Below are 71,655 nucleotides of genomic sequence, written 5' to 3'. Positions count from 1 at the left end.
TGCGCGAATCCAAAAAAAGGAAACGCGTTTTCTGGAGCGATCTGGGCCATCGGATCAAGTTTTGTTACCCAGTCTACTCCGAAAATTAGAGGAAACACCCTAATTTCGACCTAAGCCTATAAATACACTTCTCAAACTTTTGTTTAGGACTTTTGGCACTTTTTCATTGTTTTCACTTAGTGTTTGGGAGAGATAGAGAGAAAGAGGAGCGCCCTTCTTCATCAATTCGCGCCAATTTCAGTTTTCTTCTTCTCTTTTACTCTTGAACTCCCGTATTTTAATTTTCAATTTTAGTTTTCAATTATGGTTTCTTCTACTTCTTTTTATTTTATTTTATTTTTGTTTCCTTGCTACGCCATGAACTAATTCCATTAAGGACTATGGCGTAGCGGGTTTAGGATACGGTTATGGATATGATTTAATATAATGAAGTTCAATTTCCATTCTCTACTACTTTGCTTAATTCAAATCTGTTTTTAATGCTTGATCGAGATTAGCTACCTTGTTCATGATTTTATACTTCAACTTGATGCTTGAGAAAGATTAGGTTGTTAGTGTTTTGGTTTGACTTACTATGATGCATGCCTAGGCTAGAGATAGTTAGGTTGCCATAGAATCGTGTGAATGCTCTTGATATGAATGCATGTTTTTGTTCGGGATTGAGATCGAGAGAAGATTTTCCTAGCTTTGACATAGGTTGTTAGATGCTCGAGAGAGATTTAGCAATATTATTCTGTAAGTATGGTTAGCAAAGTGTAGTGAGTTGATTATTGATTGTGCGTCAAATTCGTGTATCCAAACCGTTGAATAAACCCGTGAAGCCTTGGTCCTTCGCCTCTCTTTTTGTTTACAACTTTTATTTGAGTATTTTGTTATTTATTTGTTTAGAACTTGTCAATAATTTGTGACATCTTTTCATTCTAATCTTAAGTTCAATTCGTGCTAGTTGATTTGTTTGTTAATTAAGCTTGTTCCTCGTGGGATCGACACTCGTACTTAAATTCACTATATTACTTGGGCGACACGTGCACTTGCGCGGGTAAAAATCGCAACAAGTTTTTTGGCGCCGTTGCCGGGGAGCAAGTTTTTAATTGCAATTCAATTAACTAGATTTCAATTTGAACATTCTTTTATTTTTTGTGTCTCACATGTTTTTGCGTTATCTTTCTCTTTTGAAGGTTGATGCGAAAAGACGGTGATTCGAGTCTCCTTCCGATAGATTCCGAAATCGAGAAAACGTGCAAGAGAAATCGAAAGGAAAAGAAGAAAGACATAGACGAGGAAGACATTGAGGAAGAGATCATGGCCAACGAAGAGAGACCACTCATCGACTATGTGTTACCCACCACTCAAGGGTACTGCCCCGCCATTGTCAACCCGGCCATCGGAGGGAACCAAAGTTTCGAGATCAAGACGGGGACGATCAACATGATCCTGCAGAATCAATTCTCAGGAGCCCCGAATGAAGATCCGAACGAGCACATTTCCAACTTCAACGAGTTGTGCGGGACATTCCAGATCCACAACATCAACGCGGACGCCATCCGACTCCGATTGTTCCCATTCTCCCTCCGTGACCGGGCAAAAGCATGGCTCAACTCGCTGCCTCCCGACTCCATCACCACATGGGAGGGGTTGTGCAACACCTTCCTCGCCAAGTTTTTCCCGTTCGAGAAGACGGCCCGCCTAAGAAACGCCATCCACAGCTTCGCGCAAATGGATGGCGAGTCCCTCCACGAAGCACGGGCACACTTCAAGGAGATGCTCCGGAAATGTCCAAACCACGGGGTCTCGTTGCCGGTCCAACTTCAAACGTTCTACTACGGACTCCTCACCTCGACAAAGACCTTAGTCAACACCGCCGCGGGAGGCACGGTGCTAACTAAGACGCCATCGGAATTCCAAGCTCTCCTTGAGGAGTTAGCGCGATCCAACGATCAATGCCCGATAGAGAGAAGAATCATGAAGGCCGGCCCCGCCACTGCTCAAGCCGCGATGACCTCGATTGATCCGGAGACAATGCAGCAGATGACATTAGAGATGGCAAACCTCCGAAAGGAGATGCGGGAGATGAAAGAGATGAAAGCTGCGGTGAACTCCACGCAAACGACTTGGGAGCCGTGCTTCTGGTGTCAAGGGAGTCATTTCACCGACGAGTGAACCTCAGCCGGCCCAAGCCTTTCACTCGGCCAATGGCATGTGAACCTCACCACCATGTTCACTCGGCCATTGGCCGACCCAACCATTGAAGGGGTCAAATGGCCGACTCAAGCATGCTCACTCGGCCAAGGGGTCTTCAAACCACCTCTTGGCCGCCTATAAATACAAGGGTCCCTCCCCTTACCCACGTAATCCATTCTTGAGTACTGAAACGCTGCCGAACTTATACCTTGCTTGTTTCTCTCAAGTCTCGGCCTCTAAACACTTAAACCCTCTATATCCACCTCAGTCCTACTAATGTTGAGCGTCGGAGAGGTAAACAGAGGCACCCCCTCCATTTCCCCTTTGTAGTTCACACCTCTTTCTACTTGCTTTTCAGGTGCCTGGACGAGATTAACACCACCAACAACTAAGGGACGGCTTGGGATACCAAGCCCGACACGCTCGAGCCGAAGTGAGACCACTTGGTCTGGCCTTGGGTCTAACCACTTTGGGCTCCTAAATAGTTGTCCGAAAACGAGCGACAACAGTTGTAAAAGCTTTTATTTGTCTTTTATTAGCAAGGTAATAACAAGGCATAAAAGAAATAACAACAAGCATAAAATGATTCAAGTAAAAATAAGAAACTAGTAAGACAAGAAAACTAGTCACAAAATTTTACTCGAAATTTCTCAAACCTTTAAAACACGTTTTTCAATATAAAAAAATAAAAACTTTTAGAACTGCTTTTAATGTGTTTTAATATCATCCCAAACTCATAGAAAATCAACATGATTTTTAATTTAAAGGCATGAACAATAAATTAAAAAAAAATCGAAGATAACAATTCTAACTTGTCACAAAATTAGTAAACTTTCGAAAACGATTTTCAAGCTCATATTTTTAAAAACATGTACATGCTAATCTTTGACCAAAGCTCTGATACCATTTGTTGGAATTGATCTAGGGTTTAAGAAAAAGTTTAACGCTTCGTTAAGCGGCGGAATTTTAAAAATTTTCTTTTCAAGTAAAACCAGTTTTTACTAAACTAGACAAAGAGCAAGTACATGTAATTAAAAACTATTATGAGCTAAGAAGTTTACTAACCTTTCTTGAAGCTTGATCTTTGAGAAGCTCTTAGAAAGTTGCAACGCTCGTCTCCCCTCGCAGCACGTCTCTCTTTCTTTCCTCGGCACCTCGAGCAACCACGAAAGTTTCTATCACTAAATCACTCGAAATAAAGGAATTAGTGAGTGGGCACTTTTAAACACTACGACTTAAGAACGAGTCTTGAAGTCGCAGAGCTAAACACTAGTTCGAATGAGGACCTAGGTGCCAAGACAAAAAATCGAAAATAAACTAGAGAGAGAGAGAGAGGGGCGGCAACCACAAGTTCTAGAGAGAGAGGCTCTCAATCTCTAACTTATGTGGAATGAGAAAAATGAGAAGAATGAGGCTCCTATTTATAGGAGAGGTCTTACCTTCAATAAGGTAGTTTCCTCTTCTATAGAATATCACATATTCATGAGCCAATTGCCTCTTTTCCTCTATGATGTACTCGGCCAAGGTAGGCTTCATTAAGCCTTGGATTTGTTTCCTTTTTTGTTCCTTGCCTTGCTTCTTTCTTGTGTTGGGCGCCTACCTCATTTCCCTTAGGGGAAATTTGTTTCCTCTTTTTCTTTTGGCAAGTATCTTAATACATTTATGCACAAAATATTCTCTCTATCTCTTGGGTATGTTGGGCGCCTATCTCATTCAAGGAAGGCCTTCTAGAAGCTTTTCCACTTGTTCATGACAACATGAAAAAGGCCCATTAAGAATTTTCAATAAAATTCTTATGAAATGAAATTAATCCACAAGGCCCAATAAATCTAATTTTGGCCGACTGAAACTTGTCATCAAATGACCATGTCAAAAAATTTATTGACATTCATTTCATCCTATGTCCCAAAAGACAAAAATACCCTTTTGACAATTTTCGTTTTTGTTTTGACTTAGCTTCCAGTTTAGCTATTCCTAATCGATGTGATTCGTGACAGTGACCTCATGGACCCAAATGAACAAAGCTTGAGCTAAACACTTGGACTCAAAAGTTCACAAACTTTTTCCAAGTTTAGCTTAATGCCAACTGACTCCACTAAAGAGTTGACACTGAAAATCTCTCGGTTCAAATGAATTTATTTTCTACTCAAGAATTCAACATAATTATGATGAGCGGATCCACTGAATATTATCTATGTTTACCCTTCATGAATGTCGTCAGCTAGTCGGGATTTACTAAATTACCATTTTACCCTTCTAGCTGTTATTTCCTCAACTCCTTTGTTGCTTGTGAATAAGTTAGAAACAACGTATTGACGAGGAGCTAACAAGTCACATTGTTTCATCCAAAAGATTCATGACTCAATTTGGACACTGGCCAGTTCATTTATTCACACTCCAAGGAACAAAGCATGAGGTGACATACATTGCATTTCAGCAATCTTGTACATGAATTCCATATCTATGAGAACTTCACAAAGTTACTCATGACATTCTCACAACTTAGTACTTCACCAATAGGCCCTGTTCGGAATCACATAGTGAGTCCGAACTCTGACTTTCTCAAATGAGAATACTAAGGTGTGAAATGACATGTCTCATTCCAGGATTAAGGTAAGCACGATGCAATTCATACGTTCGAGACATAAGAGGTTAAATGGTTTGTTCTTATCTTGTCTCTAGAAGTGCACTGGTCAATTCAGTACCTTCAGAAGATACCTAGAAGAACTATAGAGTCTCCAACTCTCAATGCCCCATAACCAGACATTATAGATTCTCCTAACAATCATACTGAGGTCAATAGTCCTTTGACCCTTAGATTGCGAATATATCGTTTTAAGCAAACTACGAAGAGTTTGTTCATGCAAATCTACATTTGTCTCTTCGTATGTTGTTTAGTTTGTTTATGGACTAAAAGACTAAGGTTTTATCATAAAGCTTCAGACAAGGAAGATTGAATGAACGTTTCAACTTTATATTATTGAATAAGCAATTACAAGCAAGAGTCTTCGTAAGACTGTATGACATCAAATGTACATAAATACACACTACAACTCTTCTTGTGGGCACCATTGACAACACCATGAACTTGGGGGCTAATGTTACCGATCACTGTCAGAAAACCGGAAAATAAAAAAACACAGTTACCTCCCCGGTGAACTTCGCGGACCGGACATCGCCGGCTGGACCACCTGCCGGGCCTACGATCCGTGCGCACCCAATGGAACCCTACCGAGCCCCCGACCCGCTCACGCGCCCTGCGCCCCTACCGGGCCTCTGGCCCGCGCGCACCCAGCCCCCGTCGAGCCTCCGGCCCGAAAGCACCCAGGTGCCCTTGCCGGGCCTCGGCATGTGCGCGCTCTGCGCCCCTGCAGGGCCTCCTTCCCGTGCGCGCACTGGGCCCCGCACCTTGCCCTCCATGCGCTCCCATGAGGCTGGTCCATGGCCTCCTCTACAACTATAAATACTACCCCCTCTTCACTTGAAAGGGGACCATTGTTTGAGCAATTTTTGCACACACAATTCTTGCTATACGGCAAGAATTCTCTCCTCTTCTCCAAGCTCACCTCATAAATCTGAGAACCCCCCTAGCTACATGAGCGAGTTCTCATTCTGGGTCTTGAGCATTCAAAAAGCACAAGCCGCTCTCTCGCTTCTAGACCCTTGCGTTAGAACGCTAAGCCACGAGTCAAGCGACCCCTCTAAAGTCTTCAATAGAAGCGACGAGCGATGTTTTCGGCCCGGAAAGACCCGACGATGATATCGGTCACCCGAGCGACCAGACGGACCAAATTCGCCCAGCCATTGGTCGGCCCAAGCCATTCCCTCGGCCAATGGCCAAGTGAATCTCGCCCGAGTACTTCACTCGGCCAAGGGCCGAGTGAATTTCATCCGACCGATCAAGTCTCACTCGGCCAATGGCCGACTCAACTTCTCTCGGCCATTGGCCGAGTGAGCCTCATTCAGCCAATGGCCGGCTCAATTTCACTCGGCCAAGGGCCCTTCGAAACGTCCCTTGGTCGCCTATAAATATGAGGCTCGACCCCTCGAGACAGGTCATCCGAATTTGAGTACTGAAACGCTCCTGAACTCATAACTCACTCATTTCTCTCAAGTCTCGGCTCTCAAAACACCTAACCTCTTTTACCCAACTCAATCCTACTAATGTTGAGCGTCAGAGAGGTAAACAGAGGCACCTGTTACCGGTCCATCTCGGCCTGGTATAGCAGCGGCGGCCGCGATAGCGACCACCCCGGGGCTCCCCCGACGCATGGCCGACCTCCGGCCTCATGAGCTCGGCATCCGGATCCATGGCCAACCTCCGGCCTCATGAGCTCGGCCTCCAGCTCCATGGCCGACCTCCGGCCTCATAAGCTCGGGATCTAGCTCCATGGCCGACCTCCGGCCTCATGAGCTCGGCCTCCAGCTCCATGGCCGACCTCCGGCCTCATGAGCTCGGCCTCCAGCTCCATGGCCGACCTCCGGCCTCATGAGCTCGGCCTCCAGCTCCATAGCCGACCTCCGGCCTAATGAGCTCGACTTCGGCCAAAGGCCGAGCTAGGCTATCCTCGGGCCGATGGCCATCCTCGGCCATTGGCCGGCCCTAGAGCCAGCCTCGGCCAATGTCCGGCTCAAATAGCCTCGGCCATTGGCCAGCCCCAGAGCCAGCCTCGGCCAGTGGCCGGCTCAAATAGCCTCGGCCATTGGCCGGCCCTAGAGCCAGCCTCGGCCAAAAGGCCGGCTCAAATAGCCTCGGCCATTGGCTAGCCCTAGAGCCAGCCTCGGTCAATGGCCGGCTCAAATAGCCTCGGCCATTGGCCGGCCCTAGGGCCAGCCTCGGCCAATGGCCGGCTCAAATAGCCTAGGCCGTTGGCCGGCCCAAGGGTCAGCCTCGGCCAATGGCCGAGCCAAGGCCATCCTCGGCCAAGGGGTTGCCCAAAATGCCCCTTGGTCGCCTATAAGTACTGGGATCCCTTCCCTGGTCCAGGTAATCCATTCTTGAGTACTGAAACGCTGTCGAACTCGTACCTTGCTCGTTTCCCTCAAGTCTCGGCCTCTAAACACCTAAACCTCCTATATCCACCTCAATCCTACTAATGTTGAGCGTCGGAGAGGTAAACAGAGGCAACCCCTCTGTTTCCCCTTTGTAGTTCACACCTTCCTGCTAGCTTTTCAGGTGCTTGTACGAGACAGACACCGCCTACAGCTAATGGACGGCTTGGGATACCAAGCCCGACACGCTCAAGTCAAGACGAGACCACTTGCTCCGGCCATGGGTCTAACTGCCCTTGACTCCTAAATCGTCGTTCGAAAAACTGCAACAACATTTTCGCGCTAGAAGGAGGGGACCACCGACCTTAGCACGCTCTCCCTTCCATTTCCTCACTTTCATTACACTTACGACTCTCGAGAGATGAGTCATATTCCCACGACCTCCGCTGGCACTCGAGCAACGAGCTCAAGGTAGGGTCTTCGAAGCCTTGCTCACCGTCTTGAAGGGCAACCTCGTGATAACGAGAGCCAGCCCCAAGATCCGGTGAACGACCCCGAGGCCGCGATCCGAGAGGATACGGCCCGGCGGGTCACAGAGCTTCTTGACCGTCCCGGCGTCGACAGCTCGCTCATCGCCAATCTCCTCTGCTACGACGTCGAGGATCGATCCGCCCGAGACGACTCCGACCCCGACTACGTGGGGGAGTCAAGGACCAATGAGGCGACTCCTAGCCTCGCCCAAACACGGCCCGAGAGGTCCAATGATGCATTGGCCGATCCTTCGCATCCGGCGTGGCGACAAGTACGGTCACAGTCCCGGGGACTTGCCCCCTCGGTTTCAAGAGGCGGTCGGACACGGCCCCCCTCGCCGAGGAGAGAGCGACCCTGGTGGATGATGGGGCCGATAGCCGAAGCGCTCGCCGGACGGTTCGACCAAGGGCGACCTCGCCTCGCCACGCACCAAGCGTGGACCTTAGAGAGCGGTTGACGGCGCAGAGAAACTCCCGAGGGGAGGATCTCCACCAAAGGCTTAATTCTTGAAGGGACGCGCTTCCCGCCGCAACTCTTGGCCGGCCTCAGGCCAATGTCGTGGACCAAGCGTCCAACGAGCGCCAACCGGCGACTCCCGTGGCCCCGGCGGTCAGCCCTGCTAACGGGCTCGACATGGTCACGATGATCCAGAGCCTCCAAAACCAAATCATCGAGATGAGGGAGTCGGGGAGGCAGAGGCCATATGGAGGAATCGAGGAATCATACTCTCCCTTCGCTGCGCAAATCCTCGCGCAACCTTGCGTGGGGAACTTCGAATTATACTCCATCCCTCCCTATGATGGACGGACTGACCCGAATTTCCACATCCAACACTACGAGACGTGGATGACAATGCAAGGGCAGCCGGACGCGACCCTATGCCAGACCTTCAACCTGAACCTCAGAGGTCGGGCTTTGAGTGGTCCCATCCTTCCGGGCCTTGCGAGAGGCTTTCCTTGCCCGCTTCGCCACGCTCGTGGCATAACAGAAGTCGAAGACCCACCTTCTCTCCATTCGGCATGGGAGAGACAAGACGTTGAGACAATACCTCGGTCGCTTCACCGAGGAGTCTCATAAGGTCGAAGGATACGACGACAAGGATGCCATCACGGCGATCACCGAGGGAGTTCGCACGAGCGACTTCGTCAAGTCTATCGTTGGGAAAGTCCCGCGTGACATGGCGAAGCTAATGTCGAGGGCCCGCACGTATATGGTGATCAAGGACTATCTCGATGGCCACGACGGCCGGAAGTCAGGGGGACAAGGTAGTCGCCGCCGCGACGACCAAGACGAAGATCGTCCCGACCCTCGAAGGAAGAGGAACAAGGGAGGCCGGGCCCCTAACGGTCGCCCCCTCCCCGGGCCGAGATCGTCACACGTTGATAGCTTCCGAGCGTTATCGACGCTCACCCCTCTGAACACCTCGCAAGAGCGGATCCAAGCTCTGCACCGCGACAAGCTAGGAAGTCCGACTCCTCTCGCAAAGGATCCCGCGAAGAGGGATCGAAACAAGTTCTGTGAGTACCACCACGATCACGGGCATCTGACGTCCGAGTGTTATCAACTCAGGCGTCAGATCGAGGCCCTGATTCAAGACGGGAAATTAATAGAGTATGTCCTGAGAATGGTCGGGACGGCCGCGGCGCACGGAGAGCGCCCACGGCAAGAAAGGAAGGGTCCGGTGATGGTGACCGTCACAGACCAAGTGGCGAACAACAGACCGGAGAGCTCACAACTGCACGTCGTGGGCTCAATCATTGGCGGCCCAGAGTTCGGGGACTCGAGCACGCAAAGGAAGAAGTACGTGCGAGAAGTCTCCCAGGGGAAGGTAGCGCACTACATCAACCTCACATGCGAGGCTCCTCCCCCGGCCCCATTCGAATCTATGTTCTTCACTAGCCAAGAGGCGGAACGAGTTCTCCGCCCGCACAACGACGCAATAGTCGTCTCGGCCCCGGCCACCAACAATCTCGTCCGAAGAATCCTGATTGATAGCGGCAGCTCCGCCGACATCATCTTCAAATCAGCGTTGGACAGGATGAAGCGGACCGGACTGAGACCGACCCCAATCTCGACCCCACTCTTTGGCTTCTCCGAGGAGAGGGTCATGACGGAGGGCACTATCGACCTCCCGGTCACCTTCGGGACACCGGGGGGGCTCGAGGTCACTCGCATCGTATCATTCCTGATCGTGGACCAACCCTCGGTGTACAACATCATCATCGGTTGCCCGACTCTCAATCGGTTGAAGGCCATTACGTCCACCTACCACTTGATGATGAAGTTCCAGACTGACAAGGGAGTTGCCATAATGTTGGGAGACCAATCGATGGCAAGGATGTGCTACATCCAAGGCGTGGATGGGAAAGGCAAGGGAAAGATGGTGAGCACCATCATCCAACTCAAAGACAAGGTCGAAGCTCGGCTACCCGCAGAAGCCCACTCCCGTTTTCTTTATGCCTGATTGTTGTCATTTTATTTCCGATTTTGAGACTATTTCAAATAAGGCCAATGGCCTGGGAATGTAATTTTTTTTGACTATTTTGACGTGGTAATCAGGTTGCATTTTCACATCGAAACTGTTATCCTGTTGCATTATAATTTCTAGCCTCCTCTACGAGTACGCAAGAAACTCGGGGGGCTAATGGGAATCAATAACCAGTCGATTAAACTACTAAAAAAAAAAGTAAAAGCATAACAAAGTCTTAAGGGGCCGATGGTTAGGCCGTAGGTCCCAGAGAGAGACGGTCTACGTTTCTCCTCGAGTTGAGTTCACTCCTCGAGTCGAGTACCGAGTCCACGAGTCGACTAGCTACTCCTCGTGCCGACTCTACATTTCTCCTCGAGTTGAGTTCACTCCTCGAGTCGAGTATCGAGTTCACAAGTCGACTAGCTACTCCTCGTGCCGACTCTACGTTTCTCCTCGAGTTGAGTTCACTCCTCGAGTCAAGTACCGAGTCCACGAGTCGACAAGCTACTCCTCGTGCCAACTGTTGTCGGTCGTTTTCGGAAAACCCGAGACTCCAAGAAGGCACGTCGCTCAAAGGGCCGATGGTCAGGCCGGAGGTCCTAAAGAGCGGCAAGTCTTCAAGCCCTCGCCCAAACTCTTGACTCCTTGAGTCGAGCCTAGCCCCTCACACTACTACAAATGTTGGATTATACAACCCACTTTCTACAACGCTTAACATAAGCGTTGTAGAAACTAGGGATTCTACAACGCTTAACATAAGCGTTGTAGAAACATAGTGTTTCTACAACGCTTATGGCTAAGCGTTGTAGAATCTCAGTGTTTCTACAACGCTTATGCATAAGCGTTGTAGGATATGATAGTTTCTACAACGCTTAAAGCTAAGCGTTGTAGAAGTACATAAATTTCAGATTTTCCACAACGTTTAAACTATCCGTTGTAGAATCCTCGCCGCGGCACCACGTGATTTATGCCTCGGCGAGAACTTTCCACGTGATGGGTCTCGCCGCGGCACAATTTAAACATTGCCGCGGCGACTCTTTCTACAACGCTTGTTACAAGCGTTGTAGATTCATGTCGCCGCGGCGATAACTATTTCTCGCCGCCGCGAGATAATTTCGCCGCGGCTAGAAATATCCTCCGCCGCGGCGAGGTGGATACCGTGGCCAAGCAGTTTTTTAAGAAACTGTCTCGCCGCGGCGAGGGAGGAATCTCGCCGCGGCGACCCGTTCCTACAACGGATATTATAACCGTTGTAGGGACGTTTCGCCGCGGCGAAGACATATTTTCGCCGCGGCGAGAATTTTTAGGTTTTCACTATAAAAGGCCGTTTTCAGTTTTTTTCTCATTTTTTCCAATACCCACACACGAGACAACGATTTTCAGCCGCTTCTCTCTAGTTTTTTTCTTTCAAAATCCCTCGCCACGTCCTCGCCGCCCCAAAATCTCGCCGTCGCCTTGTCCTCGCCGCCAACTCTCTCTCGCCTTGTCCTCGCCGTCACTTTTCTCTCGCCGAGTCCTCGCTGTGCTTCCTCTCGCGCCTCTCTCTCTCTCTCTCTCTCTCTTGCCGCGTCATTGTAAGGTATGATTTTAAAAGTTTTTTAAGGTGTATATTGATTTAATTTGGTGTTGTTGATATGGATTTCTTGTTGTTTACCCGAATTGCATATAGTTTGATTTTTTGAATTCACAAATTTAGGGTTTTGTTTGATTTTCTCTTATTAGAACAAGAAATTAGGGTTTGGGTTAGTGGAATTTGAATGAGTGAATTTAGGTTAGTGGAATTTGAATGAGTGAATTTGAATGAGAATTTGAGTTAAATTGAAATGTCCGGATTGTGTTTGACATATTGTTATATAGGTTAGTGGTTAAAATGGTTATGTATATTAATGTTGAGATTGAATTGTTTATGAATTGGTGATTGATCGAATTGTTCATGAATTTGTGATTGGTCGAATTGTTTATGAATTATTTGTGATTGTTGGAATTGTTTTAATTTGTCATGTACTTAAATATATATTCTTGGAATTGATATATAATTTGTTCTATGCTAATTGTAGAATTGTTTATGATTATGTTTTGTAGGAGCTTGAAAATGCCTCGAACTAAAAACACGGCCTCCAAGGCTCCGAGCTCTTCCAGAGGTCAGAGTAAAGTAAAAAGCAAGCGACCTCGTCAACAGTCTCCCGAAGAGGAATACAACTCGAGTATCTTTACTAGCAAGGTCGCAGAGGAACGCTACGACAAAATCTTGCCGCGTAACATTATCCATGAGAGAGGATTCAATGTAAGCAATACGTCGGATATAGGAAAGCAAATCCGCAACAGCATAGTTGGTCATGATTGGGGGAGGTATTGTGCTGTACCCGAGTTCGATTCGAACGTCAACTTCGTGTACGAATTCTACGCAAACTTGCCGGACTCCCAAGGTGATGTTGTGACGGTCCGTGGGAAACGGGTCGATATGAGTGTCGAAGCTATCAACGATCTTCTTGGGACCCCAGATGTGCCTTTCGAGAACGAGGGCTATCGAGAATGGCTAAGAAGTTGCAGCCATGAGGAGATGTCACGGGTGTTGTGCATTCCGGGAGAGGATTGGGTCACTGAAAAAGGAAAAAGGGTACTCAAGCGTGACCAACTCACCAGGATCGCTAAAGCGTGGATTTACTTTGTTTGCGCTCGTCTCTATCCAATCAAGCACTTCACCACTCTCGACGAGGATCGTATCCAGGTGTTGTTCTGCATTGTTAAAGGCCTTTCCATTAACGTCGGTCGATTCATCTATAATTGGATGAAGAAACTCGACTATACTAATGAACGACACGGTTTGCCATATCCGGCGATCATTACCGGCCTTTGTACAAATGCGGGGGTACCACGCTCGAAAAGGGATACGATACACAGTTCAATGGGGCCTATTACGGATTCCATTATCGAGCGGTACAAGATTAGGGAGGATCCACAAGCGGAGGAAGAGGAAGAAGCGGAGGAAGAGGGTGAAGAGGGGGAAGCGGAGCCCCTATTGCGCTTACCAGCGCCTCCGGTAATCGACCCCGCCACCATCGACTACATTGCTCATTGCTCCAACTATCTCGTCGGCGGGTTCCAACACACGCAACAGTACATGCACCAACAAGCGGAGTATGGCGCCTCTCACATCAATCAGTTGAACGATCTCTACTCTCGGTGGGACATCAACCAAGAGAATCAGGTGTTATTTCCTCCATATCCTCCGTACTTCGACTATCTGTACGCACCACCACAGTGGCCACCGCATATGGCACCTCCTCAATATCCGGCGAACCCACCACCACCACCACCGAATGACGAGTAAATTTCAAGAACCAACAACACCAACTCTTCCATATAAATTTCAAACTCTTTTTAAATTTAAGTTTCAGTTTAAGACTCGCTTGGTGTGTTTTATTTGTGTGTTTGAGACTCGTTTGGTTTGTTTTATTTGTGTGTTTGAGACTCGTTTGGTTTGTTTTATTTATTGTAGAAATTTTAATTGAATGATCATTTTTAGTTGGAGAATTGGTTAAATATTGCAAAAAAGTGAATGAGTACCTGGTAGAGTGCTTCTTCGCCGCGGCTAGGTACCTTTCTCGCCGCGGCGTGACTATTCTCGCCGCGGCACAGTATATTTTCCGCCGCGGTGAGTGATCTACGCCGCGGCTAAAATATCACCTCGCCGCGGCGAGAGTTTGATTTTTTTTTTACCGAGAGTCTGTATTTTTTAAGAACTTGTCTCGCCGCGGCGAGTTGATATTCCCGCCGCGGCGTAATGACCTCGCCGCGGCATGGAATATACGTTGCCGCGGCGAGGTTTCTACAACGCTTTATTTAAGCGTTGTAGAAGTGTCCTCGCCGCGGCAGGATTTGTATTTCGCCGCGGCGAGAAATTGATTTTTTTATACCGAGAGTCTGTGTTTTTTAAGAACTTGTCTCGCCGCGGCGAGTTGATATTCCCGCCGCGGCGTAATGACCTCGCCGCGGCATGGAATATACGTTGCCGCGGTGAGGTTTCTACAACAGTTTAGTTCGGCCAGTCGAGGCGAGCTGATGAGCTCGGCCGGGTGAGGCAAGCTGATGAGCTCGGCCGGGCGAGGCGAGCTGATGAGCTCGGCCAGGCGAGGCGAGCTGGTGAGCTCGGCTGGGCGAGGCGAGCTGATGAGCTCGGCCAGGCGAGGCGAGCTGGTGAGCTCGGCCAGGCGAGGCGAGTCAAGACATTGTCTCACCGCGGCGAGGTAATATTCCCGCCGCGGCGGGATACCCTCGCCGCGGCATGTAATATACGTTGCCGCGGCGAGCGTTCTACAACGCCTGTTTAAGCGTTGTAGAAGGGTCCTCACCGCGGCAGGATTTATATGTCGCCGCGGCGAGATTTTCATTTTTTTATACCGAGAGTCTGTGTTTTTTAAGATCTAGTCTCGCCGCGGCGAGGTAATATTCCCGCCGCGGCGTGATATCCTCGCCGCGGCATGGAATATACGTTGCCGCGGCGAGGTTTCTACAACGCTTGTTTAAGCGTTGTAGAAGGGTCCTCGCCGCGGCAGGATTTGTATTTCGCCGCGGCGAGATGATCCTGCCACGGCGAGAGTTGTACTCAGCCGCGGCGATGTCGGAGAAATGTAATGTTAATGTAAATGACATTGTATAGAGAAATTTTGAATGGAAAATAACGTTGTCTACAGGAGAATAACATCAAATCCAAAATGAAAATACATTATCTAAATGTTCAATATTAAACAAAAATAGGATCTATATCCTTACGAAGTAGATGTGAAACATCGTCATTATCAAGAACATCCACCTCTTGATCAATTGGCGGTAATCCTGATGTGAACGGAGGAATGCTAGACATGTCTTCGTCTTCTTCTTCGTTACCGTTTCTCGCTTTCATATGAACCACTAACGATAACTCAGGATTTGCTGGATCCGAAACATAAAACACTTGACTTGCTTGCGAAGCCAAAATAAATGAATCATTCTCGTAGCCAATCCGTCTAAAGTCGACAATTGTAACTCCGTCATTATCAACTTTAACGTGATTATTGTCTGCCCATTTGCACTGGAATAATGCGACTCGCAACCCGCAATAATCAAGTTCCCAAATATCTTCAATGTATCCGTAATACTTCATAAAAGCATGTTTTGGATTCTTATCTTTTGCCGACGAAACATGTAAGGCTTCCGCAAACAATGTAACACCACTATTTTGTACGGGATGCTTATTGTCTCGTTCCTTTGTGTAAAATGTAAAACCATTAACAGACCAAGCAGTGTACCTTGTAACCATTGAGGAAGGCCCGCCAGATAGTTTACTCAACGTAGATGAATGTCCTGCCTCTTTAAATATGCGTTTTCCAAGCCAGTTTTGAAACAAACGGTTGTGCTCTTCTTGCAACCATTTTTCATTTCTACCCTTCTTTGGATTATTCACTCTCAACTCATTCAAATGAATATCAACAAATGGCTTGACCTCGGAAACGTTGTGTAGCACATGGAGACTTGCTTGCTCCCATTCTTTTCGGTTGACGATCGAATAAGTACCTATAATGATACAAATACTTAAAAATAATGTTCATATATAATTTAAATAAACAAATAAAGTGTTAAAAAAATACATTTAGATAGAGGTTTTGAATCAAAATTGGTATTCTTGGGTAACCCAATTTCGTCTGTTTTAGCTAAATACTCAGAACAAAACTCAACCGACTCTTCTGCTATGTAATTTTCAACTATGCTTCCTTCCGGCCTATTGTAGTTCTTCACGTAGCTTTTCAACACTTTCATATAACGTTCGATTGGATACATCCACCGTAAAAATACGGGCCCTCCTAATTTCACTTCACGTACCAAGTGGACGGTTAAGTGGATCATTATGTCGAAAAACGAAGGTGGAAAGATCTTTTCGAGCAAGCACAGAGTTTTCACCAATTCTGACTGCATTAAATCCAATCGAGTTGGATCGATGACCTTTGAGCAAATCGAGTTAAAGAATACACATATCTTTGATATTGCAAACCTCACATCTTTTGGCACAATTCCTCGCAAAGCAAGAGGCAACATTTGTTGTAGCAGCACATGACAGTCGTGCGTCTTCATTCCAGTAAGCCTCAAATCTTTCAAAGACACGAACCTCTTATAGTTTGACGAATGACCTTCGGGGACTTTAATAGAAGCAAACCAGTTACACAATTTCTTCTTCTCCTTTCGATCTAGAGTGTACTTTGCCGGTGGTAATTTTGTTTTTTTCCCACCCCCCTCCTCGGGATGCAAAATGCTTCTTATATTCATCTCTTTGAGATCCAATCGAGATTGTATTCCGTCTTTCGATTTATTTGGATCATCAAGAAGTGTACCAATAAGCGATTCGCAAACATTTTTCTCGATGTGCATAACATCCAGACAATGCCGGACGTAGTGTGTCTTCCAATAAGGAAGGTCGTAGAAAATCGATTTCTTCTTCCAAGGATTCTCTTTGAACGATTCTTTAGTACTAGCACTCCGATTTCTTTTCCCAAGCACTTCATTGACGTTTTTAACCATCTCATAGACATCTTCACCAGACAAAATTCTAGGAGGGGGTCGTTCTTCTGAATTTCCATCAAACGCTTGTTTCAATCTTCTATACGAGTGATCTCTTGGTAAGAATCTTCTATGACCCAGAAAAACAGTTTTCTTACCATGCTTCAAACGGATGGAAGATGTGTCTTTCATGCAAATCGGACAACCAATCGAGCATTTCACAGAGTATCCTGACAAGTTTCCATAGGCCGGAAAATCGTTAATAGTCCACATTAACATTGCCCTTAAGTTGAACGAATCTCCACGGTAAGCGTCTTTAACTTCCATCCCTTTCTCCCATAACATCTTCAAATCATCGACCAACGGTGCCAAATAGACATCAATATCATTTCCTGGTTGATTCGGTCCTGAAATCAAAAGCGTTAACATCAAGAACTTTCTCTTCATACATAGCTTTGGAGGGAGATTGTAGTTCACAAGTATAACCGGCCAAACACTGTATTTACTGCTCATCATGCTGAACGGGTTCATTCCATCAGAAGCTAAACCAAGGCGCAAATTTCGAGTATCAACACTGAAATCCTTATACTCTAAATCGAATGATTTCCACTGTGCAGCATCAGCAGGATGTCTCAACATACCATCATCGATACGCTTTTCGGAGTGCCAAACCATGTTCTTCGCGTGTTTGACACTATTAAACATTCGACGAAAGCGCGGCATTGGAGGAATATACCATAACGACTGAAATATATTTAATGAAAATCAGTAATAAATAATGAATATGAGCTACATGTATTTCCTAATCAAGTGATGAAAATGTACGTACCTTAACTGGAACTCCTTTAACCCCGTTACATGGAATTTTACCCTTCTTCCACCGTGACTCTTTGCACGTCGGACATTCATCTAGATCTTCATACTCGTGTCTATATAAAACACAATCATTTGGGCACGCATGGAATTTCTTGTACTTCATGCCTAATGTACCCAAAGTCTTCTTTGCTTCATACATACTTAAAGGTACTTTATTGTCTTTCGGAAATGCATCTTTCAGTGTTTCCAACAATAGAGTAAAACTAGTGTTTGTCCAACCCCCCGACGCCTTCAAATGAAATAATGTAACTAAAAATGACAACTTCGAATAGCTTGTACACCCTTCATATAATGGTGTCTCCGCATCATTCATCATGGACTCAAACAATTCCGGTCGCTCAACAAAATCGTCCTCCAAATCATTCATCATTCCGCACATATCATCAATATCATCTTCAATATCATCCTCATTTGCCGTAGAACGAAAAACCTCACCATGGTAGAACCATCTTTGATACGAGGTCATTATTCCATATGCAAACAAATGGGTCCGAACGACATCAATCGAAAAATGTCTATGATTTCCACATTTAATACAAGGACAACGAATAGATTTCAAATCTACCATGTTCTCTCTAGCAAAATCACAAAACTCATCTACACCTTTCCGATATATCTCATTCAATCTATTCTCCCACATCCACTTCCTCATATTCATAGAAAAACCCTAATTATACAAAAAATTACCAATTCTAATTAGTAAACTATCAAGAGAACAACAATTAGAAGAAGTTAAAGAAGAACTTACAAGATTTGAATGTGTAGATGAGACTAGTAAACGAGGACGCTCTAGAATGAGTAGAAAAGGTACTAGAAATATTTTTTGGAGTGAGGTTATGAGAGAGTTCAAAGTGAAAAAGACCAGAAATGAGAATTTATATCACCAGTCTCGTGTCACTCGCCGCGGCGAACTTTCTACTTCGCCGCGGCGAGACATTCTACAACGCTTACCATAAGCGTTGTAGAATGTCCTCGCCGCGGCAAAAATATGCGTTCGCCGCGGCGAGGTACAAATCCCGCCGCGGCAGGAGTCCTGCGCCGCGGCGGGAACAAGTCATCGCCGCGGCGAAAAACTTACCGAGAGCACCATGTTCCAGACATATACTCTCGCCGCGGCATCATACAATTCCCGCCGCGGCGAATGTATTCCTCGCCGCGGCGGGAATTAGCCTTCGCCGCGGCGAGGCTTCTACAACGCTTACTTAAGCGTTGTAGAAAGGTCTCGCCGCGGCGGAAATTGTATATTGCCGCGGCGAGGACATCTAGGGTTACCTCGCCGCGGCGATGCCACATTTTCGCCGCGACGAGACGTTTCTGGGTAACTCTCGCCGCAGCGAGAATTTGGTTTCGCCGCGGCGAGGATCCTACAACGCTTATTCTAAGCGTTGTAGAATCATCTCGCCGCGGCGAGAAATACACTTCGCCACGGCGAGATCCTACAACGCTTAGAATAAGCGTTGTAGGAGCGTTAAAAAATCTGAAATTTTCAAATTTTTTTAACTACCCGCGCCCATTCATATCTATACTTAGCGTTTTTTTTCCCTCTCATTTCTCATTCTCATTTCTTCTCATCTCCACTACTATCTCTCTCGTCCTTCTCTCTCTCCGCCCGTCCCTCTCTCTCTCCGCCACTCTCTTGCCGCCCGTCCCTCTCTCTCTCCGCCACGCTCTCTCTCTCGGCCCCTCTCTCTCTCTCCGTCCCTCACTTCGCTGAACTACCGCGCCCTCCCGCGCGTTCTCTCCGACCCTCAACTCCCTCTCCTCGCCGTGCGCCGCGCCCACGCCGCCCTCTCTCACCTCGCCGTGCGCCCACGCCGCCCTCCCTCGCCGCGCGCCCTCACCTTGCTCGTGCCCACCCTCGCCGCGCGCCCTCACCTCGCCTCACCACCTTCTCTTCGCCGCCCTTGTGCTCGTCCAACTCCGGGTAATGTTTTTGAACATTTTTACATGAACTTATTTAGTGTGAATTCGATATTGATTTGAAATTAGGAGATATTGTATTGGATTTGAGTTTATTGAATTGAAGTTTGATATTGATTTGATTTGAGAAATATATTTGATAGTAGATTGAATTGGGATTGAAATTGTGTTTTTTTTTAGAATCGGATTGGATTTGAGTTTATATTGTGATTAGAGTTGAGTTTATATTTGATTTTTGTTACATTTGAGTTGAAATTTTGATAACATTTGAGTTGAAAATTGAAATTATGATTTGAATTTTGTTTATTAGATTCAATGTCGTCCACTACTACTACTTCTAGCGGTAGTGGTAAAAGAAAAATTAGAAGACAACTAGCGCTTAACTCCGATGAACAAGGAAAACGAAGAAACACTCTTATGGGTCGGGTTAATAAGGCTAAAACACTTGGTAAAAAAATCCCGGTACAATTTGATGATAAAGGGCAACCAATCGGTAAAGAGGGTGATGAGTTGTCGAGTTACTTTGGCGTGTTAGCAAGAGAACACGTTCCACTTTCGATGCGTGATTGGAGATGTAAAGACAACGCCCAAATTAAAGAACGGATTTGGAATGAAATGCAAGAAGGATTTACGATTCCTATCGAACAAAAACACGATTGCCTTATGAGAGTCGGAGAAGCCGCAAGGTTATTTCGTCATGAGATATACAACGATCTACTCAAAGACATAATCAACGAACCAATCGCCTTAAAGAGACCGGATTGTATTTTGAAATACTATACAAGTATCACCGAAGAAGATTGGATAGCATTTGTTGAGTATAGGCGAACCGAAATGTTCAAACAAACATCGGAACATGGGAAATCAAATATCGGAAAAAGTGTGTACAAATCTCGAACGGGCCGAAATGGATATCGAAAGCTTGATCAAGAAAAGGTTAGATTCATTTTTTTCTTTTAGTTATTTCAAATGTTGCAATTATTTTTTAATTTATTATATAATTACTTCTTACTAGCATGACGAAACGGGGGAATGGCCTACGAAAGAGGAACTTTGGATTGACTCGCGAATGAAAGACGTAGATAACTACAAGGATGAGAAAGACAAATTGATGGGAGAAAAAATCGTAAGTTCTTTACCTTTGTTATAACAATTAACCTTGTAATTTTATTTTCATATAATTTTATGTGTAGAAAACGTTATCCCAACAAGCATCGCAAGGGACATGGTTGCCGGAATCGGGAAAGAGTGTTTTGCAAGAAGCTTTGGGAACGTCGCGAGTTTGCGGTCAATCCAAACACACGTCGCGTTTTAAGTATTTTGTTCCTCCAACGCCCAACGAAGAAGTAATGAAGATGCGTCGGGAAATGAGCGAGTTAAAGTCTTTGGTGATGAAGGCCTTCGGTGGAAATGGTAGCATTAATGTCGAGTCGCCTAGTGTCGAGCAAGTGGAAGGGAATCTCAACGCGAAGGTTGTTGATGATAAAGAGATGGCAAATGTTGAAGAACACGTCAATGAAGCGGTCTCTTTAGGTATGTTTAATTTTTTTTATCTATTTATTAAAGATAAATGTTTTGGTATTAAGTTATTGATAAAATTCTTGATTCGCTTAGAACACGACGATGTTGATGATCGTCCGAAGATCGATCCTATCATTGTTGATGATCGTCCGAAGATCGATCCTATTGTTGTGGAAAAACCCAATAGTGTTCGTGCTAGTTGCTCTTTGAATCCAACCACGCCGGTGACACCGAGTTCGGATGAAAGCGTCGAGTGTCTTCTTTTCATTGATGACACCGAGTTTGGAGGCACAATTCATGTTGCAAATGGGCGAGCGTACATGAATGGAGGCGTAGTTCATTTCTCACCTTTGGAGGAAGGAAATTTACGCGTGGCCGTTTTGGGGGTTTTGATTAAAAAAGCAAAATTGCCAATTCCCACCGAAGAAGCTCAAACCGTTGAAGATGCTATAGGCGGGTTTGTCTCGTGGCCAAAGAGACTCATGGAAATGGACTCGGGAATAGAGAGTCGCGGTCCGGTTGTCAAACAACTCTCAAAGCTCGGTTTTGAGAGTGAAGCTAGCATCGATGATGCTAAGAAGATTCCGTACAAGGTGATTAATCCCAAGTATCGATTGCTCGCTCAACATGCCAACAAAGTAATGTTACCGGAAGGGGATGTGATTATGGTCGATATTAGTCCAAGTCTCGCGGCTATCCCGATTCCTGTGTCATTTGAAGACATTTCCGATTTTTTGCAATACTTGGAAATTGGCGCGGGGAGCATAACGGTTTATATGGAGTAAGAGTTTTCTTTATATGCGTTTTTTAATATCAATATTCAATATTTAGTGTTTTGATCAACTAAATATTTGTTTGTCATAGCTATCTACGCTCGAGGCTAGAAAAGGCGAAGAAGACTCGAAATTATTGTTTTATAAATCCGAGCTTAAGTTCGTATATCGAAAATGACGACGAGGAGGCTTATTTGTCAAAACGAGTCAAGGACGTTGGAAACGTGGTACGAGAATGCAAATTTGGTGAATTAGTTTTGATGCCGTATAACAAAGGTGCGCATTGGATGCTCGTTGTCCTCGACCTTTGGAGAAATAGCGCTATGTTCTTTGACCCGTTGAGAAATAAAATCCCAATCGATTTATTTCGATTGATAAAAAGGTAATATTTTGATTTCTTAAATAATTTTCATTATAAATTGTTCTAGATGTTTTTTCTCTTATAATCTCCGTGTTATATAGGGTTCTTGTTGATTTCAAGCTCGAGCATCAAAACGCCCATAGTAACGGGCAATCAACGTACATCAAGGATTGGGACGCTCCGAGACAAACGGGAAACACGGAATGCTGGTATTTTGTCATTTCTTATATGCGTGATATAGTCGTAGGAGGTGTAGGAAAATTAGAAAATAAGAAATCCTATACAAACGAGGATTTAGAGAGAGTTAGGGAAGAATGGGTAAGTTATGTACAAACATTTATTAACTGTGATGATTAGCTAGTTTTTTTGAAGATGTATATATTAGATTTTGAATGTTTTGAAGATGAGGATATTTGAAGATGAATGTATATATTAGATATTTTTTGTATTGAAGATTATTTTCAGGTGCTAGTATCGTGTAAAAAACAGATTCTGGATTGAAAATAAACGATTCTCGCCGCGGCGAACTTTTTTTCTCGCCGCGGCAAGTAATTCGAGCCGCGGCGGGAAATATTATTCGCCACGGCGAGACAAGATACCGAGAGCAGGAAAATTAGAAATCTTAGTCTCGCCGCGGCGAGATTTTTTCTTCGCCGCGGCGAGTTTTAAAAAAAAAATTCATCCCCTTCCTACAACGCATGATAATCCGTTGTAGAATAATCTCGCCGCGGCTAAGATTTGACTTCGCCGCGGCGAATTTCTCGCCGCGGCGAAGTGTATTATTCGCCGCGGCGAGTTGATTCTACAACGGATTATTTTCCGTTGTAGAATGTTCTCGCCGCGGCGTGGAACGTACCTCGCCGCGGCAAATAACTCGCCGCGGCGACGTATATTTCGCGCCGCGGCGACGTGCTTCTACAACGGATTGAAGATCCGTTGTAGAATATGTCGCCGCGGCGCGAATTATACGTCGCCGCGGCGAGATGTTTGAAAATGTTTAAAAATTACACAATGGATTCAACCCGTTGTAGAAGCTTCTACAACGCTTAAGAATCCGTTGTAGAAGCTTAGTTTCTACAACGGATAATTAAGCGTTGTAGAAAGCTGTTGGATTCTACAACGGATTTTTAAGCGTTGTAGAAGCTTCTACAACGCAGGATTCTACAACGCTTAAGAAGCGTTGTAGAATCATTCTACAACTGTTTTTAAGCGTTGTAGAATCCTATTTTTGTAGTAGTGTAAAGTTGAGACTTGAGTCGGCTCCCCGAGTTGAGCCTCGCTCCTCGAGTTGAGACTTCATACAGTCTCCTCGACTCGAGCTTCGCTCCTCAAGTTGGGCCTTGAGTCAGTCTCCTCGAGTCGAGATTCGCTCCTCGAGTCGAGCCTTGAGTCAGTGTCCTCGAGTCGAGCCTTGAGTCAGTCTCCTCGAGTCGAGCCTTGAGTTGTTCCTCGAGTCGAGCCTCGAGTCGTTCTCGAGTCGCTCCTCAAGTCAAGCCACTAGTCACTCTCGTCGAGTCGATCCTTGCTCCTCGAGTCGAGTCACTCTCGTCAAGTGGAAACCTTCATATTTCACGTGGGAAGAATGGTATTCGAAGACCCCTAAAGGCCCGCAAGAGTCCGGCAAGACGAGCCATTCACCGCGCGCACAGCACGCTGCGCCAGCCATCCGTGCAGCAAGCAGCGCGCTGCGCCATGCAGGCGCGCGCCGCGCCAAGACGCGCCCGCGCTGCGCGCTCCATGCGCCGCGCATCCTGCGTCGCGCGTCCTGCGCCGCGCGTTCTGCGCCGCGCATCGCGCGCCGCGCGGCACGCACCGCGCGTTGTGTGCCGCACTTTGTGCGCCCGCACTCCGTGCGCCTCCAGTTGATGGCACGCGCATTCCTAGTCCCACATGGACGAAAAAGAAGCCCTCTAAGGCCCCGAAACACCTATATAAACCCCCTCCCACTGAGGGGAAAGCCATCCAATAAATTCTCTTCATCTCCTATCGACACGCTCGATTTCTTACTCTTCTCTTCTTCTCTGGATGCCATATTTGGCCTGAAGCAGATTCTCTTCTCTCTCCCCCATTCTCAGAGGTTCCGCAGCACTCACGGTGACTTCCCGAACGTCGCTCCCTCTGACCGAACGTTCTCCGGTGCTCAAGCACGCCCCTAGGGTTCTCGACTAGAGTTCCCCTCTCGCGTCTAACACACTAGACGCGTACGCGATCTCCGAAGTTCTGAGACGCTGCCGAGGACTCCTCTCGATCCGTCTCCTTCGCTGAGCACGCCTCTCCACCAAGGCTCCGCGCCTCATACTGCGTCTTTCATGCTTGAACTACGTTCTGACCTGATCCCACGCACGAGTACGTAGGCAGCCGACAACCAAGGCACGGTCACTCCTCCTCCTCACCCCCTACCTCTCCCGAGAGGCGGGTTGATCGGAGAAAACCCTAGCTCGAGACTATCGAGTTCACACTCTTGGCCCGGGTGCGATCACTTGGTCCGGCCTTGGATCGAACCGCCCGAGGTTTTAAATAGTTGTTCATTTTCGTGCGACAACATTTTGGCGCTAGAAGGAGGGGGGTTCACGACCTATTCAGCCCGAAATCCCTTCTGTTCATCTTCTTCTTCTATTCTGCGAACTCAGCTTTCTCGAACTTGAGAAACGATGAGTAGCCAACCAGCCGTACGTTCTGAGTGCGTGAACAACCCCGAAAACGTCACTGGGACCAAGAAATACTTCTTGCGCTCCCGAGCGCATGGTGACGAAGAGTCGCTCCACGAAGAGAGCTCGACCCGCTCACCATCTCCATCTCCTGATAGCAGGGACGACCGCATCATGGAGTAAGAGGAGAGTATCCGCCGACTGAAGGCGAGGAACGCAAGGTACCACAGCCGACTGGCTGCAAAGCAACCTATGCGTGACACGATAATCCCCAACGGGGATCCTGAAAACCTCAACGAGGAAAGCCGCGACCGCGACCCTGATTACGAGGGTACTGGTGAGTCGGAGGATATCGAGACTTTTCTCACGAAGGACGGGGGACTCCCCGCCGTGTTTGAAGCCGGTCCGTCGAATCCCATACCCCGAACAGGCGATGCGCCGGTAGCTTCTCAAGAGGGGAATTCCCGACGTTCAGCTCTCGACCGACTAGGTCCGAGGGAGAATGTTGCGGAAAGTCAGGATACGCGGAGAGCGCACCATCGCAAACAAAGCCTGCGCCTCCGTACGACCAGCCCTGACCTTAGGGACTGCCTCACTGCTCAACGCATTGGGCGTGGCAATGATCTGAGAGAGCGACTAAGCTCTAGACCCAATATCCCGCTGGCGGCCCCAACTAACGGGAACCGCCGCGCAAGACAGGGGTCTAACGAGAGGCTGCTGGTGACTCCTCCCGATCAAGGGGTTACTCTAACGACCGGTCTCGATGTGGTCACTATGATCCACAACCTTCGAAATGAGGTACGAGATCTCCGAGAATACGGAATAGGTGGAAGTGCCTATGGGGTCGTTGAGGAGAATTCATCGCCTTTCACTACTCAGATACTGGCTGAGGTTTGTACGGGGAATTTCAAGCTCCCGAACCTCGCTCCCCCTATGATGGGAAAGCAGATCCTGCTTACCACATCCAGCACTATGAAACCTGGATGACGATGCAGGGTGTTTCTCCTGGCGCCATGTTCCAAGCTTTTAGTTTGACCCTCACGGGACTCGGCTTTGAGTGGTTCAAGATCTTAAAGCCAGGAAGCATCCACTCGTTCAAAGACCCGAAGGACATGTTCCTAGCACGGTTTGCTACATCTATGGTCCAAAAGAAGACCAAGATGTACCTGTGGTCAATCAGGCAAGAGAGTGGCGAGTCTCTTAGACGATACCTCGCCCGATTCACTGAAGAGTCAAACAAGGTCGACCGCTTTGACGACGGTGACGCAATTGCCGCTATCATAGAAGGCTTGCGCACAAGTGACTTCCTCAAGTCTGTCGTCGGCCGTGTCCCTTCTACCATGGCCGAATTAATGACTCGAGCTAAGACCTTCATGGGAGTCGAAGATTACCTCGACGGCCGCAAGAGCACTAATCAAAGCTCTCGCCGTCGAGAAGAACCTAGCCGCGAGCAGAACGAACCTCGTAAAAGACGAAACAAGGGGAACCAGGTTTCTAGCAACCAACCCCATGTACCCCAGAAACCGCGACTTGCGGAAAACTTCAAAGGGTACTCGTCGTTCACACCGCTCAACACAGCGCCGGAAAGGATCTTAGCTCTGGCACGTGACAAGTTCACGCCCCCGGCTCCAATGAAGAAGGATCCCGCAACTCGTGATCGATCCAGGTATTGTGAGTTCCATCGGGAATACGGTCATTTGACCTCGGAATGCTACAACCTCAAAAGGAAAATCGAGGCTTTGATCCAACGGGGTGAGCTGAAAGAGTTTGTGTTACGCATGATTAGCGCTGCGGGCCCCACCGCGAACAGACAACAGTCTGGTCAAGGAGGAGGAACAGCTGCTTCTGCCGACCAAACCGCGGCTACTGCCAACGCCAATCCGTAACTCCACGTGGTAACCACCATTTTGGGAGGTCCACAGGATGGAGATTCAGCCCGACAACGGAAGAAATTCCTTAGGGCCGTGGCTGAGGAAGACGGTGCCATGCAGGTCAACTTCACATATGAAGAACCTCCGTCCTTGCCTCACGAGACGATGTATTTCACCAATGAAGAGGCCAAGCGAGTTGTGCATCCGCACAATGACGCGATCGTGCTCAAGGCCTAAGTGGCCAATAACTTGGTGAAAAGGGTTCTCATCGATAACGGCAGCGCTGCCGACATAATTTTCAAGACCACCCTAGAGCGCATGAAGCTCGGGGGGCTGCGCCCGACTCCGACCCAAACACCATTGTTTGGGTTCACTAGGGAAAAGGTTATGACCGAGGGCATTATCGACCTGCCGGTCACCTTTGGGACCCCTGGAGGAATCGAGGCCGTTCACATGGTCCCATTCGTAGTGGTCGATCAGGAGTCGCCTTATAACTTAATAATCGGGCGACCCACGTTGAACCGGCTAAAGGCAATCACTTCCACGTACCACCTACTGGTGAAATTCCCCACCGAAGAGGGAATTGGCATTATGGCTGGAGACCAATCCCAAACCAGAATATGCTACGTGCAAGGAGTTGATGGCAAATCCGCGGGAAAAGCGGTCAACACAATCTTCCAACTGGAAGACGATTTCCCATGCAACCCAAGGGATGCAAGGAAGTTCGGAGAACTTGACCCCCGGGATGAAATCGAAAGACTCAAGGTGGAAACCTCCGATGATCTTGTGCCAATCGTCCTGGACGAATCTAAGCCTGATGAAGTTGTAAAAGTTGGCACCCGACTTCGACTCGCCATCAAAACTCAGCTTACTGCCTTCCTTAGGGAGTTCAAGGATGTTTTTGCATGGACTCATGCGGACATGCCCGGAATCGATCCCGAGGTAATAGTGCACCGATTGAACGACGACCCAAAGGTCGCCGAAAAAGTGCAGGCTAGACGAACGTTCAACCCAAAACGATACCTGGCCATAAATGAAGAGGTCAAGAAACTCTTCACCGCAAATTTCATTCGAGAGGCTAAGTACCCCAAGTGGGTCGCCAAAGTGGTAATGGTAAAAAAGCCCAACGGGAAGTGGCGAATTTGTATAGACTACAAAGATATTAACAAAGCCTGCCCTAAGGACTGCTTCCCACTCCCACGCATCAAACAACTGGTGGACGCCACGACCGGCCATGAACTTCTAAGCTTCATGGACGCCTATTCAGGCTACAACCAAATTCGAATGCACGAGCCCGATCAAATTACGATGACCTTTGTCACCGATCGAGGTCTCTACTGTTACAAGGTCATGCCTTTCGGCCTTAAGAACGCGGGACCAACGCTTGGTAAATCGGATCTTCGCCGATCAAATCAGCAAGACGATGGAAGTGTACGTGGACGACATGCTCGTTAAAAGCCTACTGGCAACCAATCACGTACGCGACCTAAGGGAGATGTTCACAATCCTCCGCCGATATAAAATGAAGCTCAACCCCAACAAATGCGTATTCGGGGTTGAATCCGGGAAGTTCCTCGGTTACATCGTCAGCCGACGAGGCATAGAGGCGAACCCGAAAAAAATCAAGGCACTCCTTGAAATGAAGTCGCCAAGACGAGTCAAAGAGGTACAAAGCCTGACCGGTCGGATTGCCGCTCTGACACGTTTCGTGTCTAAAGCCACCGACAAGTGTCAACCGTTCTTCAAAGCTCTGAAGAAGACGGACGGCTTTGAGTGGACGGACGAATGCGAAAGTGCCTTCCAAGAAATGAAGGCTTACTTTGGGTCCCCACCATTCCTCTCTAAACCGAGAGAGGGCGAGATGCTATACGTGTATCTCGCCGTCTCTGAAAGAGCTGTAAGTGCTGTCCTTGTCCGCGAAGAAAACAAGGTCCAATGGCCGATCTACTACGTGAGCAAAGCCTTACTCGACGCGGAAACGCGCTACACCAAGATTGAGAAACTTTCTCTGGCTCTCGTAACGGCAGCAAAGAAGCTACGACCGTACTTCCAAGCTCACCCAATCGCAGTGCGAACCGAACATCCAATCCGTAAAGCTCTTCAAAAGGGAACATCGACTCGCATGGCGATCTGGTCCCAAGAATTGAGCGAGTACGGGATTGAGTTCCACCCAAGAACGGCTTTAAAGGGGCAGGCCTTAGCCGACTTCGTGGCAGAATTCTCTTATACTCCCGATATGGGAAGAGCAGAAGCTGACTTGAACGATGATGACGCGTTAACTCGAAAAATGAAGGTAGACCCAACGAGTCCAATCTGGGAGCTATACGTAGATGGGGCATCTAATGCTCGGGGGGCTGGCGCCGGAATAATTTTGATTAACCCCGACGGGGAAAAGCTACGATACGCCCTTCACTACGGCTTCCAAGCCTCCAACAATGAAGCTGAATACGAAGCGCTCATTGTAGGGATAGAGCTGGCACAGAAACTCGGCTCCCATAACCTACGAATACACTGTGACTCGCAGTTGATCGTAAACCAGGTTAAAGGAGATTACACCACCAAGGAACCTAACATGGTCGCGTACCTGGCTAAGACAAACTCCAAACTCGATGCCTTCTCTTGGTTCGAGATTCACCAAATCTCGAGAGAACAAAATTCGGAGGGTGACGCGCTTGCTCGCCTCGGATCTGGCATCGACGAAGACGGATTGGGGACCGTACCCATTGAATTTTTCCCACGGCCATCCGTCTCCCGAGACGAAGTCGGGACCATAGAGGTGGCATCTCAGCCCACTTGGATGGACTCAATTGTCGAGTTTTTGCGAAGAGGGGAACTCCCCGAAGACCGCAAGGAAGCCGATAAACTGAGGGCCTTAGCATCCAAATACACGCTCCGTGAGGGCGTACTCTATAAGCGCGGTTACTCGACGCCACTGCTCCGGTGCCTCGATAGCGTTGAGTCGACCAAGGTCCTCCGCGAAATCCATGAGGGCATCTGCGGGAACCACGCCGCTGGAACTTCCCTTGCGCTCAAAGCGCTTAAGCAAGGCTATTTCTGGCCTACCATGAAGCGAGATGCTTGCGAATGGGCAAGGCGTTGCGATAAATGCCAGCGCTTCGCGGAAATTCCACGACAGCCCCCGACCCTATTAAGCAGCATCGTTGTGGACATCATTGGTAAGCTCCCTAGAGCACCAAGGCAATACGAGTACGCCATTATCGCCATCGACTACTTCACTAAGTGGATAGAGGCCGAGCCACTTGCCAGAATAACTGAAGCAAACACGACAAACTTCATATGGAAAAGCATCATATGCAGGCACGGTATCCCCGCCTCGATTGTGACTGACAACGGAGCGCAATTTGACAACGCGCGAGTAAGAGATATGTGCGATCAATTGAAGATCAGCAAGACCTTCTCCTCGCCGTGTCATCCTCAGGCCAACGGCCAAGTCGAGGTAGTCAACAAGACTATCAAAAGCAACTTGAAAAAGAAGCTCGAAGACAAGAAGGGCGCCTGGGCCGAGGAATTGCCATTTGTCCTATGGGCATATAGGACAACCGCGCGAAACGCCACCAGCGAGACGCCATTCTCCCTTGCATATGGGGACGAGGCCGTGGTTCCAATTGAAACCGAGATACCCACGTTCCGAATCGATACATTCGACGAAGCGGACAACGACGAGGCCATGCGCCTTGAGTTGGACCTGATCGATGAAAAGAGAGCGGAAGCATTCAGACGCCTCGCCGCACAGAAGCGCAAGGTCGAAAGATACTACAACTCCAAGATCAAAAGGTGAAACTTTGCCGTCGAAAGCTTCATCCTCAGACGAGTGTTCCAGAAGACACAAGTCCAAGGCGCCGGCGTCCTAGGCCCGAACTGGGAAGGCCCTACAGAGTCCGCAAAGTCATTCACGACGGGACATACTACATCGAGCACACGGACGGAACTCCGATTCGCCACCCGTGGAACGCGGAGCGCTTCAGGCAGTACTACAAGTAGCTAGCGTACCCCGCATTTTTATCGCTTTTATTTCCCATTTTCAATTAGGCCTACGAGCCAATGTTTTAGGATTTTAATTTTCTCGCAAGTTTTTCGCAAAAGTAATAAAACTTGAGTTTTCCGTTTCAAATTCCGTTATATGCAAGTTTTCTAGTTATCAACAATTAACTTATAACCCAAAAACTTGGGGGGGCTAGCTATGGTAAGGAAACTCCCAAAAGAACACGCTCCACCAAAAAATCTTAAGACGCCTACATGGCGCACGCAAGATGCCTACATGGCGCACTTAAGACGCCTACATGGCGCACGTAAGACGCCTACATGGTGCAACCTAAAACGCCTACATGGCGCACTTAAGACGCCTACATGGCGCACGTAAGATGCCTACATGGCCCAACCTAAGACGCCTACATGGCGCACTTAAGACGCCTACATGGCGCACGTAAGACGCGTAAAGGCGCTACCCGTAAGACGCCTACCTGGCGCAACCTAAGACGCCTACATGGCGCACTTAAGACGCCTAGATGGCGCACGTAAGACGCGTAAAGGCGCAACCCGTAAGACGCCTACATGGCGCAACCTAAGACGCCTACATGGCGCACTTAAGACGCCTACATGGCGCACGTAAGACGCGTAAAGGCGCAACCCGTAAGACGCCTACATGGTGCAACCTAAGACGCCTACATGGCGCACTTCAGACGCCTACATGGCGCACGTAAGACGCGTAAAGGCGCAACTCGTAAGACGCCTACATGGCGCAACCTAAGACGCCTACATGGCGCACTTAAGACGCCTACATGGCGCACGTAAGACGCGTAAAGGCTCAACTCGTAAGACGCCTACATGGCGCAACCTAAGACGCCTACATGGCGCACTTAAGACGCCTACATGGCGCACGCAAGACTCGTAAAGGCGCACCCCGTAAGACGCCTACATGGCGCAACCTAAGACGCCTACATGGCACACTTAAGACGCCTACATGGCGCACGTAAGACGCGTAAAGGCGCAACCCGTAAGACGCCTACATGGCGCATGTTACCGATCCGTCTCGGTCCGGTAGATCGACGACGGCCACGCTGGCGGCCGTCCTGAGGCTGACGCTCATCCGAGGACGGCTCTCAGCCAAGGCCGGTGCTCCAAGGCCGGCTCTCTAAGGCCGGCGCTCCAAGGCCGGCTCTCCAGGGCCGGCTCTCCAAGGCCGGCGCTCCAAGGCCGGCTCTCCAAGGCCGGCTCTCCAAGGCCGACGCTCCAAGGCCGGCTCTCCAAGGCCGGCGCTCGCCAAGGCCGGCTCTCTAAGGCCGGCGCTCCAAGGCCGGCTCTCCAAGGCCGGCGCTCGCCAAGGCCGGCTCCCCAAGGCTGGCGCTCCAAGGCCGGCTCTCCAAGGCCGACGCTCGGCCAAGGGGTTCCCCAAACACCCCTTGGCCGCCTATAAATATGAGGGTCTCTCCCTTGACCTAGGTAATCCGAATTTGAGTACTGAAACGCTGTCGAACTCGTACCTCGCTCATTTCTCTCAAGTCTCGACCCCTAAACACTAAACCCTCTACAAACCACCTCAATCCTACTTATGTTGAGCGTCGGAGAGGTAAACAGAGGCAACCCCTCTGTTTCCCCTTTGTAGTTCACACCTTTTCTACTTGCTTTTCAGGTGCCTGGACGAGACAGATATCACAGACAGCTAAGGGACGACTTGGGATACCAAGTCCGACACGCTCGAGTTGAGACGAGACCACTTGGTTCGGCGTTGGGTCTGACCGTCTGCGACTCCTAAATCGTTGTCCGAAAAACTGCGACAACATTTTGGCGCTAGAAGGAGGGGATCTCTCAACCTTGACGACGCATTCCCTCTACCAGTCTTCTCCCTTTGTTCTCACGACTCTCGAGAGATGAGTCACATTCCCACCACCTCCGCGGGTACCCGAGCGACGAGCTCGAGGTATGGTCTTCGACGCCTCGCACATCGTCTTGAAGGGCAACCTCGCGATAGCAAGAGCCAGCCCCAAGACCCGATGAATGACCCCGAGGCCGAGCTCCGAGAGGACACGGCCCGGCGGCTTGCGGAGCTCCTTGACCGTCCCGGCGTCGACGGTACGCTCATAGCCAATCTCTTCGGCTATGACATTGAGGATAGGTCCGCCCAAGACGACTCCGACCCCGAATATGTGGGGAGTCGAAGACCAATGAGGCAACGCCTAGCCTTGCCCCTTCGCGGCCCGAGAGGTCTAACGACGCTTTGGCCGGGCCGTCACACCTGGCGCGACAGGAGGTGCGGTCACATTCCCGGGGACTCGCCCCCTCGGTTTCAAGAGGCGGCCGGACACGGCCCCTCGCCGAGGAGAGAGCGACTCTGGTAGATGATGGGGCCGATAGCCGAAGCACTCGCCGGACGGTTCGACCAAGGGCGGCCTCGCCTCGCCCCGCGCCAAGCGTGGACCTTAGAGAGCGCTTGACGGCGCAAAGAAACTCCCGAGGGGAGGATCTCTGCCAAAGGCTAAACTCTCGAAGGGACGCGCTCCCCGCCGCAACTCTCGGCCGGCCTCAGGCCAATATCGTGGACCAAGCGTCCAACGAACGCCAACCGGTGACTCCCGTGGCCCCGACGGTCGGCTCCTCTAACGGGCTTGACATGGTCACATTGATTCAGAGCCTCCAAAACCAAATCATCGAAATGAGGGAGTCAGGGAGGCAAAGGCCGTACGGAGGGATCGAGGAATCATACTCTCCCTTCGCCGCACAAGTCCTCGCGCAACCATGCGTGGGAAACTTCAAGTTACCGTCCATTCCCCCCTACGATGGACGTAGAGACCCCCACTTCCACGTCCAACACTATGAGACGTGGATGACGATGCAAGGACAGACGGACGCTACCCTCTGCCAAGCCTTCAGCCTAACCCTCACAGGGTCGGGATTTGAGTGGTTCTGAAGTTTGAGGCCGGGGAGCATCTCGTCTTTCCGGGCCTTACGAGAGGCGTTCCTTGCCCGATTTGCCACCCTCGTGGCGCAAAAGAAATCAAAGACCCACCTCCTCTCTATCCGGCAAGGGAGGGACGAGACGTTGAGGCAATACCTCGCTCGCTTCACTGAGGAGTCTCACAAGGTCGAAGGGTTCGACGACAGGGACGCCATCACGGCGATCACTGAGGGAGTCCACACGAGCGAATTCCTCAAGTCTATTGTTGGCCAAGTCCCACGAGATATGGCGGAGCTAATGGCGAGAGCCCGCACGTATATGGGAGTCGAGGACTATCTCGATGGCCGAGATGGCCGAAAGTCAGGAGGACAGGGGAGTCGCCGCCGCGACGATCGAGACGAAGATCGTCCCGACCCTCGAAAGAGGAGGAATAAGGGAGGCCAGGCCCCTAACGGCCGCTCCCTCCCCGGGCCGAGGCCGCAACATGTCGATAGCTTCCAAAAGTTCTCGACATTTACTCCTCTGAACACTTCGCCGGAGCGGATCCTGGCTCTGCACCGTGACAAGCTGGGGAGTCCAACCCCTCTCACGAAGGATCCCGCCAAGAGGGATCAAAGCAAGTACTGTGACTACCATCAGGATCACGGGCACCTGACATCCGAATGCTATCAACTCAAGCGTCTGATTGAGGTCCTGATTCAAGATGTGAAACTAAAAGAATACGTCCTTAGAACTATCGGGACGGCCGCGGCGCACGGAGGCCGCCCGCGGCAAGGAAAGAAAGGTCCGGCGACGGTGACCATCACGGACCGCGCGCAAACGAAGAGCCGGAGAGCTCGCAACTTCACGTCGTGGGTGCAATCTTGGGCGGCTCGGAGTTCGGAGACTCGACCACGCGAAGGAAGAAGTACGTGCGCGAAGTTTCCCAAGGGAAAATAGCGCACTACATCAACCATACGTACGAGGCCCCTCCTCCGGCCCCCTTCGAATCCATGTTCTTCACCGGACAAGAAGCGGCGCGAGTGCTCCATCCACACAACGACGCGATAGTCGTCTCCGCCCCGGTCGCCAACAACCTCGTCCAGAGAATCCTGATCGACAATGGGAGCTCTGCAGACATAATCTTTAAATCGGCGTTGGACAGGATGAAGCTATCCGGGATGAGACCGACCCCGATCTCGACCCTGCTCTTCGGCTTCTCCGGGGAGAGGGTCATGACGGAGGGAACTATCGACCTCCCGGTTACCTTCGGTACACCGGGGGGCTCGAGGTTACCCAGATTGTGTCTTTCCTAGTGGTGGACCAGCCCTCGGCCTACAACATTATCGTCGGCCGCCCGACTCTCAATCGGTTGAAGGCCATAACGTCCACGTAGCACCTGATGATGAAGTTCCCGACCGAGAAGGGAATCGCCGTGATGCTGGGAGACCAGTCAATGGCGAGGATGTGCTACATCCAGGGCGTGGACGGAAAAGGGAAAGGAATGATGGTGAGCACCATCTTCTAGCTCGGGGACAATTTCCCCTGCAAGATAGAGGAGGGAGGCACCTTCGGAGAGCTAGACCAAAGGGATGATGTCGAGCGTCGAAAGGTGGAGACACCGGACGACCTCGTTCCCGTCGTGTTGGACGACGCCAAGCCTGACCCTCTCGGTCTTGACCCGGGCGATCTCGCTCGCCGACAGTCGGGCATGGACGATGTTCAGCTCCTCGTCTCGGCTCGAGAGTGCTGCCTGGAGTTTCTTTGTCTCCCCTAAGAAAGTATCGACCGCCTGCTCAGCCTTCTCCCGAGACGCCTTCTCGGCCACCGCCTTCTCACGAGCTCGCTTCAGTTCCTCCTCAAGCGCTTGAAACTCTTGGACGGTGCGGACCCCCGCCAAAGTGGCGGCATGGGCGACCGCCGTGTTCTCCTTGTCTTTCTCCATGATCTGCATGCGACGCAGCAAGTCCCGGAGAATACGGTCGCTCCGTTCTTGGCGCGCGAGCATCTGTGGAAACAAACAACGTACATGCGATCGAAATAAGCACAATAATCACAAATAAAGCATCCAAATCCACGTGGTTCTCCCCAAACAAATCGTGTAAGCCGTCATCAATGGTCCCACACCCCGATAGGTGGTCAATGGGGTCCATGGGCGCGAATAGCGAGGGAAGCATGATTGACAAAAAATAATAATAAAAATAATAGTAAAGGACGTCGGAGCATACCTCTTGGCGGCGGGCTTCTCCGATGGGCCAACGTTGGACTTTGAGTTTACCACGCAATTTACAATCGATGATAAACTCGGGGGGCGAATGTTACCGGTCCGTCTGGATCCGGTAGATCGACGACGGCCACGCTAGCGGTCGTCCTGAGGCCGACGCTCATCCGAGGACGGCTCTCACCCAAGGCCGGCGCTCCAAGGCCGGCTCTCCAAGGCCGGCGCTCCAAGGCCGGCTCTCCAAGGCCGGCTCTCCAAGGCCGGCGCTCCAAGGCCGGCTCTCCAGGGCCGGCTCTCCAAGGCCGCCGCTCCAAGGCCGGCTCTCCAAGGCCGGCTCTCCAAGGCCGGCGCTCCAAGGCCGGCTCTCCAAGGCCGGCTCTCCAAGGCCGGTGCTCCAAGGCCCGCTCTCCAAAGCCGGCGCTCGCCAAGGCCGGCTCTCCAAGGCCGGCGCTCCAAGGCCGGCTCTCCAAGGCCGGCGCTCGCCAAGGCCGACTCCCCAAGGCCGGCGCTCCAAGGCCGGCTCTCCAAGGCCGGCGCTCGGCCAAGGGGTTCCCCAAACACCCCTTGGCCGCCTATAAATATGAGGGTCTCTCGCTTGACCCAGGTAATCCGAATTTGAGTACTGAAACACTGTCGAACTCGTACCTCGCTCATTTCTCTCAAGTCTCGACCCCTAAACACTAAACCCTCTACAAACCACCTCAATCCTACTAATGTTGAGCGTCGGAGAGGTAAACAGAGGCAGCCCTCTGTTTCCCCTTTGTAGTTCACACCTTTTCTACTTGCTTTTCAGGTGTCTGGACGAGACAGATATCACAAACAGCTAAGGGACGACTTGGGATACCAAGTCCGACACGCTCGAGTCGAGACGAGACCGTCTGCGACTCCTAAATCGTTGTCCGAAAAACTGCGACAACAGCGCAACCTAAGACGCCTACATGGCGCACTTAAGACGCCTACATGGCGCAAGTAAGACGCATAAAGGCGCAACCCGTAAGACGCCTACATGGCGCAAATTAAGACGCCTACATGGCGCACGTAAGACGCGTAAAGGCGCAACCCGTAAGACGCCTACATGGTGCAACCTAAGATGCCTACATGGCGCAACCTAAGACGCCTACATCGCTGACCCGCAGTTGAGACTTGCAATTGAAACTGCGGCAAATCCACGACGAGGCCGGAAAGGACGGTCGCCCTGTAAGGGACGGAGAAGCGCCACGGACGACGGAATGGCGAATGCCTCCCGGAGACCGACGAATATCCGGTAGGTGAGCGAGCTCGAAGCATCAACCCCCGAACAATCGAAGTCCTCGGGAGCAGCAAAGCCCTCCTCGGGATACCACTCCGTCCTAGCAAGCGACCTCGCCGATACTAACGCCTCTGCGTCAGGGGTCTCGGGCTGAGAACCCCCTGGCTCCACGGAAGGGCACCAGCCCTCCGACACAACCGCGGCAGCCGCCGACGGTACCTTGGGACGCTCCGATGCGAGGCCTTCGGCCCCCGGACATGTCTCTGACTCACCTCCGAGATCTTCAGACTCGGGACCAAAGTCGTCCACGCAGTCTATCTCGTCGAGAACCGACTCTAGCGGAGTCACCGCATCCGCGTCCGTAACATCTCCCGGCACGCCTTGAGAGTCCAAGTCGGATTGCGGCACGTCGAGGCGGGCTGTGTCACGAACCCCCTCGCCGATGAAGTTGATCACGAGGCGAGGGGCAGGTTCCCCGGACGCGGGATGATCAAACTCCCCACCTGTATCGCGCCCAGTTGGCGCGCACTCTTCGTGAGGCTGAGCAGCAGGAACGGTCGCACCCAGCTCGCCTTCCTCCAGCCACTGCTCTACTCCGCTTGGATTCTCTTCCACGTGCAGAGGAACTTCCCTTAATCCCGCGAAGAGATCATCTTCTGCGTGTTAAGAACCCTGAAATAAGAGAGAGAAATCAATCTCGGGACTCTCAGTTAAGAAAAGGGGAGGGACACCCTTAATGCAAGCGTAAAAGAGAAAACAAGCGTAGAAAAGAGAGAAAAAAATAAAGTGAGGAATAAAGAGAAGGGGGGACGCCTATTTATAGGCTTCAAGGGGGTAGGAGTCGAAATCCTACTCCCACAAGGAGCAAAATCGGAAAAAAAAAACTCCAAAAAGTCGGAGTTCTCCCGCGCAAGGCGAACCAGCCCCGCGCACGGGGCGCGCCGCGCGCCAAGCACGCGCGCCGCGCGGGTCGCCCTGCAGAAACCGCGCGCCGCGCCGTCCAAGGCGCGCGCCACGCGGCCCCCCCCAAAAAAAAAAAAAGAAAGAAGAAAGAAGAAGAGGAAAAGATTTTTCCTCTGGGTCACAAGACACGGGAAATATTTTCCTCAAACACCCAACTAGAAGAACAAAAACTTCATCGTTGGGACACCTCCCGAGCGACGAACTTGGGGGGCTAATGTTGTCGGTCGTTTTCGGAAAACCCGAGACGCCAAGAAGGCACGTCGCTTAAAGGGCCGATGGTCAGGCCGGAGGTCCTGAAGAGCGGCAAGTCTTCAAGCCCCCGCCCAAACTCTTGACTCCTTGAGTCAAGCCTAGCCCCTCAAGTTGAGACTTGAGTGGGCTCCCTGAGTTGAGCCTCGCTCCTCGAGTTGAGACTTCATACAGTCTCCTCGAGTCGAGCTTCGCTCCTCAAGTTGGGCCTTGAGTCAGTCTCCTCGAGTCGAGCCATGAGTCAGTCTCCTTGAGTCGAGCTTCTCTCCTCGAGTCGACCCTTGAGTCAGTCTCCTCGAGTCCAGCTTCGCTCCTCGAGTGGAGCCTTGAGTCCGTCTCCTCGAGTCGAGCTTCGCTCCTCGAGTCGAGCCTTGAATTGTTCCTCGAGTCGAGCCTCGAGTCGTTCTCGAGTCGCTCCTCGAGTCAAGCCACTAGTCACTCTCGTCGAGTCGAGCCTTGCTCCATGAGTCGAGTCACTCTCGTCAAGTGGAAACCTTCATATTTCACGTGGGAAGAATGGTATTCGAAGACCCCTAAAGGCCCGCAAGAGTGCGGCAAGACGAGCCATTCACTGCGCGCACAGCACGCTGCGCCAGCCAGCCGTGCATCAAGCAGCGCGCCGCGATATGCAGGCGCGCGCCGCGCCAAGACGCGCCCGCGCCGCGCGCTCCATGCGCCACGCATCCTGCACCGCGCGTTCTTCGCCGCGCATCGCGCGCCGCGCCCCCTGCGCCGCGCGCCGCGCGTTATGCGCCGCGCACTCCGTGCGCCTCCAGTTGATGGCACGCGCATTCCTAGTCCCACATGGACGAAAAAGAAGCCCTCTAAGGCCCCCAAACACCTATATAAACCCCTTCCCACTGAGGGGAAAGCCATCCAATAAATTATCTTCATCTCCTATCGACACGCTCGATTTCTTACTCTTCTCTGGATACCATATTTGGCCTGAAGCAGATTCTCTTCTCTCTCCCCCGTTCTCAGAGGGGACATCCTGAGCGTCGCTCCCTCTGACCGAACGTTCTCCGGTGCTCAAGCACGCCCCTAGGTTTCTCGACTAGAGTTCCCCTCGCGCGTCTAACAAGCTAGACGCGTACGCGATCTCCGAAGTTCTGAGACGCTGCCGAGGACTCCTCGCGCCCCGTCTCCTTCGTTGAGCATGCCTCTCCACCAAGGCTCCGCGCCTCATACTGCGTCTTTCACGCTTGAACTACGTTCTGACCTGATCCCACGCACGGGTACGTAGGCAGCCGACAACCAAGGCACGGTCACTCCTCCTCCTCACCCCCTGCCTCTCCCGAGAGGCGGGTTGATAGGAGAAAACCCTAGCTCGAGACTATCGAGTTCACACTCTTGGACCGGGTGCAATCACTTGGTCAGGCCTTGGATCGAACCGCCCGAGGTTTTAAATAGTTGTTCATTTTCGTGCGACAACACCAACTCTACATGTCGCCTCGAGTTGAGTCCAATCCTCGAGTCGAGTACCGAGTCCACGAGCCGACTAATAAGTCTCCATGCCAGCCCTACACCTTACTGGCCCTCGAACCGACCTTACGTGTAATTACTCGAGTCGAGTCTATTCCTCAAGTTGAGTCCCCAGGCGTGGCGCACGCACCATGGCGTCGCATTCACAAGGGCACAAGACTCAACCCGAAAATGCGACCAGTGCACTAAGGTGCCACACTCACCGGGGGATCAAGTCTACACCTAACCCTGCCTATCACACGACACGCGCACCCAAGGGTGCCACGCTCGTGAGGTGGAACGGCCACACAAATGTGGCACCGTGTTCGCCGCCCAACTCGTGAGCCGAAAGGCAGCGAGTTACAAATGGGTTTCAAAGGCTTGCGTCCACCGGACGTACCTTGTCTAGCCAGCGTCCACGGAAAACCCGGTCACACAAACGTGACACCGAGTCCCCCAGAGGCCCAAGCCGTGCAAATCGATCACGCCTTCATTGGTAGGTCGAGAAAATAAGCCACGCACAATAAAGTCGTGCAAATCGATCACGCCTTCATTGGTAGGTCGAGAAAATAAGCCACGCACAATAAAGTCGTGCAAATCGATCATGCCTTCATTGGTAGGTGGAGAAAATAAGCCACGCACAATAAAGTCGTGCAAATCGATCACGCCTTCATTGGTAGGTCGAGAAAATAAGCCACGCACAATAAAGTCGTCCAAATCGATCACGCCTTCATTGGTAGGTCGAGAAAATAAGCCACGCACAATAAAGTCGTGCAAATCGATCACGCCTTCATTGGTAGGTCGAGAAAATAAGCCACGCACAATAAAGTTGTGCAAATCGATCACGCCTTCATTGGTAGGTCGAAAAAATAAGCCACGCACAATAAAGTCGTACAAATCGATCACGCCTTCATTGGTAGGTCGAGAAAATAAGCCACGCATAGTAAAGCCGTGCAAATCGATTGCGCCTTCATTGGTAGGTCGAGAAAATAAGCCATGCACGATCGACCAGGAACAAAGGCCATCCCTCACGACGCAAAAAGCCGTCCCACGCGACGCACAAAAGCCGTCCCTCGCGACGCACAAAGGCCGTCCCTCACGACGCACAAAAGCCGTCCCACGCGACGCACAAAAGGCGTCCCTCGCGATGCACAAAAGCCATCCCTCGCGACGCACAAAGGCCATTCCTTGTGACGCACAAAGGCCGTCCCTCGTGATGCACCAGAGGTCGTCCCCCGTGATGCATTGAAAGCCCTTCTACGGCATGCTCGCAAACCCGAGAGCGTTCATCCCGCATCCGCATGAAAGCGTAGATTTTGAGTTTCCACTCGACCTACGCTCGACCGGAAACTTGGGGGCTAATGTTACCGGTCCATCTCGGCCTGATATAGAAGCGGCGGCCGCGATAGCAACCACCCCGGGGCTCCCCCGACGCATGGCCGACCTCCGGCGTCATGAGCTCGGCATCCGGCTCCATGGCCGACCTCCGGCCTCATGAGCTCGGCCTCCAGCTCTATGGCCGACCTCCGGCCTCATAAGCTCGGCCTCCAGCTCCATGGCCGACCTCCGGCCTCATGAGCTCGGCCTCCAGCTCCATGGCCGACCTCCGGCCTCATGAGCTCGGCCTCCAGCTCCATGGCCGACCTCCGGCCTCATGACCTCGCCCTCCAGCTCCATGGCCGACCTCTGGCCGCATGAGCTCAGCCTCCAGCTCCATGGCCGACCTCCAGCCTCATGAGCTCGGCCTCCAGCTCCATGGCCGACCTCCGGCCTCATGAGCTCGGCCTCAGCTCCATAGCTGACCTCCGGCCTAATGAGCTCGACCTCGGCCAAAGGCCAAGCTCGGCTATCCTCGGCCATCGGCCATCCTCGGCCAATGCCCGAGCCTGGCTATCCTCAGCCATTGGCCGACCCTAGAGCCAGCCTCGGCCAATGGCCGGCTTAAATAGCCTCGGCCATTGGCCGGCCCTAGAGCCAGCCTCGGCCAAAAGGCCAGCTCAAATAGCCTAGGCCATTGGCCAGCCCTAGAGCCAGCCTCGGCCAGTGGCCGGCTCAAATAGCCTCGGTCATTGGCCGGCCCTAGAGCCAGCCTCGGCCAAAAGGCCGGCTCAAATAGCCTCGGCCATTGGCCAGCCCAAGAGCCAGCCTCGGCCAATGGCTCGCTCAAATAGCCTTGGCCATTCGCCGGCCCTAGGGCCAGCCTCGGCCAATGGCCGGCTCCAATAGCCTCGGCCATTGGCCGACCCAAGGGTCAGCCTCGGCCAATGGCCGAGCCAAGGCCATCCTCGGCCAAGGGGTTGCCCAAAATGCCCCTTGGTCGCTTATAACTACCGGGATCCCTTCCCTGGTCCAGCTAATCCATTCTTGAGTACTGAAACGCTGTCGAACTCGTACCTCGCTCGTTTCCCTCAAGTCTCGGCCTCTAAACACCTAAACCTCCTACATCCACCTCAATCCTACTAATGTTGAGCGTCGGAGAGGTAAACAGAGGCAACCCCTCTGTTTCCCCTTTGTAGTTCACACCTTCCTGCTTGCTTTTCAGGTGCTTGGACGAGACAGACACCGCCTACAGCTAAGGGACGGCTTGGGATACCAAGCCCGACATGCTCGAGTCAAGACGAGACCACTTGGTCTGGCCATGGGTCTAACTGCCCTTGACTCCTAAATCGTTGTCCGAAAAACTGCGACAACAGCACCCCCTCTGAATCCCCTTTGTAGTTCACACTCTCTTTTCCCACTTTTCAGGTATTGAGATGAGGCAAGCATCATCTACAACTAAGGGATGATTTGGGATACCAAGTCCGACACGTTAGAGCCCGAACGCGATCACTTGGTCCGGCCTTGGGTCGAACCGTTTGGGGCTCCTAAATCGTTGTCCGAAACGAGCGACAACATTTTGGCGCTAGAAGGAGGGGGCCTCCCGACCTTGGCGACGCTTTCCCTTCCAATCCTTTTTCTTCCTACCTCTACGCCTCTCGAGTGATGAGTCAAATTCCCGCTACCTCCGCAGGCACTCGAGCGACGGGCTCGAGATACGGCCTCCGAAGCCTCGCGCACCGTCAAGGAGGGCAGCCTCGTGACAACGAGAGCCAGCTCCAAGACCCGGTGAATGACACCGAGGCCACGCTCCGAGAGGACACGGGCCGAAGGCTCGCCAAGTTCCTAGACCGTCCCGGCGTCGAATGCACGCTCATCGCCGACCTTCTCGGCTACGACGTCGAGGATAGATCCGCCCGAGGCGACTCCGACCCCGACTGTGTGGGGGAGTCGAGAACGGACGAGGCAACTCCTAACCTCGCCCAATCACAGTCCAAAAGGACGAATGGCGCCTTGGCCGGGCCGTCGAACCCGGCACGGCAGCATGCACGGTCACACTCCCGAGGACTTTCCCCCTCGGTTTCAAGAGGCGGTCGGACACGGCCCCTCGCCGGGGAGAGAGCGGCCCTAGGGGACGATGGGGCCGATAGCCGAAGCGCTTGCTGGACAATCCGGCCAAGGGCGACCTCGCCCCGCTAAGCGCCAAGTGCAAAGAAACTCCCGAGGATAGGATCTCCGCCAAAGGCTCAACTCTCGGAGGGTCGCACTTCCCGCCACTACACTCGGCCAACCTCAGGTCAATGCCGGGGACCAGGCGTCCAATGAGCGTCAACAGGCGACTCATGCGGTTACGGCGGTCAGCCCAGCTAACGGGCTTGACATGGTAACGATGATTCAGAGCCTCCAAAACCAAATCATCGAAATGAGGGAGTTGGGGAGGCAAAGGCCTTACGCGGGGATCGAGGAGTCATACTCTCCCTTCGCCGCTCAAATCCTCCCTTGCGTGGGGAATTTCAAACTGTCGTCCATCCCTCCCTACGACGGGCAGACGGACCCGAAATTCCATATCCAACACTACGAGACGTGGATGACGATGAAGGGACAGTCAGACGCCACCCTGTGTCAAGCCTTCAGCCTAACCCTCATAGGGTCGGGATTTGAATGGTTCCAGAGTCTAAGACCAGGGAGCATCTCGTCCTTCCGGGCTTTGCGATAAGCCTTCCTTGCTCGTTTCGCCACTCTCGTGGCACAAAAGACGTTGAAAACCTACCTCTCGTCTATCCGGCATGGGAGCTCGCACGAGCGACTTCCTCAAATCTATTGTTGGAAAGGTCCCGCGGGACATGGCGAAGCTGATGTCGAGAGCTCGCACCTACATGGGAATCGAGGACTTCCTCGACAACCAAGATGGCCGGAAGTCAGGGGGCAAAGCGGTCGCCGTCGCGACGATCAGGACGGAGATCGTTCGGGCCCTTGAAAGAGGAGGAACAAGGGAGGCCTGGCCCCTAACGGTCGCTCCCTCCCTGGGCCGAGACCCTCACATGTCGATAGCTTCCGAAAGTTTTTGGCATTCACCCCCCTGAACTCTCCGCAAGAGCGGATCTTGGCTCTGCACCATGACAAGCTAGGAAGCCCCGCTCCTCTCACGAAGGATCCCGCAATGCGGGACAGAAGTAAGTTCTATGAATACCACCAAGACCATGGGCATCTGACGTCCAAATGTTACCAGCTCAAACGTCAGATCGAAGTCCTCATTCAAGATGGGAAGTTGAAGGAGTACGTCCTTAGAACAATCGGGACGGCCGCGGCAAACGGAGAGCGCCCGCGGCAAGAAAGGAAAGGCCCGGCGACAGTAACCGTTAGAGATCGGACGGCGAACCAAGAATCGGAGAGCTCACAAATGCACGTCGTGGGCTCAATTATGGGCGGCCCGGAGTTCGGGGACTCGAGCACGGAAAGGAAGAAGTACATGCGAGAAGTCTCGCAAGGGAAGATAGCAGACTACATCAACCACACGTACGAGGCTCCTCCTCCGGCCCCATTCGAGTCCATGTTCTTCACCATCCAAGAGGCGGTGCGAGTGCTCCACCCGCACAATTACGCGATAGTCGTCTCGGCTTCGGTCGCCAACAATCTTGTCCTGAGAATCTTGATTGACAACGGCAGCTCTACCGACATCATCTTCAAATCGGCATTGGACAGGGTGAAGTTGACTAGGCTGAGGCCGACCCCGATCTCGACCCCACTCTTCGGCTTCTCCGGGGAGAGGGTCATGACATAGGGCACAATTAATCTCCCGGTCACCTTCGGGACACCAGGGGGATCGAGGTCACCCACATCGTGTCGTTCCTGGTTGTGGACCAGCCCTCGGCGTACAACATCATCATAGGTTGCCCGACTCTCAATCGGTTGAAGGCCATAACGTCTACCTACCACCTGATGATGAAATTCCCGACGGAGAAGGGGATCGCCATAATGATGGGAGACAATAAATGGCAAGGATGTGCTATATCCAGGGTGTGGACGGTAAGGCGAAAGGGAAGATGGTGAGCACCGTTTTCCAGCTCAGAGACAAATTCCCGTGCAAGATCGAGGAAGGGGGCACCTTCGGAGAATTGGACCAAAGGGACGATGTCGAGCGTCGGAAGGTGGAGACACCGGATGACCTCATTCCCATCGTGCTGGACGACGTCAAGCCTGACCAGGTAGTCAAGGTAGGCGCCCAGCTCCCGTCTGAAATCCGACTCCAGCTCCCAGCCTTCCTCCGCGAGTTCAAAGACGTCTTCGCGTGGACACACGCCGACATGCTAGGGATCGATCCCGAGATAATGGTCCACCGCCTCAACGACGACAAGAGGGTGACCGAGCGCGTCTAACCGAGACGAGCGTTCCGTGGAGAGAGGTACCAAGCCATTGGTAAAGAAGTCGTCAAACTTCTCGCCGCCAACTTCATCAAGGAGGCAGAACACCCCAAGTGGGTGTCCAATGTCGTTATGGTTAAGAAGCCAAACGGGAAGTGGCGAATTTGTATCGATTACAAAGACCTCAACAAGGGCTGCCCGAAAGACAGCTTCCCTCTCCCGAGAATTGAGCAACTTGTGGATGCCACAGCGGGCCGCGAGCTGCTAAGCTTCATTGATGCCTACTCAGGCTACAATCAGATCCGCATGCACGAGCCGAATCAGATCAAGACCACCTTTGTTACGAACCGCGGACTTTATTGCTACAAGGTCATGCCCTTTGGCCTCAAAAACGCGGGAGCAACATATGAAAGGTTGGTGCACCGAATGTTCGCCAATCAAATCAGCAAAACGATGGAGGTCTATGGGGACGACATGCTAGTCAAAAGCCTTAAGGCCCAGAACCACGTTCGAGACCTCAGGGAGACGTTCACGATCTTGCGGCGCTACAAGATGAAGCTGAATCCCAATAAGTGCGCTTTTGGGGTTGAGTCCGGAAAATTCCTGGGCTACATGGTGAGCCGCCGCAGGATCAAAGCTAATCCTGAGAAGATTAAGGCGATCTTAGAGATGAGGTCGCCATAGAAAGTCAAAGAAGTGCAGAGTTTGACGGGAATGATCGTCGCCTTAACGCGATTCGTTTCCAAGGCAACTGATAGGAGCCATTAATTTTTCAAAGAATTAAAGAAGACCGACAGGTTTGTTGAAGAAGGAGTGCAAGGAGGCGTTCCACGAAATGAAAACCTACTTCAGCTCCCCCCCGTTCCTTGCAAAACTGAAGGACGGCGAGACCTTGTATGTCTACTTCGTGGTTTCCGACAGGGCCGTGAGCGCAGTTCTAATACGCGAGGAAGACAAGGTACAATGGCCGGTTTACTACGTTAGCAAGGCGCTCCTCGACGCAGAGACTCGATAGCCGGAAATCGAGAGATTGTCCCTCGCCCTCGTCATGAGTGTTGTCGCACGAAAATGAACAACTATTTAAAACCTCGGGCGGTTCGATCCAAGGCCGGACCAAGTGATCGCACCCGGGCCAAGAGTGTGAACTCGATAGTCTCGAGCTAGGGTTTTCTCCGATCAACCCGCCTCTCGGGAGAGGTAGGGGGTGAGGAGGAGGAGTGACCGTGCCTTGGTTATCGGCTGCCTACGTACCCGTGTGTGGGATTAGGTCAGAACGTAGTTCAAGCGTGAAGGACGCTGTATGAGGCGCGGAGCCTTGGTGGAGACGCGTACTCGACGAAGGAGACGAGGCGCGGAGGAGTCCTCGGCGACGTCTCAAAACTTCGGAGATCGCGTATGCGAGAGAGAATGTGTGTTTTCTCCCTTTTGGAGACGTGGAAGACTCTAAGTCAAGAGTTCCTTGTTGTGGCGGAGATTCCGGACGCGTAGGCGATTCCTAGTCGGAAATGCCGGATGCGTAGGCGATTTCTTGTCAGAAATGGCGGACGCGTCTAGGGGGCTAGACGCGTAGGCGATTTTCAGTAGAAAACCGTTAGAGCACTCGTGGGCTTAAGATTAATCGCTCGATCAAGAGAGGCGGCACTCGGGAGTCCCCGGAAAGCGCTTCAGAATCTCCGAGAGCGAGAAATCGTGGAGAATCCGCTTCAGGCCAAGGATGGCATCTAGAGAAGAGGAGAGAAGTCTCAAGTTCCTTGAGAAAGAATGGGATGGCTTTCCCCTCAATGGGAGGGGGTATTTATAGGTGTTTGGGGGCCTTAGAAGGCTTCTTTTTCGTCCATGTGGGACTAGGAACGCATGTGGCATCAAGTGGAGGCGCACGGCGCGCGCGGCGCACAAAGTGCGGCGCACAACGCGCGGCGCGCGGCGCAGGGGGCGCGGCGCGCGGGTCACCAGGCGCGGCGCGCGATGCGCGGCGCTGGATGTGCGGTGCGGGCGTGTCATCGCGCGGCGCGCGGTCTGCTTGGCGCGGCGCGCGGCCTGTCTGGCGCGACGCGCGGGCTGCTGTGCTTGGTTGGCCGGCGCGGCTGCGCGCGCGGCGCATGGCCCGCCTCGTCGGGCTTTTGCGGGCCTTCGAATACCATTCTTGCCACATGAAATATGAAGGCTTCTACTTGGCGAGAGTGACTCGATTCGAGGAGCGACTCGAGGCTCGACTCGAGGAACAACCCAAGGCTCGACTCGAGGAACGACTCGGGGCTCGACTCGAGGGGCATGAGGATTTGGCACGAGGACTTGTCAGTCGACTCGTGAGAGAAGGCTCGCCGCTCTTTAGGACCTCCGGCCTGACCATCGGCCCTTTGAATGGCGTGTCTTCTTGGCGTCTCGGGTTTTCCGAAAACGACCGACAACATTAGCCCCCCAAGTTCATTGCTCGGGAGGCCCCGGGCGGTGAACTTTTAGTTGTTTCCGCCGGGTGTTTGAGGAAAATAGACTTTCCAGAGTTTCACTGTTGCGAAGCCTTTGTGATTATAAAGAATACTCTCACAATTGCTAGTGCTCTCTCTCGCTTTTCCGTCTCTCTCGACACGAGTGTGTGATGTACACGTGGAGGAGGATCCAAGCGGATAGGAGGCGTAGCTCAACGTGGGCGAGGCGAACGCGCTTGCGTTCGTCGCTCTAGTCCCGGAGCAAATGGGATATGCATGCGCAAGTGGGGCGTGCATTTGTGTAGAGGTGTGCCGGCGCGTCGCGGCTTATTGATCTTTTGGCAATGTTACGCCCGAGTTAACCTTCGATGGCGTTTTGTTTGATAATATCATCAATCCGGAGTCCATGGGACTCGACGGTGACTAGCAGGGTGACGATTGTGTAATCGTGACCTATTAGGGGAAGATCATGGCTTCCGTCTCGGCCAGCTTGGAAGGCGACTGCACTTTTGCATTTTGCAAAGGCGTGCTCATTCCGAGGTCTCGAAGACGGAGGTTGATGCTGCGGGCTGATGCTTCGAGAAGACGGGGCGGCACCCGGCGGAAGGCTCTGCCGCACCGGAGGGCTTCGACTGCTCGGGGATAAACGCTAAAAGTTTGACCACGCATCAAGCATAAGTCGGCCTCACGGGGCATCCGCCATTCCCACCTTGGTGGCGCTTCTCCGTCTGCGTTCGGAAGATCGGCCCTTATTCCCCAGGCGCGAGCGCGGGTCTCTACCTTGGCTGACCTGTTCTTCAGGTCGCTCCAGGCGTTTGTTCGAGGAGTGGGACTCGACTCGAGGAGACTGACTCAAGGCTCGATTCGAGGAGCGAAGCTCGACTCGAAGAGACTGACTCAAGGCTCGACTCGAGGAGCGAAGCTCGACTTGAGGAGACTGAATCAAGTCTCAACTCAAGGAGCGAAGCTCAACTCGGGGAGCTGACTCGAGTCTCAACTCGAGGGGCTAGGCTCGACTCGGGGAGCCGACTCAAGTCTCAACTCGAGGGGCTAGACTCGACTCAAGGAGACTGGCTGGACATTAAGGAATATGACTCTACTCGAGGAGCGATGCTCGACTCGAGGTGTATGACTCAATTCGAGGAGCAAGACTCAACTCGGGGAGAATGACTTGATGAGAGGGGTGATGCTCGACTCGAGGGGGATGATTCGAGGAGAGTGACTCGACTCGAGGAGCATGGCTCGACTCGAGGAGGGCGTGACTCGACTTGAGGAGGATGTCCTGACTCGAGGACCAAGGCTCGATTCAAGGAGAGCGGCTCGACTTTAAGGAGCGATGCTCGACTCAAGGAGAATGGCTCAACTCAAGGAGCGAAGCTCGACTCGAGGAGGATGACTCGTCTCGAGGAGCAGAGCTCGACTCGAGGAGAATGGCTCAACTCGAGGAGCGAAGCTCGACTCGAGGAGGATGACTCGTCTCGAGGAGCAGAGCTCGACTCGAGGAGAATGGCTCAACCCGAGGAGCGAAGTTCGACTCGAGGAGAATGGTTCGATTTGAGGAGCAAGGCTCGATTCGAGAAGAGTGACTCGACTCGGGGAGCGAGGCTCGACTCAAGGGGAATGACTCGACTCGAGGAGCGAAGCTTGACTCGAGGAGAATGACTCGACTCGAGGAGCGAAGTTCGACTCGAGGAGAATGGTGCGATTTGAGGAGCAAGGCTCGACTCGAGGAGAATGACTCAACTCAAGGAGCGAGGCTCGACTCAAAGGGAATTACTTGACTCGGGGAGCGAAGCTCGACTCGAGGAGAGTGACTTGATTTGAGGAGCATGACCCGACTCGAGGAGCGAAGTCTTAGCTAGTTCAGGCTGAGCGAGGTTCTTGCTCAGAGGCGGGGCTCGCGAGTTTTTTGCGAGCAGCTTCAATTAACTCGCATGGAACGGGGATTCTCCCACGGTGATCGTGTTTAGTTGGCGATGGCGAAGATGGCATGAACTGCGCCTCGTACGGCGGTTCAGGTGCGTTGCGATTTAGTCATCATATGCAACACCTCGTGGCGACTCAGAGCGCGTTGTGAGAGACGGTTTTGTGCGTCGTTTAGGTGTCTTAGGCTGCGCAATGTAGGCGTCTTAAGTGCGCCATGTAGGCGTCTTAGGTTGCGCCATGTAGGCGTCTTACGTGCGCCATGTAGGCGTCTTAAGTGCGCCATGTAGGCGTCTTAGGTTGCGCCACGTAGGCGTCTTACTGGCTGCGCCTTTACGCGTCTTACGTGCGCCATGTAGGCGTCTTAGGTTGCGCCATGTAGGCGTCTTAGGTTGCGCCATGTAGGCATCTTACAGGCTGCGCCTTTACGCGTCTTACGTCCGCCATGTAGGCGTCTTAGGTTGCGCCATGTAGGCGTCTTACGGGCTGCGCCTTTACGCGTCTTACGTGCGCCATGTAGGCGTCTTAGGTTGCGCCATGTAGGCGTCTTACGGGCTGCGCCTTTACGCGTCTTACGTGCGCCATGTAGGCGTCTTTGGTGCGCCGCGAGGGACGGCTTTAGCCTGCATCTCGGGGATGTCTCTTGGGCGCGCCGCGGAGGCGTCTTTAGCCTGCATCTCGGGGATGTCTCTTGGGCGCGCCGCTGGGGCGTCTTTAGCCTGCATCTCGGGGATGTCTCTTGGGCGCGCCGCGGGGGCGTCTTTAGCCTGCATCTCGGGGATGTCTCTTGGGCGCGCCGTGGGGGCGTCTTTAGCCTGCATCTCGGGGATGTCTCTTGGGCGCGCCGCGGGGGCGTCTTTAGCCTGCATCTCGGGGATGTCTCTTGGGCGCGCCGCGGGGGCGTCTTTAGCCTGCATCTCGGGGATGGCTTATGGCGCGCCGCGAAGGCGTCTTTAGCCTGCATCTCGGGGATGTCTCTTGGGCGCGCCGCGGGGGCGTCTTTAGCCTGCATCTCGGGGATGTCTCTTGGGCGCGCCGCGGGGGCGTCTTTAGCCTGCATCTCGGGGATGTCTCTTGGGCGCGCCACGGGGGCGTCTTTAGCCTGCATCTCGGGGATGTCTCTTGGGCGCGCCGCGGGGGCGTCTTTAGCCTGCATCTCGGGGATGTCTCTTGGGCGCGCCACGGGGGCGTCTTTAGCCTGCATCTCGGGGATGTCTCTTGGGCGCGCCGCGGGGGCGTCTTTAGCCTGCATCTCTGGGATGTCTCTTGGGCGCGCCGCGGAGGCGTCTTTAGCCTGCATCTCTGGGATGTCTCTTGGGCGCGCCACGGGGGCGTCTTTAGCCTGCATCTCTGGGATGTCTCTTGGGCGCGCCGCGGAGGCGTCTTTAGCCTGCACCTCGGGGATGTCTTACGGCGCGCCACGGAGGCGTCTTACGTGCACGCCTGTTCCCGTTTTGTGTTCGGGTGTTTTGTTTTGATGGAGCGTGCTTTCTTTTTGTGGAGCGTACTTTCTTGAGGATTTTGAGCGTACTTTCCATTGCCTATGGCACTAGCCCCCCGAGTTTTGGGTTTACAAGTGTAACCTTTGATGATTAAAAATCTTTGATAAAGTGGATTTTGAAAGAAAAACATCGAACTTTATTAATATTGCAAAAAATTTGAAATCCTAAAACGTTGGCTCGTAGGCCTTATTGAATGTTTAGAAAGCAAAGAAATAAAATGGGGGGATCGCTGGCTAGTGGTAGTACTCTCTTCCAGTGTTCCGCATTCCACAGGCGATAGATCGGTGTCTCGTCCATGTATGACCTGGTAGACCGTGTGGGGTCCCTGATGAGGACGCCATTACCTTGCACTTGGGTGTCATGCAGGTGTCTTTATGGACTTCGCGGAGGACCTTGGTCGACTCGACGCTATCTCTGAGCTGAGAGATCGTGTTAACCGTCTTTTTAGCGGTCTTTCCATCGATTCCCTGGATGTAGCATATTCTGGCTTGGGATTGATCTCCAGCCATGATGCCGATTCCATCCTTGGTAGGGAACTTCACCAGTAGGTGGTATGTTGAAGTGACTGCCCTTAGCCGGTTCAACGTGGGTCACCCAACGATTACGTTGTAGGGGGACTCTTGGTCGACCACTAGGAATGGGACCATGTGAACGACTTCAATGCCTCCGGGAGTTCCGAAGGTGACCAGCAGATCGATGACGCCTTTAGTCATGACTCTCTTCCCAGTGAACCCGAATAGAGGCGTTTGGGTCGGAGTTGGGCGTAGCCCCCCGAGCTTCATGCGCTCTAGGGTGGACTTGAAAATTATGTCGGCAGCACTGCCGTTGTCGATGAGAACTCTTTTCACCAAGTTATTAGCTACTTGGGCTTTGAGCACAATTGCGTCATTGTGCGGATGCACAACTCGCTTGGCCTCTTTGTTAGTGAAATGCATCGTCTCGTGAGGCACGGACGGAGGTTCTTCATACGTGAGGTTGACGTGCATAGCAGCGTCTTCTTGAGCCACGGCCTTTAGGAATTTTTTCCGTTGTCGGGCCGAATCTCCATCTTGTGGACCTCCCAATATGGTGGTCACAACGTGGAGTTGTGGATTGGCATTGGCAGTAGCCGTGGTTCGGTCGGCAGAAGCGGCTGTTCCTCCTCCCCTGCCAGACTGTGGTCTGTTCGAGGTGGGGCCCGCAGCGCTAATCATGCGTAACACGAACTCTTTTAGCTCACCCCGTTGGATCAATGCCTCGATCTGCCTTTTAAGACTATAGCATTCAGAGGTCAAGTGACCGTATTCCTGATGGAACTCGCAATATTTAGATCTATCGCGAGTCACGGGATCTTTGTTCATTGGAGCCGGGGGAGTGAACTTGTCACGCGCTAAAGCTAGGATTTGCTCCGGCGTTGTGTTCAACGGTGTGAACGACGAGTAGCCCTTAAAGTCTTCCGCAAGTCGCGGCTTCTGGGGCATCGGACGTCGTCTATTAAAAGTCTGACCTCCTCTGTTTCGCCTTTTACGGGAGTTTCCTTGCTCGTTGCTAGGCTCGTCTCGGTGGTGAGGGCTTTGATCATTGCCCTTGCGACCATCGAGGTAATCTTCGACTCCCATGAAGGTCTTGGCTCGAGTCATTAACTCGGCCATGGTAGAAGGGACACGGCCGACGATGGACTTAAGGAAGTCACTTGTGCGCAAGCCTTCAGTGATGGCGGTGATTGCGTCTTTGTCGTCAAAGCGGTCGACCTTATTTGATTCTTCAGTGAATCGGGCGAGGTATCGCCTAAGAGACTCGCCATCCTCTTGCCTGATTGACCACAGGTACATCTTGGTCTTCTTTTGGACCATAGACGTAGCGAACCATGCTAGGAACATGTCCTTCAGGTCTTTGAACGAGCGGATGCTTCCCGGCCTTAAGTTCTTGAACCACTCGAAGCCGGGTCTGGCGAGGGTAAGACTAAAAGCTTGGCACATAGCGCCGGGAGTGACACCCTGCATCGTCATCCAGGTTTCATAGTGCTGGATGTGGTAAGCAGGATCTGCTTTTCCATTATATGGAGCGAGGTTCGGGAGTTTGAAATTTCCCGTACATACCTCGGCCAATATCTGAGCCGTGAAAGGCGAGGAGTTCTCCTCAACGACCCCATAGGCACTTCCGCCTATTCCGTGCTCTCGGAGATCTCGTACTTCATTTCGAAGATTGTGAATCATTGTGATCACATCGAGACCGGTAGTCGGAGTAACTCCCTGTTCGGGAGGAGTCACCTGTCGTCTTTCGTTTGACCCTTGACCCGTTCGGCGGTTCCCGTTAGTTTGGGCTGCTGTGGGGATGTTTGGCCGAGAGCTTAGTCGCTCCCTTAGGTCATCGCCACGCTCGATGCGTTGGGCGGTGAGGTGATCCCTAAGATCTGGGCTGGTCGTTCGGAGGCGCAGGCTTCGTCTGCGACGGCGCGCTCTCCGCGTGCCCTGACTCTCCTCAACGTTCTCCCTTCGACCTAGTCGGTCGAGGGCCGAGCGTCGGGAGTTTCCCTCTTGAGAAGCAGCCGGCGCGTCGCCTTTCCGGGGTAGGGGATTCGAAGGACCGGCTTCAAACATGGCGGGGAGTCCTCCGTCCTTCGTGAGAGAAGTCTCGATATCCTCCGGATCGCAAGTACCCTCATAGTCAGGGTCACGGTCGTGGCTTTCCTCGTTGAGGTTCTCAGGATCCCCGTTGGGGGTCATTGCGTTATGCGCGGGTTGCTTCCCGACCTCGCGTTCTTTGCCTTTAGTTGGCGGACGTTCTCCTCCAACTCCATGATGCGGTGGTCCCTGCTATCTGGAGATGGAGATGGTGAGCGGGTCGAGCTCTCTTCATGGAGCGACTCTTCGTCACCATGCGCTCGGGAGCGCAAGAAGTATTTCTTGGTCCCAGCGACGTTTTCGGGGTTGTTCATGCCCTCAGAACGTACGGGTGGTTGAGTACTCATCTTTTCTCAAGTTCGAGAAAGTTGAGTTTGTAGAAGAAAAGAAGAAGATGAACAGAAGGGATTTCGGGCTGAATAGGTCGGGAAGCCCCCTCCTTCTAGCGCCAAAATGTTGTCGCACGAAAATGAACAACTATTTAAAACCTCGGGCGGTTCGATCCAAGGCCGGACCAAGTGATCGCACCCGGGCCAAGAGTGTGAACTCGATAGTCTCGAGCTAGGGTTTTCTCCGATCAACCCGCCTCTCGGGAGAGGTAGGGGGTGAGGAGGAGGAGTGACCGTGCCTTGGTTGTCGGCTGCCTACGTACCCGTGTGTGGGATCAGGTCAGAACGTAGTTCAAGCGTGAAGGATGCTGTATGAGGCGCGGAGCCTTGGTGGAGACGCGTACTCGACGAAGGAGACGAGGCGCGGAGGAGTCCTCGGCGACGTCTCAAAACTTCGGAGATCGCGTATGCGAGAGAGAATGTGTGTTTTCTCCCTTTTGGAGACGTGGAAGACTCTAAGTCAAGAGTTCCTTGTTGTGGCGGAGATTCCGGACGCGTAGGCGATTCCTAGTCGGAAATGTCGGACGCGTAGGCGATTTCTTGTCAGAAATGGCGGACGCATCTAGGGGGCTAGACGCGTAGGCGATTTTCAGTAGAAAACCGTTAGAGCACTCGTGGGCTTAAGATTAATCGCTCGATCAAGAGAGGCGGCACTCGGGAGTCCCCGGAAAGCGCTTCAGAATCTCCGAGAGCGAGAAATCGTGGAGAATCCGCTTCAGGCCAAGGATGGCATCTAGAGAAGCGGAGAGAAGTCTCAAGTTCCTTGAGAAAGAATGGGATGGCTTTCCCCTCAATGGGAGGGGGTATTTATAGGTGTTTGGGGGCCTTAGAAGGCTTCTTTTTCGTCCATGTGGGACTAGGAACGCATGTGGCATCAAGTGGAGGAGCACGGCGCGCGCGGCGCACAAAGTGCGGCGCACAACGCGCGGCGCGCGGCGCGCGGCGCAGGGGGCGCGGCGCGCGGGTCACCAGGCGCGACGCGCGATGCGCGGCGCTGGATGTGCGGCGCGGGCGTGTCATCGCGCGGCGCGCGGTCTGCTTGGCGCGACGCGCGGGCTGCTGTGCTTGGTTGGCCGGCGCGGCTGCGCGCGCGGCGCATGGCCCGCCTCGTCGGGCTCTTGCGGGCCTTCGAATACCATTCTTGCCACATGAAATATGAAGGCTTCTACTTGGCGAGAGTGACTCAATTCGAGGAGCGACTCGAGGCTCGACTCGAGGAACAACCCAAGGCTCGACTCGAGGAACGACTCGGGGCTCGACTCGAGGGGCATGAGGATTTGGCACGAGGACTTGTCAGTCGACTCGTGAGAGAAGGCTCGCCGCTCTTTAGGACCTCCGGCCTGACCATCGGCCCTTTGAATGGCGTGTCTTCTTGGCGTCTCGGGTTTTCCGAAAACGACCGACAACAATGAGCGCGAGAAAACTTCACCCTTACTTCCAAACGCACCCAATCATGGTACGCACGGGACATCCCATCAAAAAGACCTTACAAAAAGGGACCTTGTGTCGAATGGCCATATGGTCCCAGGAACTGTTCGAGTACGGGGTCGAGTTTCAACCGAGAACCGCTATCAAGGGCCAGGCCCGTGACGATTTTGTGGCCGAATTCACTAACGCGCCCTCAACAGGCAAGGGCAACAAGGACATCGAGAACGAGGAAGACAAGGAGAATGACCGCAATTTGTTGTCGAATAAGGGGACCAATAACCCGATAGGGCCGGTCTGGGACATACACGTAGATGGCGCATCAAACGCCCGCGGGGCTTGCGCCGGCGTCGTGCTCACGACTCCCGAAAGGGAAAAACTGAGATATGCCATGCGATTCGAGTTCAAGGCTTCCAACAACGAGGCAGACTACGAGGCTCTGATCGTTGGCTTGGAGTTGGTGAACAAGCTAGGAGTCCAAAACTTACGTATCCACTGTGTCTCACAGTTGATTGTGAACCAGGTTAAGGGCGACTATGTAGCCAAAGAGCCGAACATGGTCGCATATTTGTCGAAGACCCAGAAGAATCTGGAGGCCCTATCGTTGTTCGAGATAGTCCAGGTTTCCCGAGAGGCGAACATTGACGCCGACGCCCTAGCGCGCCTTGCATCTGGGATAGACGAAGAGGGAGAAGGCAGCGTCCCAATAGAAGTATTGACTCGACCCTACGTCTCGAGAGGCGATGTAGGGGTGGTTGACGAAACTCCGCCCCCTCATGGATGACGCCGCTCATGGAGTAGCTCAAGCGAGGAGTCGTCCCTAAAGACAAAGAAGAGGCTAGAAAAAGCTGAGAAGCTTGGGGCCGAAATACACTATGAGGGAGGACAACCTATTCAAGAGAGGATACTATATGCCCCTCCTCCGATGCTTGACTGAGGTCGAGGCAAAGAAAGCGCTCCGCGAGGTGCACGAAGGGGTGTGTGGAAACCACGCCGCCGGACAATCTTTGGCCCTGAAGCTGCTAAGGCTCGGATACTTTTTGCCTACCTTGAAAAAGGATTCCTACGAATGGGCCAAAAGGTGCGACAAAGGCCAAAGATTTGCCCACGTCCCGCGGCAAGCGCCGGCCCCACTTTGCCCGGTCATCGTACCCCGACCCTTCACGAAATGGGGAATCGACCTCATCGGTGAACTACCCACGGCCCCGAGACAATACAAGCATGCAATCGTAGCTATCGATTACTTCACAAAATGGGTAGAGGCCGAACCGTTAGCAAAGCTCACGGAGGCGAACACGACGAGCTTCATCTGGAAGAACATTGTCTGCCGCTTTGAAATCCCCACATCGATTGTGACCGACAACGGAAAGCAATTCGATAATGCGCGCCTCCGAGACATATGTGAACAGTTTGGCATTAGCAAGACTTTCTCCTCTCCCCGTCATCCTCAAGCCAACGGTAAAGTCGAGGTAGTTAGCAAGACAATCAAGGAGAACCTGAAGAAGAAGCTGGAAGAGAGAAAGGGGGCTTGGGCCGAAGAGCTTCCCATAGTCCTCTGGACATACCGGACCACCGCGCGTAACGCGACCGGCGAAATCCCTTTCGCTCTTGCATTCGGTATCGAGGCCGTGGTACCTGTCGAGACCAAGCTACCAACCTTTCGGATCGAAGAGTATGAAGGAGCCTCCAACAACGAAGCAATCAGGCTCGAGCTGGGCCTCATAAACGAGAAGAGGGTGGACGCACTCACCTACCTCACACGCGGATAGGTAGTGCGGCATCGACTAATCGCGTCCGCGCACCGGACCGTTGATCTTGGTAGCCAATACCCAAACCGTGATACGCGTACCGACAGGTATCGCACTCGCTAGTGCTCGCCTCAAGCCCATTCTGGGACACAACGTGCACGCCGACAAGTAGTGTAGGTGCCGGAAGGTGGGCGCGATAGCCGCTCTGCTCGCACGCGCCGATAGGCAGCGAGTCACTAATGAACAACAAAGACTCGCATCTGCCCGACGAAACTGGTCTTGCCAGCGTCCGCGGAAAATCTCGCCGCCAGGTGTGGCACTAAGCCATGCAAACCGATTACGCTAGATATAGTAAACCGGGGGTTGTAAGACACGCATTAATCGGATTGCGCAAATCGATTACGCTAAGAATAGTAAATCGAGAAAATAAGACGCATGATAAACCGGAAAAAGCTTTAGCTAAAACAAGCAATGTTGCATAAACAACCCTACGGAATGAAAATGAAATACGATAAATATCCAACAAAAGAAAGTATAACAAATATCCGAAAGGAAAAATAAGGTAAGCGCTAAAAAAGTGCGCGGGAAACCAAAATAAAGCCGACTACTCGGAACTGAAGTTGATCTGCTCCTCATCATCCTCGGGGCGAGGGGCGCCCGACCCGTCGGTAGCCTCTCCGTCAAGCAGGCGTTTCGTCGATTGAGCAGTCTCCGCGGGAACCTGGGGACACGGGTCGCCCACCTGTGGCGCGTCGTCCAGAGGAGGAAACATGGCATCGAAGAAGAAAAAGGTGGTCCCGCGAGACGCGTTCTCCTTCGCGGTTGCATCTCGAACCCGTACGGCCGCCGCGTAACGAGCCTCTTCCAATGCTAGGTCCCAATCATCCTCTAGGTCCGCCTATGATCGTATGGCGTCGTCCTTCTCCTCGATGAGGGTCTGCATCTCCACTAGTAGAGAATCTCTCTCCCTCTCCGCCTTGACGTGGGAGATCTCGCTCGCCGATAGTCGAGCATGAACGATCTTCAGCTCCTCGTCTCGGCTTGAGAGCGCCACTTGAAGTTTCTTCGTCTCCCCCAAGAAAGTGTCGACGGCTTGCTCCGCCTTCTCCCGAGACGCCTGCTCAGCCATACGCAGTGATCTCTCGGCCGCCAATTCCTCGCGGGTTCGCTTCGACTCCTCCTCAATCGCCTTAAACTCTTGGGCAGTTCGAACCCCCACTAGAGCAACAACATGGTCGGCCGCCGCGCTCTCCATATCCCTCTTCATGATCTGCATTCGGTGCAACAGGTCTCGGAGAATGCGGTCACCTCGTTCTTGACGCGCAAGCATCTGCGAAAAAGGGTGGTGTACGTACAATCAGAGTAAGTCTAATGGTTGCATGTAAGTCAAACAAGCGGATCGTACCTTTCGGGCGTCACTGATACCGTTTTGGAAGTACTCGAGGTCACTCATCATCAGGAGACCCTTAAAGTCTCGCATGGATGTTTCGAGGATTCCTTGGGAACATTGGCCTCTCAACTCCGCTGCCTCCGCTACGACCATCGAATCCATGCTGTCTGACGCTGCCGACGTATGAGCACGCTTATGGCCGGAGGGTGAACCAAGGGATTGCCTCGTTCCTCGCCCGCACTGTTGATCCCCCACGACGAGCCTCAACTCGGGATTGGGCCGCGGCCACAACTTCGGCAGTAGGTTCTACCCTTGGCACGCGCGCACGCGAACGATCCCGAACCATGGTATCTGCCAAAAAAAAGAAAAGGCGTCAGTCGGTTAAAACATAACAATAAGCGTAAATAACAGAAACTTGTGATAGCGCAAAAGCATATATATGGTTAATACCCCCCCCCCCCCCACGTTGGAGAGGGGAGCAGACGAACCCCCAGCCTCAGACTCAGGGTCCTCCACAACCTCCGCGCCGAGGCCAATGCATTGGGGAGCTTCATCGCAAGGCACAAACCACCCGGTAGTTGCCATGAGATCTGTGGACTCGAAGAGCGATCCCCGTCGCCTCGAATCTGGTACCGCCCCAACCACGAGCGCAAGCTCAGAACTCTCGATGCCATGATCGGCCGGGAAATCGGCCGCGGGGCCGAAGGTGAGAGGCGCCGCCCCAAAGGCTTGTTCAGACACCCACACCCAAGGATATCGATACTTGGAAGACAGCTTAGTGAGTATGGGGAAGCATTTACAGTGCTGAACCTAGTAAGAACCCGACTTCCCGGGGACATCGTAGACAGACACGAGGTTCCTGACATCGTCGGCCGTTACGGCCCTGTTCCTCGCTCGGTAGAACACCATGTGACACGCGGCCACCACACGGTAGAAGGATGGAGACATCAGGGACGCATGGATGTTGAGTCGAGCCAGGAGATCCTGGATCACGGGCTGAAAGGGCAGCCGCAACCCCCCGCGAAGACTCGCCTTATGAAAAGCGGCGTACCCCTTCCGCGGGCGAGTCGGAATATCGTCAGGCAACGGTCGCAACAACGATACTGAGGACGGAATGCTGAATCGCTTCCTCTAGCTCTCAAAGCTAGCCGACGAAAGAGAGCTCGAGACATCAACGCCGGAGCAATCAAAGTCGCCACGGATAGCCGATTCCCCGATAGGGAAGGACGAGGCACGATCCTCCTCTCGGGCAGTCAAGGTATGCGTCGCGGTCGCCAACAGGCGTGGTAGGGAAGTTCACCCGAACCCGCCGGGTTTATCGGGCAACCCCTTCGCGCGTCCGTAGCGCGGCCGGGTCCTCCGGGTTCGTCGGGCAAGCCCCATCGCGCGCCCGTAGCGTGACCGGGTCCTCCGGGTTCGTCGGGCAAGCCCCTTCGCGTGCCCGTAGCGTGGCCGGGTCCCCCTCACTCTCCTCGGGCATGGTGGCATGGCCCTCCGGCCCAACGGTGCGGCCCGGCCCGGTCCCAAAGGGGCAGCCCTCGCCGATGCCCGGCCTACGCGGGCCCTCCTCGCTCTCCTCGTGCGCGCCCACTTGGCGGGCTGGGTTCTCCTCAGCGAACAAGCCCAGCCCAACCTGGGCGATGGCCTCCACCCGGCCGGTTGGGCCTCCAGCACGCGGGCCTGGCCCAAGCGGCCCATGGCCCTCCTCGCGCGCGCCCAGCCCGACTGTCTGGGCCGACTCTCGGCCGGTAGGGCCTCCGGCGCACAAGTCCGGCCGACTCGGGCCTAGGGTTTGCCTGGGTGGCAAGTTGGACGCCACCCGCTAGCCAGCGCTGCCTAGCCGGACCGCCTCCTGCCCAGCGTTACCCCTCCAAGGGCAGCGTCGCCCGGAGCCGGCGCCTCCCCACTGGTGCGCGTCTCCTCTGGCGCGGCCACGCCCGGGCCGCCGGCCTCGCCAGCGTGACCGGAATGCAGCCAAGCAGCCCCACCTTGTCGGGTAGGGTCTTCACCAGGACTGGATTCGACCTAGACGGCGCCGACCCAGCCAGGCGCGGCTCCCCCCACGCCGGCGCCGGCCCGCTCGGCCCCCTCGACGCATGTCACGGCCGAGCCTGTCGCTCGCGGCCCGCCAAGGTCTCCCTAGGCGGTCTCCTCGGCCGCTTGTCCATCCTCTAGGCCGCGCAAGGTCTCCCTCTTTGTGCACCCACTGTCCAGGTCTCGCCCCAGTCACGATGAAGGTCACCGGCGCACACCACGACCAGCGCCGCCCCAGCATCGCCAAGGGACTCCTCGGCCGGTCCAGGTAGCGCTGTGGTCTCACCAGCCGTCGGGTGGTTGTCCTCACCGGCCAACCACGTGTCCACCGAGGAAAAGTCACGATTGCCTGAGCCAATCGTCACCCGGTCCGGGAAATTCAAACCCAATGTTGGTAGAGATTGGTAATCAACAGGAGGCGGTGAAAATTGGACTAAGAAATCGTCTAAGGTCTCACAAGAATAGTCGAGGAAGAAGCTGAAGACGTTCTCGAGGGGCCCATTTGGCGACAGGTGGTTGGGGGACCCCATGGACACGTGTTACGATAAACACATCGAGGAAAAGAATAAAATAATGTTCAAAGAAAGAGGCTTACCAATTCAAAACAAGGCGGTCCGACGAAACAATGAGGGGCGGAGCTCACTTGAGTTTACCACACGGGCTACGCCCGACGGAAAATTCGGGGGACTAATGTTCGGAAAGACCCGACAACGCTATCGGCCGCTCGAGCCATTGGCCGGCCCAAATTTGCCCAGCCATTGCCCGGCCCAAGCCATTTACTCGGCCAATGGCCGAGTGAATCTCGCCCGACTGCTTCACTCGGCCAAGGGCCGAGTGAGTTTCGTCCGGCCCAATAGTTCACTCGGCCAATGGCCGAGTGAATCTTCTCCCGGCCCAGGCGCCTTACTCGGCCAAGGGCCGAGTGAATCTTCATCCGGCCGAGAAGTTAAATCGACCAATGGCCGAGTGAACCTTCTCCCGGCCCAGGCACTTCTCTCGGCCGAGGGCCGAGTGAATCTTCATCCAGCCTAGCAGTTCAACCGGACAATGGCCGAGTGAACCTTCTCCCAGCCCAGGCGCTTCTCTCGGCCGAGGGCCAAGTCAACTTCATCCGGCCCAGTAGTTCACTCGGCCAATGGCCGAGTGAACCTTCTCCCGGCCCAGGCGCTTCTCTCGACCGAGGGCCGAGTCAACTTCATCCGGCCCGAGCTTCTCGCTCGGCCAGTGGCCGATCCTGTCTCACTCGGCCAATGGCCGACTCAACTTGTCTCTGCCATTGGCCGAGTGAGCCTCATTCAGCCAATGGCTAGCTCAATTTCACTAGGCCAAGGGGCCTTCAAAACGCCCCTTCGTCGCCTATAAATATGAGGCACGACCCCTCGAGACAGGTAATCCGAATTTGAGTACTGAAACGCTGCTGAACTCATAACTTACTCGTTTCTCTCAAGTCTCGGCTCTCTAAACACCTAACCTCTTTTACCCACCTCAATCCTACTAATTTTGAGCGTCGGAGAGGTAAACAGAGGCACCCCCTCTGTTTCCCCTTTGTTGTTCAGTTTTTACCCTTCTAGTTGTTATTTCCTCAACTCCTTTATACTTGTGAATAAGTTAGAAATAATGTATTGATAAAGAGCTTACAAGTCACGTCGGGTCATCCAAAAAGTCTTGATTCAATTTGGACACTGGCCATTCCATTATTAACCTTCCAAGGAACAAAGCATGAGGTGGACTCCATCTCCTGATAGCAGGGACAACCGCATCACGGAGCTAGAGGAGAGTATCCGCCAACTAAAGGCGAAGAACGCAAGGTACCACAGCCGACTGGCTACGAAGCAACCCGCGCATGACACAATGACCCCCAACGGGGATCCTGAAAACCTCAACGAGGAAAGCCGCGACCGCGACCCTGATTACGAGGGTACTGGCGATTCGAAGGATATCGAGACTTCTCTCACGAAGGACGGGGAACACCCCGCCGTGTTTGAACCCGGTCCTTCGAACCCCCTACCCCGGACAAGCAACGCGCCGGCTGCTTCTCAAGAGGGAAATTCCCGACGTTTGGCCCTCGACCGACTAGGTCAAAGGGAGAATGTTGCGAGGAGTCAGGGCACGCAGAGAACGCGCCGTCGCAGACGAAGCCTGCGCCTCCGTACGACCAGCCCTGATCTTAGGGACCACCTCACCGCCCAACGCATTGAGCGTGGCGATGACCTAAGAGAGCGACTGAGCTCTCGGCCAAACATCCCCGTAGCAGCCCCAACTAACGGGAACCGCCGCACGGATCAAGGGTCAAATGAAAGACGACAGGTGACTCCTCCCGAACAGGGAGTTACTCCGACTACCGGTCTCGATGTGATCACTATGATCCATAATCTTCGAAATGAAGTACGAGATCTCCGAGAACACGGAATAGGCGGAAGTGCCTATGGGGTCGTTGAGGAGAAGTCCTCGCCTTTCACGGCTCAGATATTGGCAGAGGTATGCACGGGAAATTTCAAACTCCCGAACCTTGCTCCATATGAAACCTTGATGACGATGCAGGGTGTCGGTGTCGCTCCCGGCGCCATGTGCCAAGCTTTTAGTCTTACCCTCGCCGGACCCGGCTTCGAGTGGTTCAAGAACTTAAGGCCAGGAAGCATCCGATCGTTCAAAGACCTGAAGGACATGTCCTTGGCACGTTTCGCTACATCTATGGTCCAAAAGAAGACCAAGATGTACTTGTGGTCAATCAGGCAAGAGAATGGCGAGTCTCTTAGACCATACCTCGCCCGATTCACTGAAGAATCGAACAAGGTCGACCGCTTTGACGACAAAGATGCAATCAATGCCGTCATTGAAGGCTTGCACATAAGTGACTTCCTTAAGTCCATCGTCGGCCGTGTCCCTTCTATTATGGCCGAGTTAATGACTCGAGCCAAGACCTTCATGGGAGTCGAAGATTACCTCGATGGCCGCAAGGGCAATAATCAAAGCCCTCACCGCCGAGACGAGCCTAGCAACGAGCAAGGCCACTCCCGTAAAAGGCGAAACAGAGGAGGTCAGACTTTTAATAGCCGACCTCCGATGCCCCAGAAGCCGCGACTTGCGGAAGACTTTAAGGGCTACTCGTCGTTCACACCATTGAACACGACGCCGGATCAAATCCTGGCTTTGGCGCGTGGCAAGTTCACTCCCCCGGCTCCAATGAGCAAAGACCCCGCGACTCGCGACCGGTCTAGATATTGCGAGTTCCATCAGGAATACGGTCACCTGACCTCCGAGTGCCACAGTCTTAAAAGGCAGATCGAGGCATTGATCCAACGGGGTGAGCTGAAAGAGTTCGTGTTACGCATAATTAGCGCTGCGGGCCCCACCTCGAACAGACCACAGTCTGGCAAGGGAGGAGGAACAGCCGCTTCTGCCGACCGAACCACGGCTACTGCCAATGCCGATCCACAAGTCCACGTTGTGACCACCATACTGGGCGGTCCACAAGATGGAGACTCAGCCCGACAGCGGAAGAAATTCCTGAGGGCCGCGTCCCAAGGAGACGCTGCTATGCACGTCAACCTCACCTACGAGGAACCTCCGTCCGTACCTCACGAGACGGTGTACTTTACCAACGAAGAGGCCAAGCGAGTTGTGCATCCGCACAATGACGCGATTGTGCTCAAAGCCCAAGTGGCTAATAACTTGGTGAAAAGGGTTCTCATCGACAACGGCAGTGGTGCTGACATAATATTCAAGTCCACCTTAGAGCGCATGAAGCTCGGGGGGCTACGCCCAACTCCGACCCAAACACCTTTATTCGGGTTCATTGGGGAGAGAGTCATGACCGAAGGCATCATCGATCTACCGGTCACCTTCGGAACTCCCGGAGGCATTGAAGTCGTTCACATGGTCCCATTCCTAGTGGTCGACCAAGAGTCCCCCTACAACGTAATCATTGGGCGACCCACGTTGAACCGGCTAATGGCGATCACTTCAACATACCACCTACTGGTGAAGTTCCCTACCAAGGATGGAATCGGCATCATGGCTGGAGATCAATCCCAAGCCAGAATATGCTACGTCCAGGGAATCAATGGAAAAACTGCTAGAAAGACGGTTAACACAATCTCCCAGCTCAGAGATAGCGTCGAGTCGACCAAGGTCCTCCGCGGAGTCCATGAAGACACCTGCATGACACCCAAGTGCAAGGTAACGACGTCTTCATCCCAAACAGGGAGAGACCCTTCAAAGTCTGCCAAGTCATACATGACGGGACACACTACACGGACGAGACACCGATCCGTCGCCTGTGGAATGCGGAAAACTTGAGAGACTACTACCATTAGCCAGCACTCCCCCCATTTTATTTCTTTGCTTTCCAACATTCAATAAGGCCTACGAGCCAATGTTTTAGGATTTCAAATTTTTGCAATATTAATAAAGTTCGATGTTTTTCTTTCAAAATCCACTTTATCAAAGATTTTCAATCATCAAAGATTACACTTGTAAACCCAAAACTCGGGGGGCTAGTGACATATGCAATGGTAAGTACGCTCAAAATCCTCAAGAAAGTACGCTCCACAAAAAGAAATCACGCTCCATCAAAACAAAACACCCGAACATAAAACGGGAACAAGCGTGCACGTAAGATGCCTTAGTGGCGCGCCGTAAGACATCCCCGAGATGCAGGCTAAAGACGCCTCTGCGGCGCGCCATAAGCCATCCCCGAGATGCAGGCTAAAGATGCCTCCACGGTGCACCATAAGCCATCCCCGAGATGCAGGCTAAGACGCCTCCGCGGCGCGCCATAAGCCATCCCAGAGATGCAGGCTAAGACGCCTCCGCGGCGCGCCATAAGCCGTCCAAGAGATGCCGGCTAAGACGCCTCCGCGGCGCGCCACAAGCCATCCCAGAGATGCAGGCTAAGACGCCTCCGCGGCGCGCCACAAGCCATCCCAGAGATGCAGGCTAAGACGCCTCCGCGGCGCGCCACAAGCCATCCCAGAGATGCAGGCTAAGACGCCTCCGCGGCGCGCCATAAGCCATCCCATAGATGCAGGCTAAGACGCCTACATGGCGCACCTAAGACGCCTACATGGCGCACTTAAGACGCCTACATGGCGCACCCAAGTCGTCCCTCGCGACGCACGTAAGACGCCTACATGGCGCACGTAAGACGCCTATATGGTGCAACCAAGTCGTCCCTCGCGACGCACCTAAGACGCCTACATGGCGCACCTAAGACGCCTACATGGCGCACGTAAGAGGCCTACATGGCGCAACCAAGTCGTCCCTCGCGACGCACCTAAGATGCCTACATGGTGCACTTAAGACGCCCACATGGCGCAACCAAGTCGTCCCTCGCGACGCACCTAAGTGACCTACATGCCGCATCTAGGCCATCCCTCACGACGTGCCTACGATGCCTAAAACAATGTACAGAGCCGTCTCTAACGACGCACTCTAAGTCACCACAAGGCATTGCATATGATGACTAATCGCAACGCACATGAACCGCCACAGTAGGCCTAGTTCATGCTATCTCCGCCACCGCCGACTGAGCACGATCACACCCGCCTTGGGAGACTCTCCATTCCGTGCGAGCTAATCAAAGCTTCTCGTAAAAACTCGCAAACTCCACCTTTGAGCGAGAACCTCGCTCAGCCTGAGCTAGCTGAGACTTCACTCGAGCAAGCTCCTCCTGGAAGAGTCCCAGGCGACAAATGAGGTCGTGTAGAACCCCCTCGAGTCGAGTCATTCTCCTCGAGTCGAATCTCGCCCCTTGAAACGAGTCAATCTCCTCGAGTCGAGACACGCTCCTTGAGTCAAGTCATTCTCCTCGAGTCAAGCTTCGCTCCTCGAGTCGAGGCACGCTCTCCTTGAGTCAGGCCTTGCTGCTTGAGTCAAATCATTATCCTCGAGCTGAGCCTTGCTCCTCGAGTTGAGTCACTCTCGCCAAGTCAGTCTCCTCAAGTCGAGCATCGCTCCTTAAGTCGAGTCGCCCTCCTTGGTTCAAGCCTTGCCCCTCGAGTCGAGCCATTCTCCTCAAGTCGAGCATCGCTCCTCAAAGTCGAGTCGCTCTCCTTGAGTCGAGTCTTGCTCCTTGAGTCAAATCATTCTCCCTGAGTCGAGCCATGCTCCTCGAGACGAGTCATTCTCCTCGAGTCGAGTCATTCTCCTCGAAGTCGAGCTTCGCTCCTTGAGTCGAGTCATTCTCCTCAAAGTCGAGCTTCGCTCCTTGTGTCGAGTCATTCTCCTCGAAGTCGAGCCTCGCTCCTCGAGTCGAGTCATTCTCCTCAAGTCGAGCTTTGCTCCTCGAGTCGAGTCATTCTCCTCAAGTCGAGCCTTGCTCCCCGAGTCAAATCATTCTCCTCGAGTCGAGCCCCGCTCCTCGAGTCGAGTCATTCTCCTCAAGTCGAGCCTTGCTCCCCGAGCCAAATCATTCTCCTCGAGTCGAGCCTTGCTCCTTGAGTCGAGTCATTCTCCTCGAAGTCGAGCTTTGATCCTTGAGTCGAGTCATTCTCCTTAGAGTCGAGCTTCGCTCCTTGTGTCGAGTCATTCTCCTCGAAGTCGAGTCTCGCTCCTCGAGTCGAGTCATTCTCCTTAAGTCGAGCCCTGCTCCCCAAGTCAAATCATTCTCCTCGAGTCGAGCCCCGCTCCTTGAGTCGAGTCATTCTCCTTGAAGTCGAGCTTCGCTCCTTGAGTCGAGTCATTCTCTTCGAAGTCGAGCTTCGCTCCTTGAGTCGAGTCATTCTCCTTGAGTCGAGCATCGCTCCTTAAAGTCGAGTCGCTCTCCTTGAGTCGAGCCTTGCTCCTCGAGTCAAGACATCCTCCTCGAGTCGAGCCTTGCGCCTCGAGTCGAGTCACCCTCCTCAAATCAAGCCATGCTCCTCGAGTCGAGTCACTCTCCTCGAGTCATCCCCCTCGAGTCGAGCATCACTCATCAAGTCATTCTCCCCGAGTTGAGTCTTGCTCCTCGAATCGAGTCATACTCCTCGAGTCGAGCATCGCTCCTCGAGTAGAGTCATATTCCTTAAAGTGCAGCCAATCTCCTTGAGTCGAGCCTAGCCACTCGAGTCAAGACTTGAGTCGGCTCCCCCAGTCGAGCCTAGCCCCTCGAGTTGAGACTTGAGTCGGCTCCCCGAGTTGAGCTTCTCTCCTCGAGTTGAGACTTGATTCAGTCTCCTCGAGTCGAGCTTCGCTCCTCGAGTCGAGCCTTGAGTCAGTCTCCTCGAGTCGAGCTTCGCTCCTCGAGTCGAGCCTTGAGTCGTTCTCCTCGAGTCGAGTCCCACTCCTCGAACAAACAGCTGGAGCAACCTGAAGAACAGGTTAGCCAAAGCAGAGACCCGCGCTCGCGCCTGGGGAATAAGGGCCGATCTTCCGAACGCAGACGAAGAAGCGTCACCAAGGCGGGAATGGCGGATGCCCCGTGAGACCGACGTATGCTTGATGCGTGGTAAAACTTTTAGCATTTATCCCCGAGCAGTCGAAACCCTCCGGTGCGGCAGAGCCTTCCGCCAGGTGCCACTCCGTCTTCTCGAAGCATCAGCCCGCAGCATCAACCTCTGTCTTCGAGACCTCGGAATGAGCACGCCTTTGCAAAATGCAAAAGTGAAGTCGCCTTCCAAGCTGGTCGAGACAGAAGCCATGATCTTCCCCTAATAAGTCACGATTACACAATCGTCGCCCTGCTAGTCACCGTCGAGTCCCATGGACTCCGGATTGATGATATTATCAAGCAAAATGCCATCGAAGAAAGACTTGGGCATGACTTCGCCAAAAGATCAACGAGCCGCGACACGCCTGGCCGCCTCTACACAAATGTGTGTCCCGCTTGCCGACGCATGTCCCCTTTGCTCCGCGGTTAGAGCGATGGACGCAAACGCGTCTGCCTCGCCCACGTCGAGCTACGTCTCCTATCCGCTTGGATCCTCCTCCACGTGTCGATCACACACTCGTGTCGAGAGAGACGGAAAAGCGAGAGAGAGCACTAGCATTCGCAAGAATATTCTCTATGTTCACAAAAGCTTCGCGACAACGAAGCCCTGGGAGATAAATTTTCCTCAAACACCCGGCGGAAACAACTAAAAGTTCACCGCCCAGGGCCTCCTGAGCGATAAACTTGGGGGGCTGATGTTGTCGGTCTTTTCGGAAAACTCGAGACGCCAAGTAGACACGCCGTTCAAAGGGCCGATGGTCAGGCCGGAGGTCCTGAAGAGCGGCAAGCCTTCTGTCACGAGTCGACTGACAAGTCCTCGTGACAAATCCTCACGTTCCTCGAGTCGAACCTCGGGTCACTCCTCGAGTCGAGCCTTGAGTTGTTCCTCGAGTCGAGCCTCGAGTCGTTCTCCTCGAGTCGAGCCTCGAGTCGTTCCTCGAGTCGAGCCTTGAGTCGTTCCTCGAGTCGAGCCTCGAGTCGTTCTCCTCGAGTCATTCCTCGAGTCGAGCCTCGGGTCGCTCCTCGAGTCGAGCCTTGAGTTGTTCCTCGAGTCGAGCCTCGAGTCGTTCTCCTCGAGTCGAGCCTCGAGTCGTTCCTCGAGTCGAGCCTTGAGTCGTTCCTCGAGTCGAGCCTCGAGTCGTTCTCCTCGAGTCGAGCCTCGAGTCATTCCTCGAGTCGAGCCTCTGGTCGCTCCTCGAGTCGAGCCTTGAGTTGATCCTCGAGTCGAGCCTCGAGTCATTCTCCTCGAGTCGAGCCTCGAGTCGTTCCTCAAGTCGAGCCTTGAGTCGTTCCTCGAGTCGAGCCTCGGGTCGCTCCTCGAGTCGAACCTCGAGTCATTCTCCTCAAGTGGAAACCTTCATATTTCACGTGGCAAGAATGGTATTCGAAGACCCCTAAAGGCCCACAAGAGTCCGGCAAGATGAGCCATTCGCTGCGCGCACAGCACGCCGCGTCGGCCAGCCATTAAGAAGGCCGCGCGCCGCGCCAGGAAGGCAGCGCGCCAAGACGCGCCTGCGCCGCGCGCTCCATGCACCGCGCATCCTGCGCCGCGTCCAGTGACCCGCGCAGCGCGCGTTGTGCGCCGCGCGCTCCGTGCGCCTCCAATTGATGCCTCATACTGCGTTACATACGCTTGAACTACATTCTGACCTGATCCCACACACGGGTACATAGGCAGCCGACAACCAAGGCACGGTCACTCCTCCTCCTCACTCCCTACCTCTCTCGAGACGCGGATTGATCGGAGAAAACCCTAGCTCGAGACTATCGAGTTCACACTCTTGGCCCGGGTGCGATCACTTGGTCCGGCCTTGGATCGAACCGCCCGAGGTTTTAAATAGTTGTTCATTTTCGTGCGACAACAAAACGTTCATTCAATCTTCCTTGTTTGAAGCTTTATGATATATTCGCAATCTTAGGGTCAAAGGACTATTGACCTCAATACGATTGTTAGAATAATCTATGATGTCTGGTTATGAGGCATTGAGAGTTGGAGACTCTATAGTTCTTCTAGGTATCTTCCGAAGGTACTGAATTGACCAGTGCACTTCTAGAGACAAGATAAGAACAAACCATTTAACCTCTTATGTCTCGAAGTCACTATGTATGAATTGCATCATGCTTACCTTAATCCTGAAATGAAACATGTCATTTCACACCTTAGTATTCTCATTTGAGAAAGTCAGAGTTCGGACTCACTATGTGATTCCGAACAGGGCCTATTGGTGAAGTACTAAGTTGTGAGAATGTCATGAGTAACTTTGTGAAGTTCTCATAGATATGGAATTCATGTATAAGATTGCTGAAATGCAATGTATGTCACCTCATGCTTTGTTCCTTGGAGTGTGAATAAATGAACTGACCAGTGTCCAAATTTAGTCCTGACTCTTTTGGATGAAACAATGTGACTTGTTAGCAACTCGTCAATACATTGTTTCTAACTTATTCACAAGCGACAAAGGAGTTGAGGAAATAACAGCTAGAAGGGTAAAATGGTAATTTTGTAAATCCCGACTAGCTGATGACATTCATGAAGGGTAAACATAGATAATATTCAGTGGATCCGCTCATCATAATTAGGTTGAATTCTTGAGTAGAAAATAAATTCATTTGAACTGAGAGATTTTCAGTGTCAACTCTTTAGTGGAGTCAGTTGGCATTAAGCTAAACTTGGAAAAGGTTTGTGAACTTTTGAGTCCAAGTGTTTAGCTCAAGATTTGTTCATTTGGGTCCATGAAGTCACTGTCACGAATCACATCGATTAGGAATAGTTAAACTGGAAGTTAAGTCAAAACAAGAACGAAAATTGTCAAAAGGGTATTTTTGTCTTTTGAGACATAGGATGAAATGAATGTCAATAAATTTTTTGACATGGTCATTTGATGACAAGTAACACTCGGCCATGATATGATTAATTGAGCCTTGTGGATTAATTTCATTTCATAAGAATTTTATTGAAAATTCTTAATGGGCCTTTTTCATGTTGTCATGAACAAAATGGAAAAGCTTCTAGAAGCCCCTTCTAGAAGGTGATAGGCGCCCATAATACCCATAGGAAGAGAGAATATTTTGTGCATAAATGTATCAAGATACTTGCCAAAAGAAAAAGAGGAAACAAATTTCCCCTAAGAGGAAACATGGTGGGCACCCAGATATGGTCAAGAGAGAAGCAAACAAAAGAGAAAACAAATCCAAGGACTTACTTGTTTTGTCTTGGACGTGCACCTCTTTGAAGGAAAAGGGAAATTGGCTCATGAATATGTGATATTCTATAGAAGAGGAAACTACCTTATTGAAGGTGAGACCTCTCCTATAAATAGGAGCCTCATTCCACACTTTTCATTCATCCAAGTTTAAGAGATTTGAGAGACTCTCTCTCTAGAACTTTGGCCGCCCCTTCCTCTCTCTCTCTAGTTTAT

The 71,655-nt window shown here is 52.5% G+C and overlaps 1 protein-coding gene across 1 annotated transcript; it reads left to right on the top strand.

Moving 5' to 3' along the window:
- The first annotated feature begins 20,116 nt into the window (after positions 1-20,116).
- On the top strand, positions 20,117-57,425 carry LOC149404029 (uncharacterized). Its single transcript, XM_089604110.1, has 5 exons — positions 20,117-20,437; positions 20,517-20,627; positions 20,695-21,034; positions 21,116-21,615; positions 57,282-57,425. The coding sequence occupies exons 1-5, from the start codon at positions 20,117-20,119 to the stop codon at positions 57,423-57,425; spliced, it is 1,416 nt and encodes a 471-aa protein (XP_089460236.1).
- Positions 57,426-71,655: the final 14,230 nt, after the last annotated feature.

The sequence above is a fragment of the Urtica dioica genome, chromosome 2 (genome assembly GCF_054948205.1).
Source record: "Urtica dioica subsp. dioica isolate 48M chromosome 2, U.dioica_male_clone48M_v1_H2, whole genome shotgun sequence".
Lineage (NCBI taxonomy): Eukaryota > Viridiplantae > Streptophyta > Magnoliopsida > Rosales > Urticaceae > Urtica > Urtica dioica.
This window is presented reverse-complemented; position numbering and strand designations above follow the sequence as displayed.

Bases quoted from the DNA above. Each gene is read 5' to 3' on its own strand.
- LOC149404029 (XM_089604110.1), top strand. From the start codon at position 20,117: ATGCAAGAAGGATTTACGATTCCTATCGAACAAAAACACGATTGCCTT. The intron at 21,035-21,115 runs GTATGTTTAATT...TGATTCGCTTAG, and splicing joins CAATGAAGCGGTCTCTTTAG to AACACGACGATGTTGATGAT. The intron at 21,616-57,281 runs GTGATTAATCCC...TTCGGTATCGAG, and splicing joins CTAAGAAGATTCCGTACAAG to GCCGTGGTACCTGTCGAGAC.